Source organism: Dipodomys spectabilis, unplaced genomic scaffold (assembly GCF_019054845.1).
Source record: "Dipodomys spectabilis isolate Male_0828 unplaced genomic scaffold, ASM1905484v1 ptg000173l, whole genome shotgun sequence".
NCBI classification, from domain to species: Eukaryota; Metazoa; Chordata; class Mammalia; order Rodentia; family Heteromyidae; genus Dipodomys; species Dipodomys spectabilis.
Genome location: NW_024870850.1, coordinates 9,060,671 through 9,132,759, shown reverse-complemented (window position 1 = coordinate 9,132,759; position 72,089 = coordinate 9,060,671). Strand labels below are relative to the sequence as shown.

At 40.1% G+C, this 72,089-nt stretch overlaps 1 protein-coding gene across 1 annotated transcript; it reads right to left on the bottom strand.

Annotated features, from left to right (window-relative positions):
- Positions 1–29,059: 29,059 nt before the first annotated feature.
- On the bottom strand, positions 29,060–42,800 carry LOC122119614 (vomeronasal type-2 receptor 116-like). The gene is made up of 7 exons (XM_042693623.1): positions 42,690–42,800; positions 42,387–42,553; positions 36,825–37,113; positions 35,678–36,448; positions 33,245–33,472; positions 32,127–32,250; positions 29,060–29,979 (listed from the first exon to the last, which is right to left on the bottom strand). Exons 1-7 carry the CDS (start codon positions 42,798–42,800, stop codon positions 29,060–29,062), a joined length of 2,610 nt encoding a protein of 869 aa, XP_042549557.1.
- Between the last annotated feature and the right edge of the window lie 29,289 nt (positions 42,801–72,089).

Here is a 72,089-nt window from a genome sequence, read left to right as displayed (position 1 = left end):
GGATCAGAGCCTGGGCTCATTCTTTGCTCTCTTATAAACTCTCCTTTGATCTCTTCCAACAAAGATAATGTGGATGCCCACCCAATGTGGGGATTTTTTCATTTGAGGCCATTCAGTATGTGAGGCTCATAATACCACCTCTTTTCACCACTTCTTCAACCTATTGAGGACAGGTTCAAGGTGGACTTAGCTTTACATCTGCCCTCCCCTCCCATACTCACCTGTGGAAGTTTGTAGAGGTCCAGAAGTGTCAAGATTGGGCAGATGTGCTTGATTTTCCTGTGAGTACTGCTAAATCTTTGCTGTCTCTCCTGCAGGTGCAATTAGGGGTGTTTTGATTTTTCCCAGACAGCGAGGTCAATGGATTCTCTAACACATCAGTTTCTACATAATGTGAATTATAGGTCTCAAACCCTGGGGTCATGTTGGGTAGCAGATGGGGATTGTATTGATTTCCTCAACTGCGAGAGTCAGGGACAGAACTCATTGGCATTTCCTTAGTTGAACCTGCACAGAGATTCAGGTATGTAAACATGTATTACAAAGGATTAAGTTGAAATCTCAATACTTTGTTGAATTGAATGGTTTTCTGTACACACAGTAATATGTTTGGAGCCTGTCTTCAAAGAGGATGGAATTAGAATTTGGATCGTTAGGAAGATAATGAAAATTGGGAGAGTTCCTGAACCAGGATTTGATCAATGAACACTGGATTGCTATTCTGAGATAGAGAGGGAATGAGCTGACTTTTCCTCTCTGTCATTTGTGGATACATAAGAAGCACTAATATCTGGGCCATAGAGCTTGTCTAGTTCCCTCACCAAGTCATTGAGTACCTTGAAGTAGGTCTGTGTATGAAATATATGAAGATTAGGTATCTGAAGTAAATGAAGAAATGTTTGAGATCCTAGCTTGCAAAAACAGCAATTAGAGCCGGGTGTCAGTGGCTCATGCCTTTAATTCTAAGTACTCAGGAGACTGCGATCTAAGGATCACAGTTCAAAGTCAGTTGGAGCAGAAAAGCCCAAGAGACTCTAATCTCCAATAAACCACTAGAGAACCGGATGTGGTGCTGTGGGTAAAGTGGTAAAGTGCTTGCCTTGAGCTGAAGAGCACAGGGACAGTGCCCAGGACCAGAGTTTAAGCCCCACTACCGACAATAATAATAATAATAATGATAATGATAATGATAATAATAATAATATCATCATAATCATCATTATCGCCATTACCGGTAAGGACATTATCTGAGGAAAAAGACAATCTCTTGGAACAAAAAGTCTGTCCTGGCTTGGAGGGATCCTGGGGATGAGTGATCATCCCGATGCCAGTGGAAACTGCATTCATAAGAGGGATGGTGTCAGATCCTAAAGGGAGTCACTTTGTGCTTGTCCTTGCAAAACTAAGCACAGGTGGGAGGTCAAAAGAAAATAGTTGAAAAGTATGTCTATTTGATGCCCATATCTGCTTTCCTTCTAACTGGGCAGGAATTTATATGTATTACCTATTATTTTTATGTAAGGTAAGATTTTGTTTTTAAGGCTGTGGTTGTGAAATTGGGGATAGCTTAAAATTATCCAAAGGGCAGCCTTTACTCTCTGCTCAAGGCTATGATTGGAAGTAAATTTTTGATATGGAAGCAGATACATATACTCAGCCGGTCTGATAAAGAGGGTAAGGCTGGAGTGTTAGTTAATCAAAAGCCTCTTCTCACAAGCCCAAAATAGGACATCTGGCCATTTGGCTCTAATAGAGTTCACACAGATGTAAAGCAGTATTCATATACATTCTAAATATTCTTTCTTGGTATTGTAAAACCCCAATTAATCATGGATCTAAGATCTTGTCCCCATTCAAAGATATCTGGGAAGCTTCACAGAAAGCTGATATGCAGTGTAATGGTCACCACAGTTCAGGATCTCCAGTCAACCAGGGAAATGCTTTTGCACACCAGAGTGCTAAGCAGGCTGTAGTGATCTGCTGTAGGAAAATGGCTTGACTACCAGCACAACTATGCTTATAGAAGCATTATTCACCACAGCTAAGATATGGAACCTATCCAGATGCCCCTCAGTAGATTAATGGATCAAGAAAATGTGACACACACACACACACACACACACACACACACACACACACACACACACACACACACACATTGGTATTTTATGCCTCCATCAGGAAGAATGACACTGCCCAATTTTCTAGAAAATGGAAAGACTTGGAAAAAATCAGATTAAGTAAAGTATGCCACACCCAAAGGAATGTAGGTCCCATGGTTTCCCTTAATTGTAATTCTGGTATATGTCTAGGCTAATCTTATCAGATGATCTGAAAAGCTCACAAGTTATGTACATATGACCATATAAAATGATGCTCAGCAAAATGAACCCCAAGGTACAGACACATGAGGTTTTCCTTTGTTGTTGTTTTTAATGTACTATGTGATTTTCTGTTTCTTATATATGTTCTTTCTCCTATGGTATATCCCTGTTGTCACTGTATTTGATTTAAGTACCTTGAATCATGTATATACATTTATCAAATTTGGGGAGGGGAAATGGGAATAAGAAAATTCTGAAGGAAAGACACGGGATGACCCATTGCAACAATAATATTCACAAGACGCTATGTTGGAAATGCACTTTATGTATTTGGGGGAGAGAGGAGTGAGGGAGGTGGGAGAAGGAAGGGATGGTAGGAGAAAAACAAAGGAGGGGTAATAATGTTGGACTAGAAATGTACTCATTACCTTACTGATGTCACTGTAAGCCCTCTGTACAGCATCTTTACAATAAAATAAATAGTTTTAAGAAGAACCCCCACCCAAAAATGGCTTGGATCCCTTCTATGCTCAAATTTCTTCAGATCAACTTTTACCTAAATGGAAGTGACCCTGTTCAGTTCTTCTCAGTATTCCCACATCTGTAAAATTGTCTGTTGTTACCTCTTGGATACACATTTCTAGAATAAAAATTTTATATCTTTATCCCCAATCTCAGGTTTCAGATTCATGTAGACACGAGGTCTCACAGGACTTCTCTACCTGTAAGCCTCTAAAAGGCTTGAGATTCCTCTTCAAGATTAATAAAAGGAGAGTTAACCACATTGCCTGAATGGTGTGATCAAGTTTCCAATTTTAAATTTCTGTTGACTCAATTATAAGTAGCATTCTTTAGTCTCAGAACAATTGTTAAAGCTCCTTCATTATGCTTAGGATGTATAAGAAGTCACCTTTTCTAATGACTATTTCCTGGGCTGAATTGGAAAGTAACCCATTTTGACAGTGGGCCCAATTTTATACAAGGGAGGTTATTTGTGACTAACTTCCACTCTTGGGCAATTGAGCTCAAAGACTTCTCTCTTCTGGAAATAGCACTCTCATACTTATAGTCAATGGGATGGGAAAAACTCTCCTGCAGAACAGGAAGACTTTAGCTATCATTCCTGCAGCCCAAGGAGGAACCTGCAGAACTGTAAAGGTTAAATGCTGTGTGTATATTCCACACAACTCAAATATCTCCCCAGACCCTCTGGTTCTACGCATTCAAATTGATACTAAGTCTGACTCTGCTCTTAGTTTTAACAAATGCCTTGCTTAATGGTTCTCTGGAATGACTTGTGGGGAAATTTGTTATTTATATTTATGGCATTAATAGGTGAGGGTGTATTGATCTACTGCACCTTATATAGCTTCTGAGGATTATTATGCTTCAGAATTTCTTGTTTGACTTCCTTTCCAGTTTTTGGTTAAGAATGCTCCTAATGTTGTCCCCAACTGACAATTCAACAACAGAACTTCCCATGTCGCCCATTGATAAGATAGGACAAGACTTGAACTGTCAATGTCCCTGCTCAGCCTAATGCAGTGACAGAAACAGGTTTTCACCAATCAATGTCCTTTAATATTAAGGGACCAAAGTCATTTGAGGGGAGTAAGGCAGGATAACCTCGGAAAACTGTGGCAGGGTAAATAATTGACAGTAATTAAAAAAGCTAGTAGCTAATACAGAAGATTTTTACCCATCTACATCTTTTATGATTCAGGGAACAAAGTCATTTCAGGGGAAAATGCAAGGTAATCCAGGGAAAATGAGGCATGGCAAATGGTTACCAGACATGACCAAAAAACCCTCATGCTTAAAGGTAATCCATCCACTTCCCTTAATATTAAGGTAAGAAAGTCATTTTAGGGGAAAATGAGGCAGGAGAAATTGAGGAAACATACAGGCTGGGAAGGGATGTGAAGGGTAAACAAAGGAAGAGGCTGCAATGCTTGATAAGAAATGTACGCATTATCCTGCCCATGTAATTGTAACCCCTCTGTACAGTATGTTCACAAAAATAAAATTAAAAAAAAGAAATACAGAAGCACTATCTTTGCTTCAAAGAGAGACATCAGGGTGCATTCCTTCCTGTGAGGTGCATATCTTACCCCAAGAATTAATATTTGTCTGGCAGGAAATATATCTTCCTGAGAAAATGCTCCCCCAAAACTTAAGCAACATGACTCATTTCTTTCTTTTTTTCATTTTAATGGTTTCCTTTCTTTTTCTTTTCTTTCTTTTTGGTGAAAATATCATACAGAAGGGCTGCAATTACATAGGTAAGATAATGACTCCATTTTTTATCAAGAATTGTAGCCTCCTCCTTTGCTTCCCCTACCCATCCCTTCCCTTGTCCCACTTCCATTCGTCCCCACCCCTCAATTGGCAAAGTTGCAAAGTTCGTTTTTCTTTTTCTTTTCTTTTTTTATTGTGAAAATAATGTATGGAGGGTTTACAATCACCTGGGCAAGATAATGAGTACATTTCTTTTCAAGCATTGTAGCCTCCTACTTCGTTTCCCCTCCCCATCCCTTGCCATCTTTCCCAGGTCCCCAACCCAACCCTCCTCCCTCCCCATTAAAGTTGTAAAGTTCCTTTTTGACATAGCAACATGTGCATCTCATTGTTGCAATGGCTCCACCTGTATCCCTGTTTAAATGATTTGTTTTTTCCCTTACTCTCCACAAATTATACCAACATCAAATACAGTAAAAGCAGGGGTTATACCGTGGGGGAAGGACATACAAAGCAATGAAGAAATAATCTTATAAATATGTAAGAAACAATTGCATGAAAGCAAAAATATTTGAATACTTATCTTTGGGTTCATTTCACCTAACTTAAAGTTATCTGCCCTTTTTGCTTGTCTCAGACATTTACTAGTTATTGCACATAATGGAAAACATGGGACCTATGTTTCTTTGGGCCTGGCTTACTTCAATTAATATAATTTTTTCCACGTCTTTCTATTTCCTAACAAATGGGGCAATGTTATTCTTTCTGATTGAGGCATAGAATTCCATTGTGTATATATACCACATTTTCTTGATCCATTCATCAACTGAGGGGCATGTGGGTTGGTTCCATGTCTTTGCTATGGTAAATAATGCTGCCTTAAACATAGTTGTACTGTTAACTTTAATATGGTATTGTTTGTGATCATTTGGGTAAATGCCCACAAGTGGGATTGCTGGGTCGTAGGGGAGCTTTATGTGGAGTCTTCTGATGAACCTCCATACTACTTTCCAAAGTTGTTGAACAAGATTACACTCCCACCAACAATGCAGTAAGGTTCCCTTCTGTCCACATACCCTCCAGCATCTGTTGTTATTAGAGTTCTTGATTGTAGCCATTCTAACTGGGGTGAGGTGGTATCTCAATGTTGTTTTGATTTGCATTTCTTTTATGGCTCGGGAGGTTGAGCATTTCTTCATGTGTCTATTGGCCATACTTCTTTCCTCTTCAGAGAAGTTTCTCTTTAAGTCTTTAGCCCACTTATTTATTGGGCAGTTGTTTCTTTGAGGATTTGTTGTTGGGGGATTTAATTTTTTTATTTCCAGGTATACTTTAGATATGAGACCTTTGTCCGTTGTGTGGCTAGTGAAGATCCTCTCCCAATCAGTGGGCTTTCTATTGATTTTGGTAGTTTTGCCATCCTTTGCCATGCAGAAGCTCTGCAATTTCATGCAATCCCATTTGTCCAACCTTTCTCTGATTTGTTGTGTTTCCGGGTCTCTATTCAGAAAATTTTGGCCTGAGCCAAGGAGACCGAGGGTTTCTCCTATTCCATCCTGTAATATTTTCAGAGTGTCTGCTTTGACTCCAAGGTTTTTGATCCATTTGGAGTTGATTCTGGTGCAGGGTGACATATAAGGATTTACCTTTGGGTTTCTACGAGCAGTTTACCAATTTTGCCATCACCATTTACTGAAGAGGCTGTCTTTCTTCCCTTCTATTTTTTTAGCTCTCTTATTGAAGATTAGATTGCTATATGTCTGTAGTTTCATTTCTGGGTTTTCAATTGTATTCCATTGGTCCTGAAGTCTGTTGTTGTGAACGTTCCAAGCTGTTTTGATTACTATGGCTTTGTAGTAGAGTTTGAAATTTTGTATTGACATTCCCCCAGCACAATTCTTTCTGTTAAGGATCATTTTTGCTATTTGGGGTCTTTCATTGTTCCATATGAATGTTTGGATTGCCTCTTCTATCTCTTTGAAGAATGAGATTGGAATATTTATAGGTATCACATTGAATTTGTAGATAGCTTTGGGAAGTATTGACATTTTCTCTTTTTTTGGGGGGGAGGGTCCGGTTTGTGGCCTGAATTCTGGGCCTGGGCGCTGTCCCTCAGCTCTTCAGCTCAAGGCTAGCGCTCTACCGCTTGAGCCACAGCGCCACTTCCGACTTTTTTCTTCTTTTCTTATGTGTTGCTGAGGAATCGATCCCAGGGCCTCATGCATGCAAGGCAAGCGCTCTACCACTGAGCCACCTTCCCAGCCCCAGTATTGCCATTTTCAGATGTTGATCCTTCCAATCCAGGAACCCGGGAGGTGTTTCCACATTCTAAGTTCTGTTTTGATTTCCTTTTTCAGATTTTTAAAGTTTTCATCATAGAGATCCTTCACTTCTTTGGTGAATTCCTAGTTATTTTATTTTTTGTGGGTCTATTACAAATGGAGTTGCTTTCCTGATTTCAGCCATGCTTTTCTGATTGTTGGCATACAGAAAAGCCATTGATTTTTGAGGGTTAATTATATACCCTTCTACTTTGCCAAATGTTTTAAGTCAGCTCAAGTAAATTGGGATTGGAGTCGTTAGATTCTTTTTTTTTATTGTGAAAATACTGTAAAGATGGGCAAGATAATTAGTACATTTCTTATCAAGCATTGTAGCCTCCTCCTTTGTTTCCCCTTCCTATCCTTTCCCCTTTCCTCCTCCCCCCCTCTACCAAATCTCTCTCCCCCCCCTCCTTGGGATTCTTTAAATAGAAGATAATTTCATCTCCAAAGAGGGAGAGTTTTACTTCATCTTTCCCTATTTGGATCCCTTGTATGTTTGCATCTTGTCTGATTGCTGTAGCTAGGCATTCTAATATTCAATTGAAGAGCAGTGGAGAGTGGACATCTTTGTCTCATTCCTGAATTAAGAAAAATGGATTTAGTTTTTCACCATTAATTATAATGCTGGATGTTGGTTTGTCATATATAGCCTTTATTGTAATGAGGAATGTTCCCTGGATTCCTAGATTTTCCAGAGCCTTCATCATATATGGGTGTTGGATCTTGTCAAATGCTTTTTCTGCATCTATTGAGATAACCATGTGGATCTTATCCTTGCTCTTGTTGAGATTCCCAATGCTCTTCCTCTATTTTTTTCCCTACAGTATAGAATTTCCTGTTTTTCTTGTGTGTGTGTGTGTGTGTGTGTGTGTGTGTGTGTGTGTGTTAGAGGTGTTTCTGGGGGTTGAACTGTGGGCTGGGGGTCTGTCCCTGAATTTTTCTGCTCAATAACTTCTAACACTTGAACCACAGCTCTACTTTCTTTCCTGTGTATTCTGATTCTTCACATTCATGGGGACAAATGTGTTGGTGCAGCTGGAAAAAGGTGGCTCACACCTGTAATCCTAGCTACTCAGGAGGCTGAGATCTGAGGCTTGCAGTTCAAAGCCAGCCAGGGAAGGAAAGTTTGTGAGACTTTTATCTCCAATAAATCACTAGAAAACCACATTTGGCTCTGAGGTTCAAGCGTTAGAGCCCTCACCTTGAGCTGAAGAGCACAGGGACTGTGCCAAAGCCCAGAGTTTAAAACATACAACCTATTCCTCCCACCCAACCAAAAAACTGTTGGTGCTTCTAATCTGCCATCTTCTCCTGACTCCTCCTTTAAAAGACAATATGTTGAGGATTCAGAGGAAGATGTCAGCAGGGAAGCTAGAGGCTAAACAAGCTCTCACATAGAAAACAGTTTTAGTGTTCCAGTGAACAGTCCTTGGCTAGAGAATCACACCAAGTATGCCATTACAGTACAGAGAGTTTGGCCAGAGTGGCAAAATCCAGGCCAGGAGACATATCTGAGCACTTGCTTGTATCTGTGGCTGCGGCTACAGCGGTGGCGGTGGTGGCAGTGGCAGTAGCTAACATACCAACAGAGAGATTTGGGGACAAAGGCTCCAGATGAGGTGCGTGAGCAGATTCTACTCAACATCAGTAAGAAGTGACAAGGAACAGATATCTTCATCCTGCAGATCACAGACCAGAGACCGCCCAGGAACCAAGGCTCTGGCTTGAGTAGAACCCTGACATCCTCACTCCTCAGAGAACAGAAGAGGGAAGGCCACCCCTCCCCCACCACCAGAGATCTCCATATTTGATACTGACAAAGGCCTTGCTGAGTAGCTAGCTTCAACACAGGCCTTGGAAGGAAACAATGGGAGCCATTAGCAGGTCCCAGGACACTGACTTGACCTGCTAGACTCAGCTCCACCGAAGAGAAAGTCATGCTGCCCAAGCAGAGTCAGCTCTGTCCCCAGAAGAGTGACTTTCTTCACTGGTAAACAGAGCCAGAGGCTGTCCCTCCCTACAGCAGCTTAGACAAACAATTGAAACTCAGTAAACATAAACCCTGAGAATGGCTCCAGGCTGGGCTCTGTGAGTGTCTCAGGAGCTAGCCCTTCAGGGAAAAGCAACTGTTTGCTGAAAGGCCTCAATCCTACCCAGAACCTAGCCTCATCACAGCATCTCCAAACTAGAGGAAACAGCCAGCTCCCTCTTTTGTGATACTCAAAGTAGATCTCCTTCCCTCTGAACTAGCCTGGGAGGATGATCACAAAATCTTGGATAAAGCAGAGTATTTTTCTGCCTGCTCAAACAAACTGACTTATGAAACCGATCAAGCCACAGGAAAACAAAACACCACAAGCAGACCACAGATTCTACTAAGAGACTGGTTATGGACACATGTAAGATACAGAATCTTCCAATTCCTCCCCGCCCCATCCCCCAAAATCAAAGAACTCTTTTTTCTACCTATTTTTTTAATTTTTATTTTTATAATGTTTTCTATTAATCGTTTTTTCTCATAATTTTTATTTTAGGTGTGTGTGTGTGTGTGTGTGTGTGTGTGTGTGTGTGTGTGTGTGTGTGTGTGTGTGCTTTCTTAAAATCTCCTTTAACCTTTTGGTCTTTTTAAAAATTCTTTTTATTTTTTTAACTCTCTTTCTTTCTTTTTTTCTGTGACTTAATTGCTGTTCTGCTCACCCCAACTATTTACCTGTCATCAGTTATTAGACCTTGTTGCTCATTGTGTACATACTTAATCCAGGAATTTATCACTCATTTCACAACTCTTAGGCTTAACTCCTTTAACAGCTGTATTATCTCTTTAACCCCTATAATTTTCAAGTAAGCAATTTTAAGAATTTTATTTTTTAGTTTTTCATGTTTCCTTTCTATCCCTCCCTTCCTTTTATCCTATCCTTTTCTTCTCAAATATCATTTCTTTAAACTTAAATAATTTTAAGGGTTTCAATTTTTAAATTTAAATTTTTGTGTTTCCAGTTTTTCTTTTTTTTAATCTTTCTCCTATGATCTGTCCAATCCATTTCCCTCTCTGAGATTAGGATTTGGTTAAATTCATTCTCCTTTTACCTCTCCACATCCCTCTAATCCTATTTTTCCTCATATTTCTTCCTAAATCTAATAAATTTCTGCCAAATCCTTCGGTGCTGTTCTTAGCCCATTTACCCATAGTTATTTGATGTTGAACAGATTGTATCTGTTGAACTAGATTGTATCTGCAGCTTTTTGACTGTGCAACTACAGTACTCTGGTTGATGCTTGCCTTAAAATAGTGTTCTAGCACAAAATTGCAGTTAGTTTCAAACCAAATAGGCAGAACAAGCCAGAGAAACATAAGAAGAATGGCAAGTCTGGGTATCTCAGCTCCCACTCATGATAATGAGGTGACAGAACATTTAATAAATAATCCAGAAAGGATTTTCCAAAAAGCTCTACAAACACTACTAGTAAACATGGTGAATGAAAAGATTGAAAACCTGCAAAGGACTCAGTGTGTGAGCATGATAAGGAACAAGAGGAGGCAAACCAAAGATTAACAGGAATCTCGTGAGCATGAGGAAGCTACTCAAAGATTAGTACAGGAACTGCGTTAGCAGGTTGAGAACAGTCAAACAGAAATACAGGAATTGCCTGAGCTGGCTGAGAACTGTCAAAGAGAAAGACAGGAATTGCCTGAGTAGGCTGAGAACAGTCAAAGAGAAACACAGGAATTGTGTGAGCAAGCTGAGAACAGTCAGACAATTACAGGAATTGTATGAACATGAGGAAGCTATTCAAAGAGTAATACAGAAAGATCTTCACTAGCCATACAATGGACAAGGGTCTCATACCTAAAATATACCTGAACTTAAAACATTAAATCCCCCAACAACAAATCCTCAAAGAAACAACGGCCCAATAAATAAGTGGGCAAGAGTCTTACAGAGAAACTTCTAGGAAGAGGAAAGAAGGATGGCTAATAGACACATGAAGAAATACTCAACCTCCCTAGCCAGAAAATGCAAATCAAAACAACATTAAGTTTCCACCTCACCCCAGTTAGAATGGCTATAATCAAGAATTCTAATAACAACAAATCTTGGAGGGGATGTGGACAGAAGGGGACCCTACTGCATTATTGGTGGGAGTGTAAACTTGTTTAACCACCTTGGAAAGTAGTATGGAGGTTCCTCAAAAGACTCCACATAGAGCTTCCCTATGACGCAGCGATCCCACTTTTGGGTATTTGCCCCCTGAAAGACCACAAAGAAGACCATACTAAAGCTACTAGCACAACAATATTTATTGCAGCATTATTTACCATAGCCAAGGTATAGATCCAACCCAGATGCCCCTCAGTACATGAATGTTTCAAGAAAATGTAATATATATATGTATAAAATAATATATATAATATATATTATATGTATATCATAATTCATATTATATAAAATATATAATATAAATATTTTTATATATCATATAAAATATATAATATATATAACATATTATATAATACATATTATATAATATATAATTATAAAATATATAATATTATATATAATATATGTTATATATAATGTATATAATATGCATATTATATATTATATATAATATTATAAATATATATTACATTTTCTTGATCCAGTCATGTACTGAGGTTATATTATGTATATTATATATATTACATATTGTATAATATAATATATATTATACAATATGTAATGTATATTATATATATTATTATAATATATATTACATTTTCTTGATCCATTCATGTATATATTCATGTGTATATATATATGTATATATACATATATATATATATATATATATATATATATATACACACACACAAATGGAATTCTATGCCTCCATTAGAACGAATGGCATTGTCCTGTTTGTTAGGAAATGGAAAGACTTGGAAAAAATTATATTAATTGAAGTAAGGCAGGCCCAAAGAAACATAGGTCCCATGGTTTCCCTTATTTGCAATAACAAGTATATGTCTGAGACAAGCAGAAAAGGTCAGAGAAGTTGATGTTAGGTGAAATGAACCCAATCCTCTGCTCCCCCAAATCCCCTTCTAGAAGTAAATCCTCTTAGTTTGGGACATTTCAAGAACCTCTTCCCCATTTCCTCCCACAATGACCAAGTTCTTATTTCCCTTAAAGCTTTTCACATCCCTTTTTTTAACCCCAAATGAGTATCTCCTCTTTCCTGCTACCTGCTGAGGAAGCTATTCAAAGAGTAATACAGAAAGATCTTCACTAGCCATACAATGGACAAGGGTCTTTGATTTGCATTCTTTGATTTGATTTGCATTCTCCAATATGACAGTATTAAGCCCATTATCCTTCAGCTTCTCTCTGCCTCTCTCCTAATTCCCATTCACTCTCCCACAAACCCCGATTTTAGGAATAAATAAAACCCTAATGGCTCCTACTGCTTGCTTCAGGAACCTCAAAAATTAATCATAGTTATCTCATCTGTTCTCATTTATCCAACCCTTGTGTCCCACATGTTCAACTCCCCAATCTTTTTAGTTTTTGATTTAAACGACACCTTCTTTATTATCCCATTACCTACTACCTCAAGGCCTATCTTTGCCTTCACCTAGGAAAGATCCAGATACTCTCCAGGCTCAGCAAATAACCCAGACAGTATGCCTCAAGGATTTAGAGACTGCCGACATTATTTTGACCAAATCCTAAAACAGGACTTGACCACTCACAACCTGTCCCCTAGTTTTCTTCCTCAATGTGACCTCCTTCTCTTCAGCCTTTCAGCTGAGCCAAATATCAAACCACCTGATCAGTAGTTGTTAAAAGGGTCTGTATCCTCAGAATCCTCCCCCAAGTGTACCATTTTTAGTTAATTATTTGTATGTTTATAGTTTAGACTTAAATTCCGGAAACTAGCAAAATCTGCCACACTATTACATATATATCACGTATTATTTATATTAAATATGCAAAGATACAAAATCTCTACTTCAATTTAATCATTCTTCAGTTTGTTCTCATTTCATTCTCCCCTCCAGCATTACAGTGTTAAATCAGTCTTTCTAAAGCATTGCTTTGATTTTTGTTATCATCTGATTTTAAAAAGGTAACGATTTTCTACCACCTGAACTTTTCTTTCTTCAGATCTACAGCTTTTCTTCCAGCTTTTTCCTTGCTGTCATTTGAAAGTGTCTTCTCCAATATGACAGTATTAAGAGGTGAGGCCTTTCCAATTTGATTAGGAAATGGAGGGACAAAGTGAACAAATGCAGCAGTTGTGGCAAAGGAACTATATAACTTGTGTGTGGGAAAAGAGGGAGAAACTGGGAAAGACAAGGAAAGAGGTGACATTGTCCAAAAAGAAATGTATATTTTACCTGACTTATGTAACTGTAACCCCCCGTATATCCCTTTAATAATAACCATAGAACCTCCTCAATTACCACCTGTCTCTGTCCAACTAAAAGCATCTGACACTTCTTGGCCTTCTTTAACTTCTTTCACCTCTGGATTCCCATTTTTTCCCTTATAAACTTTCCCTTGCACTCTGTCACCAAATGGGCCTTTTTCATTCAGCATGATTGCCAGTAGTGTTTGAGAACTATCCCCTAGGTTTTTCATTGACTGCTCTGTTGCCAATTCCAAGTGGGATAGAACAAGCCATAGAACCACAACATAAATGGCAAGTGAAGGAGCCTCAAGTCCAAATAAGCAGGCAACAGAGTCTGATTTCTTCAAGGAGCCTTCTGAATGGTTGAATTGTTCCTTCTCTTGTACTTTTTAAAGAACATGGGCAGATATTGAGTCTGAGCATGATCTAATGTATTTTTCCCCTCTTTTGGGATCCTTTTCTTTTTGCTATCTATTAATATTGAGGATCCTTAGAGACAGGTGACAAGGCTCAACTCAGACCATCATGCACTCTGTACCTTCAACTTCTCATGAGGAATAATGACCAATAATCAAACTATTTCTCCAGTGGTTCATCTTAAGTCACATGGATGCCCTGGCCCTTTTTGCCAGAAAAAAGTACTCATAGAGATTCCCATGGGAAACTGGTGCTGCTTAATACCCTGATCTAAAATTCTGGAGGGGAGAGAGAGAGATGCAGAGAGAGGGGGGGGTTACAGAGGAAGAGAGGAAGAGAGAGGTACAGAGGGGGAGAGGGAGAGATATTTCCTAGGAAAATACACTCAGTAATATTGAAGAACAGCAAATATTTGAACAGAAATACACAACTAGCTCAGAAAATATACTCAAGTAACGGTAATCAAAGCATGGAAACTTTCACCAAAATGAATGTTCATATATCAGTGAACTGAGCAATATAATGATATTCAAGCAGTGTTATAGCCTGCGTATAGGGAAAGTAAGAATCACAGTAGATTTGTAATCAAAAGGATGATTGATAGCATAAAAGGCAGATTACATTGGAGGAAGCAAAGGATATCCAGGAGGAAATAAAAATTTACACAGTCTAGTTGGAATCTTGCTCTAACTCTAACATAACCTGCAAAATGAACGAATTAAAATGGTTTTTGCCTGCCCAAATTGTGTAGATTTGTCTCAGAACCTCTAAGCATCAAAGACAAAATTTATGTTCATCTTAATATTTATTTCTTTCAGTTGGTCTCTCCCTAAACCTGTGCAGTGAATTTCTCTCAGGTCTTGTCAAGAGGATGTAACACTTGGGGGCAAACATGCAGCTCAGGAGGCCTCCACTGGGGGCCAAGATGAAGACCTCCACGGCCACCATGACCTTCCCCTTGGTGCTGTGGTAGACAGGCAGGAAGGTGAGCCACACACTGCAGAACATCAGCATGCTGAAGGTCAGGAACTTGGCCTCATTGAAGGTGTCAGGCAGGTTCCTGACCAGAAAAGCCACAGTGAAGCTGACCAGGGCCAGGGCACCCAGGTATCCCAGGACACAGTAGAAGGCAGTGAGGGAACCCTTGTTGCACAGGATGATGACATGGCCATATTCAGAGTGTGCATCTGTGTCAATTTAGGGAGGAGAGATTCCCAGCCAGAGACCACAGAGAGTCACCTGGATGAGGGTGCAGATGGGAATGATGAGGTTAGGAGCCCCGGACACCAGGCACGGTCTCACGCTTCTCCCTGGAGCAGTAAGTGTGAAGGCCAGAACCACAGTGATGGTCTTGGCCAGGACTGTGGAGACAGCCACGGTGAAGACCAATGCGAATGTGGTGTGCTGGAGGATGTAGGTGGCTGTGTTGGGACGGTCAAGGAAGAGCAAGGAGCAGAGGAAGCAGAAGGTGAGGGAGATGAGCAGTATGTAGCTGAGGGCCGGGTTATTGGCCTTGACAATAGGGGTGTCTTGGTGCTTGATAAACACCTCTAGAACAGCAGCTGTTAGTGCAGAGCAGCAGAGAGCCATGCAGACAAGAGCCATGCCCAAGGGTTCTTCATAAGCAAGGAAGATCTCAGTTTTCATCAGGCAGTGGTTTCTCTGGGTGTTGGCAAACTGATGATCTGCACACCTGACACACTGCTCCATGTCTGGTGAGGAGTGAGAATCACTATTAGCCTGGGTTCCATATTTCTCTTTCCTCACATCCTCCTCTACTCAAACTACTAAATTTCCCTGATTCACCAGTTGACCTGTATTGCTCTCAATATCAACTAGTATAACTCTCCGTATCAAAATACATTCACGTGAATTCTCTTTCTTTCACACATTTCTTCTTCTTTCCTTCTTACCTTTCTCTTTTTTCTGTTTATTTCCCTTCCTTCCTTCCTTCCTTCCTTCCTTCTTTCCTTCCTTCCTTCCTTCCTTCCCTCCCTCCATCCCTCCCTCACATCTTTGCCCCTCTCTCTTTCTTTCTTTCTTTCTCTCTCTCTCTATTTCTTTCCTTCTTTCTTTTCTGTCTTTCTTTCTTTCTTTCTTTCTTTCTTTCTTTCTTTCTTTCTTTCTTTCTTTCTTTCTTTCTTTCTTTCTTTCTTTCTTTCTTTCTTTCTTTCTTTCTTTCTTTCTTTCTTCCTTTCTTCCTTTCTCTATTTCTCTTTCTCTCTTTCTTCCTGTCTATCTTTCTTTCTTCCTCCCTACCTTCCTTCCTTCCTTCCTTCCTTCCTTTTTCTCTTTCTTTCTTTCTTTCTTTCTTTCTTTCTTTCTTTCTTTCTTTCTTTCTTTCTTTCTTTCTTTCTTTCTTTCTTTCTTTCTTTCTTTCTTTCTTTCTTTCTTTCTTTCTTTCTTTCTTTCTTTCCTGTCTGTCTGTCTGTTTGTCTTTCATCCAGTACTTGAACTCTGCCACTAGGAATGTTTCCAGAGTATTCATTCTCAAAACTACCACTTTACCACTTGAGTCACAGCTCGCATTCCAGCTCTTTTGGTACTTAATTGTGGAAAAGATTTTTACTGAGTTTCCTGCCCATCATTGCATCATTGCATCCTCAAATCTCAATTGCCTGAGTCGCTTGGATTAAAGGTTTAATGTATAATTACCTAGCCATCCTGCTACATTCTTGACTGGTCATACCACCCTGGCTCTCTCCTACTCATTCAAGAAATGATGGAAAAATATAAAATCAGCCCAAGCACTTCAATTTAAAAAGAAGGTTTAATCCAAAACTCAACCTACTACTTAACCCCAAACACAAACTTCTTGAGCATTTGATCAATACAATACTCAATAAGAAATGTACTCACTTCCTCACCTATGTAAATGTAACCCCTCTGTACAAGACTTTAACAATAAAAATGTATTAAAAAAAAACAATGGTCCTCCACTGATATGAGATGATCTCAGAAAGATCAGCTTGAGGAGAGAGAAGAGACACGAAATGGAGATAGTGAACTACTTCTGAATCAATGATATTTGAGTAATTGCTAGTCAACCTAATGGCAGTGTCAGATATGGAGTGATCATAGCAAAAGACCCCCAAAACACCCAAAGCCTCTTGTATTACTAGGTATGCTATATAGAAAATAACATTTAATTAGGAAAGAGTGGCAATGAGCATTCACAAATGAAATTCTGTGTTACATCCACAATTCCATTTAGATTTGCACGTCATTTCAAACATCAACAACTAATCCTTGATATTTTCTTTTTATATACATTCTTTTAATACAAAAACATGTGACTGAGGAGAGGGGAACAGGGTATTGTAATGGAGGGGCAGTGGGTTGTTTCTTCTAAGGAGAAGTATGGTTAACGGTAGTCATAGAACTTTGGGTGAAGGTGCATGTGTGTTCCTGCTCTTTTACTGTATATCACTGCACTAGTTTGGATGGACTGAAGGTTAAGAAGGAGAGATGGGGAATTTCTCTAAAAGTCATAGACTCACCTGTCGCATTAGAAATCTCATTCTTGGGCAAAGAATGCAGTCAAAGCAATAGGTAGCATTTCCCTCCAGAGAGGCCTTCCTGAATCCAGGACCATAGCTCTCAGTGCAGACAGACTGAGGAGTCTGGGAACATTCAGATGAAGGGTAGTGACTATTCATCCTTTTACCTGACATCCCAGGCACTCCAGTACTTTAGGGGAAAAGATAATCAAAACACAAAATCTTTAAATACATATAACCAATGAATTGATTGAGCCTTCTTACAGTTTCATGTAACATGACCTGAAGAATATATGGAGAATCGACATCCAGCCCCTCATGCTATCAGGAAGTCATGGAGCCTTGAAGGGTGGATGTTAATTCTAGGAAATTAGGAAATGGGAGTTAACCCTGCATCCTGTTCTTGTATTCAGGTGATGATGTGTTTTTTCTCATGAGAAGAAAATCACTCAGGGAAACTTCAAATCCACACTCTAAAGCATGGCTAAGTGCTTTGAAGGTGCTGCTGTACCCAGGGTTATTCACATCTCTCTTTCTTGACTTCCCAGCTGCCAGGAGGTGGGGAAACTTCACTGGCAGATGCTCCTTTCATTACAACCTGTCTCAACACAGATCCAAAAGCAACAATCTACCCAAGCATGGTCTGAAATCTCCAGGCAGAAGCAAAGCAAGCCCTTCTGCCTTCTCATTTGATTCCCTCAGGTATTTGGTCACAGTGTTGGGAAGATGATTCACAGGTGGCATTTAGCTTTTATGATATTCAATATGCAAACACAGAACAACGGATTGATAATGAAATGTTGGCCCATTCCCTCCATGAATCTGTTAGTATGAAATTTCCAGAAACAGGAAGTGGTGAAATGTACACGACTGAACCATAGTTTTATTGAACAAGCTTTAAAAAAGGGTAAAGCTTACTGCTTATTTATACATAGATCATGACATTATGTTTAGAAACAACCAACTCTGAGGGAGATATAAGGATGTGGTGACACTGTCTAAAAACATTGTGATTGTAACATGACTTAGGAAATTGTAAGCTCTTTCTACAACTACTTCCTAATAACAATCCTTTTTTTTTAAAAGGAGAGAGTAAAAAAAGTAGAAATGACCCACCGTGGTAATTCCTACTGGCCACTCTATCAGATTTTCAAACAAAATCAGTTGTTGCCCTTGTGGCCTAGATGGAGAAAACTCACCAACTTTCACCCTTTGTCCCAGACCTTCTGGAAAATTCCAAAAGCTCTTTAATGTCATACTCTGCCTCCAATTTCCTTTCCTCATTCAAAACCACTTGGTCTCCAACAGGATTGGTAAATTGGATCTTCTTCAAAAAGGGATGCAGCTAAAAGGGACACATTATAGTATGGTGAAGTGCTTTCCAGTGTTATCACAGAACCTCAGAACAATGGATTACTCTTCATTCCCATCCCCTGATTCACACCCACCACAGGAATTCAACCAACTGTATCAAATGCAGGCTGACAGCAGACTAAAGTGTTACCAAGTTCTAAAACCTGGGTATCCAGGATGGGATGCAGAAACTCAATTTCAAGAGAATGCAACTCTAGCCACATCCAACAAAATAATGAATTATCATATGACAGACCTCAACGACTCTCTAAATTGCATTCCAATCACTTATTTATGATTGTGATCAGAGAGTCAGTCTGAAATAAGGTGAATAATAAGCTAAGTAGAATAGTAAAATATTTATGACAACTATGTAAGACTACCTTAAGCAAGACTTAGTTCATTGTGGTGTGTGTGTGTGTGTGTGTGTGTGTGTGTGTGTGTGTGTGTGTGTGTGTGTGTGTGTGTGTGTGTCTATCCTGTGACTCAAACTCAGGGCTTAGGCATTCAAATTGAGGTGGTTTTATTTTCTTCTCAATGTTTGTATTCTATCCATTGAGCCACAGCTCCACTTCTGGCTTTTTGATAGTTAACTGTAGTCAGGAGTGAGTCACAGGTGTGAGCCACTTGTGTCCAGACAATATTAGTTTTTCAAGAATTAGTCACCTTGATCTGTTATTTTAAAAAGTTACAAGGACAATTTGGATATATTGAAATGGGGACGGCTTTTTCCACAAATATTGAGGATGTGGACAGAAGACATAGCACTTCCTTGTCATGGATGCAGCATTCTCCAAGAACATTGTCTTCACAACTCTACATTCACTCATGTAGAACATGACAGGCCCAATGTTTCTTGTATTTTCCAAAATGGAGCCAGATGACCTAGTTCCATCTGCTATGAAAGCTTCTAAAGAAAGTCTATATGCCTAGAGGAGGTCACACAAAAGGAAAGCCATTACCTGTGAAGAAAGAAATGCCCTTGGTTGACCATTGTGCACTGGTGGCTCTTCCATGTGATGAAGAAACATCTGGTGGAGGGCATGGGCCACAGCATACACAGCATTATAGATGTTGTAACTCTCTTCTGACATGATCATGTCAAAAATGTGCCTCAGGAACCAATGGAGTGTGGCATTGTATGAACAGTGCCCCAAGTCTCTGCAGTCAGACTTAATCAGTAGGCTATAAACAGACTGAATCCATGACCTAGGAAGGGAATTATTTCCTAAGTTATTTGACAAGGTATCTGTCAGAATAAAATTGGTGAACAGAGAAGTGTTTCTAAGATGATGAAAGAAGGTGAGAGATGCATGGAAGGAGTGGATCAGAAAATATCTTTTTCCATTGTGTATGTATACCACAGTTTCTTGATCCATTCATCTACTGAGGGGCATCTGGGTTGGTTCCATATCTTAGCTATGGTAAATAATGCTGCAACAAGCATAGTTGTGTTGGTAGGTTTAGTATGGTCTTGTTTGGGATCACTTGGGTAAATGATCAAAAGTGGGATTGCTGAGTCATAGAGGAGCTCTATATGGAGTCTTATGAGGAAACTCCATACTACTTTCCAAAGTGGTTGAAGAAGTTTACACTCCCACCAACAATGCAGTAAACTGCCCTTCTGTCCACATCCCCTCCAGCATCTGTTGTTATTAGAGTTCTTGATTATAGCCATTCTAACTGGGGTGAGATGGTATCTCAATGTTGTTTTGATTTGCATTTCTTTATGACTAGGGAGGTGGAGCAAGTCTTCATGTGTCTATTGGCCATCCTTCTTTCCTCTTCAGAGAAGTTTCTCTTTAAGTTCTTAGCCCACTTATTTATTGGGCAGTTGTTTCTTTGAGGATTGGTTGTTGGGGGATTTAGTTTTTTGAGTTCCAGGTATATTTTAGATATGAGACCCTTGCCCGTTGTGTGGCTATTGAAGATCTTCTCCCAATCCTTTGGCTTTCTATTGATTTTCTAGCTATGTCCTTTGCCATGCAGAAGCTCTGCAATTTCATGCAATCCCATTTGTCCAAGCTTTCTTTGATTTGTTGTGTTTCTGGGTCTCTATTAAGAAAAATTTGGCCTGTGCCAAGGAGACCTAAGGTTTCTCCTATTCCATCCTGTAATGTTTTCAGAATGTCTGCTTTGACTCTGAGGTCTTTGATCCATTTGGAGTTGATTCTGGTGCAGGGTGGTATATGAGGATCTAGCTTTAGTTTTCTACAAGTAGTTAACCAATTTTGCCAGCACCATTTACTGAAGAGGCTGTCTTTCTTCCCTTCTGTTTTTAGCTCCCTTATTGAAGATTAGATGGCTATGTGTCTGTAGGTTCATGTCTCGGTTTTCGATTCTATTCCATTGGTCCGGAGGTCTGTTCTTGTGCCAGTACCAAGTTGTTTTGATATTATTACTTTGCAGTAGAGTTTGAAATTTGTTATTGATATTCCTCCAGCACTGTTCTTTCTCTTGAGAATCGTTTTTGCTATTTGAGGTCTTTTGTTGTTCCATATGAATGTTTGGATTGCCTCTTCTATTTCCTTGAAGAATGAGGTTGGAATATTGATAGGTATCGCATTGAATTTGTAAATAGCCTTAGGAAGTATTGCCATTTCCCTATCTTGATCCATCCAATCCAAGAGCATGTGAGGTTTTTCCACTTTCTAAGTTCTGTTTTGATTTCCTTTTTCAGGTTTTTCAAATTTTTCATCATAAAGGTCCATCACTTCTTTGCTTAAGTTAATTCCTAGGTATTTTATTTTTTGTGTGGCTATTTAACTAATGGAGTTGCTTTCCTGATTTCAGCTATGCTTTTCTCATTATTCGAATCAAAGAAGCCATTGCTTTTTTGAGGGCTAATTTTATACCCTTCTACTTTGCCAAAGGTTTGAATCAACTTGAGTAATTTCGGAGTGGAGTCTGGGGGTTCTTTAAATACAAAATCATGTCATCTGCAAAGAGGGAGAGTTTTACTTCATCTTTCCCTGTTTGGATTTCTTTTACGTTTGCATCTTGTCTTATTGCTGTAGCTAGGGATTCTAACACTAAATTGAAGAGAAGTGGAGAGAGTAGACATCCTTATCTCATTCCTGAGCTAAGAGGAAATGGCTTTAGTTTTCCACCATTAAGTATAATGCTGGCTGTAGGTTTGTCATATACAAACTTTATTGTATTGTGGAGGACTGTTCCCAGGATTCCTAATTTTTCCAGAATCTTCATCATAAAAGGTGTTGGATCTTCTCAAATGCCTTTTCTGCACCTATTGAGATAATCATGTGGTTCTTATCCTTGCTCTTGTTGATGTGATGAATTATATTAACCAGCTTTGTATCCCTGAATGAATCCTGTTTGATCATGGTGTATGATTTTTTGGATGAATTGTTCAAGGAGATTGAGATGTCTTATTAAATGGTCGGTTTATGATCTCTCCAATTTGTTGATATAGGAACTCAGAGCTATAAACTTGCTTCTGAGTACTGCCTTTGTTGTGTCCCAGTGGAGCTGGTAATTTGTGTATTCATTTTGTTGTATATCATGAATATATTAATTTCCTCTCTAATCACTTCCATGACCCACTCGTGATTCAATGGTGTGTTGTTCAGCTTCCATGTGTTACAGGACTTTCTTTAGTGGCTTTTGCTGTTGAGTTCTTATTTTATTCCCTTGTGGTCTGAGAGAATGCAAGGTATAACTTCAATGTTTCTGAATTTGGACAAGTTTGCTTTGTGACGTAAAATGGGGTCTATTTTGGAAAATGTTCTGTGTGCTGCTGAGAAAAATTTGTATTCTGATGCTGCTGGGTGAAATATTCGGTAGATGTCTGTTAAATCAAGTTGATCTATGCAGTTGTTTAGATAAGCGGTTTCTCTGTTGAGTGTTTGCAGAATTGATCTTTCTAGTGGGGATAGTGGTATGTTAAAATCCCCAACAATTAATTTTTTGGATCTATGTGACATTTGAGGGAAAGTAGTAGTTTCTTGGATAAATTTGGGTGCTCTCTGTAGTTTGGTGAATAGATATTTAGAATTGTAATATCCTCCTGAAGGACAGATCCCTTTATCTTTATCTCTTTTCACTAATTTTAATTTGAAGTCTGTTTTATCTGATATTAGGATTGCAACTCCTGCCTGTTTATGGGGGCCATTTGCTTGGTAGATTTTGTTCCAGCCTTTCACCTTTAAAATGTGTCTGTTTTATGGACAAGGTTTGACTCCTGAAGGCAGCAGATAGAAGGATCTTGCTTTTTAATCCAGCTAGACAGTCTATGTCGCTTAATTGGAGAGTTAAGTCCGTTAATGTTGAAGGACAGAACTGAGAGGTGTTTGGGAGTTCCTGCCATGTTATCCATCTTCTTAGGTGCTGCGGCAACTGGGTTCTCCCTACGGCAACTGGGTTCTTCCTATGGTTCTTGGATTCTCCATTTGGGTGCAGTTTCTTAGTCTTTATTGTGGTCTTGTTGGTTTTTAAGTATCTTTTGTAGAGCTGGTTTGGTGGAGATATATTGTTTCAGATTTTCTTTGCTATGGAAGGTTTTTATTTGATCTTTGGTTATGAAGGAGAGTTTAGCTGGGTACAGTATTCTTGCTTGATAGTTGTCTGTCTTTAAGGAGTGGTATAGGACATTCTAGGCTCTTCTTGCTTTAATTATCTCTGGTGAGAAATCAGAGGTAATTCTAATCGTTTTCCCTTTATATGTGATTGATCTTTTCTCCTTGACTGCTTTAAGGACCTTTTCCTTGTTTCTCAATTGATCCTGTGCAGATTATAATGTGACAGTGGGATGTCCTGTTCTGGTGTGGTCTATTTGGGGTTCTAAAAGCTTCTTGTATCTGAATAAGCCTATCTTTTTGCATGTATGGGAAATTTTATACTAGGATCCTGTTTACCAGATTTCCTAGTCTAGGTGCCTCTTGGTGCTCCTCTACATCCATTATGCTTAGATTAGGCCTTCTGATGGTGTCTTCCAAATGTTGAATAGGTCTGTCATATTTCTTGGATTTGTCTTGGATAGGTGTATGTTCTTTCTTTATAATATGTAGGCTGTCTTCAATCCCCAAGATTCAATCTTCTGCATGGTCTTACCAACTGTCAAAGCTTCCTACTTTGTTTTTTATTTCTTTTCCTTGTCATTGATTGGCTTTGATGGCTTCAAATTCTTAGTTGGAGCTTTGTTTTAGATCTTGTATGAACTTCTTTACTTCCTTAATTTGGTGTTCAGTGTTTATTCTCAAATCACTTCGTTGAATGGTTATGCTTTCCTTGGACTCCCATTCCTTCTGCTGAGCTCTATTCAGCATTCCCTTTGTAGTCTCCCTGACTTCTTTCAGCTGTCTGTTTATGGATTCCATGAATGTCTCTAGTGATCTTTGTCTATTCTCATCCCACTCTTGCAATTCCTGAATTACTCTTTGATTAGCTTCTTCACTTTCACCCAATTCCTGTAGTTTTCTTTGACTGTTCTCAGCCTGCTCAAACAATTCCTTTATTTCTCTTTGAGTGTTCTCAACCTTCTCATGCAATTCCTGTATTAATCTTTGAGTAGCTTCTTCACACTCATCAGATTTTTCTATTGATCTTTGGTTTGCCTCCTCTGGCTCCCTATCATGCTCATATTGAGTCCTTCGCAGGTTTTCAATCTTTTCATTCATCATGTTACCAGTAGTGTTTGTAGAGCTTTTTGGGAACTCTCCTCTGGATTATTCATTATCTGTTCTGTCACCTGATTATCATGAGTGGGATTTGAGATACCCAGACTTGCCATTTTTCTTGTGTTTGTATGGCTTGTTCTGCCCATTTGGTATGAAAGTAACACCAGTTTTGTGCTAGAACACTATTTTAAGTCAAGCACCAACAAAGTCCTGTACTTGCATAGTCAAAAGGTTGCAGATACAATCTAGTTGAACATATACAATCTATTCATTTTCAAACAATTATGGATATATGAGCTAAAAACAGCAAAGAAGAATTTGGCTAACCAGAAATTATTAGCTTTAGGGAGGGATGTGGAGAGGTAAAGGGAGAGTGAAATTAACCAAGTCCTAATCTCAAAGAGGGAAATGGGTTGTACAGATTAATAGGAGAGAGAGAAAAAAAGGGAGACAAGAGAAACTGGAAAAACAAAAAAATCAATTGAAAAAGTGAAACAAAAATTATCTAAGTGAAATTGTGAGAAGAAAGGGATAGAATGAGAGGAGTGGAGTTACAGAAAGGAGACATGAAAAAGTAAACAATAAAAATTCTTACAAAATTATATAGGTTAAAAGAGATAATACTGCTATTAAAGAATTTCAGGCTAAGAAGTATTGAATTGAGTAATAAATTTCTGGATTAAATATGTACACAATGGGGGATATAGTCTAATAATCAATGATGGTATATACCTGAGGATGACCAGAACAGCAATTAAGTCACGCATAAAAGAAAGAAAAAAAAGAAAATATGAAGAAAAAAAGGACCAAAATGTCAAAAGTGATTAAAAAAAGCACACACAAACATATATACCTAAAATAAAAATTATAAGAGGAAAAAAGATATTAAAATATTGTTTATTTTTTAAAAATTAAAAATTTAAAAAAAGGTCCAAGAAAGAGTTCCTGAATTTTTTTTTTTGGGGGGGGGGAGGTAATTGGAAGGTCCTGCCCATCGTTTGGCGCCTCTAGGGGAAGATGGGGCTCAGGGTCCTGCTCTGGAAATGGAAGGATACTCCCAGCATGCCCTGGGGCATGGGGCAGTGAGCATCATAGGATGGAGACCTTGTCCTTGAGCCTGTGGGACTGCATGTGGTTCTGGAATACTGCAGGGCCTTGCCTGTGTCTGGGCGCAGATTCAGCAACAACAACACGGGGCAGATCCTGAGCAGCAAGCCCAAGGGGCACGGGCGGGATCCATAGTCTATTCCTGCTATTCTGCCCCCTCTCTGGGTTGAGGTGTCTCACCTGCCGCGCGTGGGCTTCTCTTTTCTTCTGCTCTCAGAGTTTGGGATGATTTTCATTTAATGATTGTGTGGCTTTAATATATTGACTATTCTGTCTGTCTGTCTGTCTGTCTATTTGTCTACACTCTTATTTTTTTCTCCGTGTTTCTGTTGAGCCTTTGCCATCATTGGCACTGCTCACTGTGGCATCCACAGACCCTCATGAGAAATGAAACCACTTGCCTTTTCTTTAAAGAATTTAAATACAGGCCGGACGCTGGTGGCTCACACCTGTAATCCTAGCTACTCAGGAGGCTGAGATCTCAGAATCGCGGTTCAAAGCCAGCCCGGGCAGGAGAGACCGTGAGGCTCCTATCTCCAATAAACCACCAGAAAGCCAGAAGTGGCGCTGTAGCTCAAGTGGTAGAGCACTTGCCTTGAGCTGAAGAGCTGAGGGACAGCGCTCAGGCCCAGAGTTCAAGCCCCACGACCGACAAAAAAAAAAAAAATTAACTACAGGATTGACATTTATTGGAGTTGGGTGGCAAAAGTAAAGGGAATTAAATAGGAATTTATGTTTTCAATATGAAAACGTTTGTGTGTGTGTGTGTGTGTGTGTGTGTGTGTGTGTGTGTGTGTGAGTGTGTGTGTATCAGCCCTGGAAGTCAGGGGCCCAAGGTCCCTCTCTTGGCTTTGTAATACACATGTGGCATTTTAGCGTTTGACAAATACCTCCTGTCCCATATTTTTACTTGTAAGGTAGAGATGAAGTCTCATAGACTTTTCTGTCCAGGCTAATTTTGAACTATAATCCTCAGATCCAAGCCTTCTAAGAGAGCCACTGGTGTCTGGCTGGCAAAAAATTAAGTGTCTAATATAGAAATTCAAAATGAATTTAATAATAGATTTCCACAAGAATGTGAAAATTTAATACACATTACAAAAGGTTTTAGTCCATATTTTAAGAGTAATACTTTTTCTTTATTGAGATTATGTAATTAGATAAATTTCACACTATTGTGGCATAATGATACTTAGCTAAAGTCACTAACACATTTAAATCTTCACAATGCATCTTGTCATGGTCTTGATCTTCAAAGCTTATGAACTCTACAGACTTTAACAAAAAAACTGTTTCCTCCAAATTGGGTGATATGTACATTTCTTTCCTTTTGCTCAGTATCAGCTGTTTCCTCTTTCTCTCTCATTCCCACCCTCGTACCATCACCATTGAGTTGCTTAGTTCACTTTCATCAATGATCAGTGCCACTGATGGGCCGTCTGCTGTATTTTTTTCACCCATTTTCCTCCACTTCTTTGCCCTCCTCCTGGCTTCCCTCAGATGTGCATGCCTATGCAGCATATATGGGGACAAGAACATACAGTGATTTAGAAGTTATATGAAAAGTAAGAAGAGGTCCTTTATTTCTTTGGTCTTGTTTACTTTGTCATATCTCAATGTAAAACAGGTTTATGACATGTAATTTAGTCCAATCAAATGGAGATTGAACATCCCTGGATCTTAAAAAAATAAGCAGAAAATGAAGCAATGGAAGAAAGGACACACTATCTTTTGCCAGCATAGCTAATGTAGCTATTCGTCTCTTTTCTCTTCTTCCATTTCTGTTTGGAAGTCCTTAGTCATTTGGTCCAATAAGATGCGCAAGTTGTGTAATTGTGAGCTCTAGAGATTGATTTTCCTAAGGTCAATGATGAGTCCATCCTTTCCCACCTTCACTTGAGCATCTCCTGGACAGCTGCGGTCCTCTGGAACAGAGGCTGGCACTAGCCCGCTCCTGGTCTGTGAGTCCTGATGATGGAAGCTGAGCTTTCTCTATGCACCAGACTTGAAGAGATCCTTGGTTCTTTACCCCTTGGTTGTGTCTAAAGACAGAAGCATCTCTACTCAGTAAGTAATGATGTGTTAGATACTTGAAGAGTCTTGGAAATACCACCTCTTAATCATAAATATCAACATAATGGTTTTGGGAAGTCAGATGGTAGGACAGTGCAGTAAAAATTATTTCACCACTTGTGTGAATGCTTCAGTTCCCTATGTTTTATACTTTCTTATAGTTATGTTTTGTTACCAGAATGGGTAACCAAAATTTTTTTCTTTCTACCTATACAGTACTAGCTCTGATCCTGTGAAGTTCTTCTCCAAATTACAATATCTGTATTATTCTGAACTCTTTCTGAGTACTGCAGAGGGACTATCACAATCCTATTGAAGGTCTGGACCTCAGTTATCAAATAGCATCAAGGACAAGGTGCTGGTGCCTCATGCCTGTGATCCTAGTTACTCAGGATGCTGAGATCAGAGGATTGCAGTTCAAAGCCATCCCAGGCAGGGAATTCCAAGAAACTCTTTTCTCCAATGGACCACTGAAAACCAGAAGTGGCAATCATTAAATGAGCACCTGTACAGTACAGTGAGCACTCTCTTCTTTGAGTCATTGTAAGTAGGATAATCTGTTTGGATTCCAGACATTTCTGTTTCTGTGCAGATGCTTTTCTGTTCTCCATCCATGGCCCAGCAGTATTACAGACAGCACTGTGTGTATCTCTGTCATTCATGTGTGGGTGATGTCACTCCAGTGAGCCACAGCTACAGCATTGAATGACATCAAGATCTCTGGACTCAGAGACATGTGCTTGTTTATCCATTGGACTCCTCCTGTCTGTACAATGTGGTGGTGGCCTGACAACATTCCTACTTCAAGCTCCTCAACACTTTGATTTCTTAGGGACTCTTCTGAATCATTCTTGTTACCATAGAATTGTAAAGATCATTGAGAGTTTTGAAGTCTGGGCTTATCTGATGTTTTTGTCCTCTCTTAGGGAACTTTTACTCTTCTTATAAATGATTCTATTTGTCCATCCATTAATATTGAGGATTCTTAGACTGGGATGACAAGGCTCTGCTCGGCCAATTGTGTACTCTGTATTTTTGGATTTCAATAAGAAATAATGACCAATAAGCAAACTATTGCTGCAGTTACTCATTTGGACAACTGTAGTTATTTTGGTGCACTCGCATTTCTTCCCTAAAAAATACATTCATAGATTCCTGTTGGAAACTGCAGCAGATTAAATCGTGCTCTAAAATTCTTAAAGAAAGAAAAGAAAGAATGAGAGATTTTCCAGTAAAATACACTCAGTAATGTAGCAAAATAGAAAATATGTGAACAGAAATATACAGCTAGGTCAGAGAATGGACTTGAGTTATCATAATGAAAGCATGGAAATGTTAAACAAGGTAACTTTCTATACCAGTAGCTTAGCAATATAATGATATTCAAGCAGTGATATAGGGTAGGTAGGAAGAATAATTGATATAGGAAAGAGAAAAGAATAAGCACAGTAGATAATGTACTCATTAGGAAGTATGATAGTATAAAGGACAGATTACACTGAAGGAATCATAAAATATCCAAGTTAGAATGCAAATTTAAGAGGTCTTGTTGGGAATGTGCTTATGTCTCTAACATAACCAGAGGAATGAATTAGAGTAACTTGTTTGTTCAAAGAAGTCCTCACATTAAACTAAGATGTGATACAGATTGCTGTCAGAGCCTCTCAACATTCTAGGCAAAATCTATGTTTATCTTAATGTTTGTTTCTTCCAGAACGTGATCTCTCACTGAACCTGGACAAAGAATTTCTCTCAGGTCTTATCAGGATGATGTAGCACTTGGGAGCAAAGATGCAGCCTAGGAGACCTGCACTGGAGGCCAAAATGGAGAACACCTCCACGGCTACCATGGCCTTCCCCTTGGTGCTGTGGTAGACAGGCAGGAAGGTGAGCCACACACTGCAGAACACCAGCATGCTGAAGGTCAGGAACTTGGCCTCATTGAAGGTGTCAGGCAGGTTTCTGGCCAGAAAAGCCACAGTGAAGCTGGCCAGGGCCAGAGAGCCAAGGTATCCCAGGACACAGTAGAAGGCAGTGAGAGAGCCCATGTTACATAGGATGATGATGTAGCCATGTTCAGATTGTGCATCTTTGTCCACAAAGGGAGGAGAGACTCGCAGCCAGAGGCCACAGAGGGTCACCTGGATGAGAGTGCAGATGGGGATGAGGAGGTTAGGAACCCAGAACAGCAGCCACTGCCTCGTGCTTCTCCCTGGAGCAGTAAGTGTGAAGGCCAGAACCACAGTGATGGTCTTGTCCAGGACCGTGGAGACAGCCACAGTGAAGACCACTGCAAATGTGGTGTGCTGTATGATGCAGGTGGCTGTGTGGGGACGGCCAAGGAAGAGCAAGGAGCAGAGGAAGCAGCAGATGAGGGAGACGAGCAGGATGTAGCTGAGGGCCCAGTTATTGGCCTTGACAATGGGGGTGTCTTGGTGGTTGATAAACACCCCAAGAACAGCAGCTGTGAGTGCAGAGCAGCAAAGAGCTGTGCAAGCCAGAGCCATACCCAAGGGGTCTTCATAAGCCAGGAAGCCCTCAGTTTTCATCAGGCAGTGATTTCTCTGCATGTTGGCAAACTGATGATCTGCACACCTGACACACTGTTCTATGTCTGGTGAGGTGTGAGAATCACTATTAGTTAGTGTTCAGTATTTGTCTTTCCTGTCAACCCCCTTCATTCAAGTAGCTATCTCATTTCCCCTGATTCACCAGTTGACCTGTATTAAGTTCAATACCAATAGAGTAACTCTATATCAAAATGCTTTCACATCAAATCTCTTTCACATTTCTTCTTCTTTCTCTACGCCCTTTCCGTTTCTATGTTTATCTTTTCTTTCTTTCTTTCTTTCTTTCCTTCCTTACTTCCTTCTTCCTTCCTTCCCTCCCTTCCTCTTCCCTCCCTTCCTGCTTCCCTCCCTCCTTCCTTCCTTCCTTCCTTCCTCCCTTCCTTCCTTCCTTCCCTCCCTCCCTCCCTCCCTCCTTCCTTCCTTCCTTCCTTCCTCCCTTCCTTCATTCCTTCCTTTCTTTCTTTCCTCTCTCCCTTCCTCCCTCCTTCCTTCTCTAGCTCCTTCCTTGCTTCCATCTGTCTGTCTTTCCTCCAGTGCTTGAACTCTGGCCATGGGACGTTTTCCAGAGTATTCATGCTCAAAACTACCACTCTAACACTTGAGCCACAGCTCTAATTAAGCTTTTTGGGTGCTTAATGGTGAGAAAGAATCTTACTGAGTTTCCTGTACATCATTACATCGAAGCTCCATCCTCAAATCTCAACTGCCTAAATCGCTTGGATTCTAGGTGTAGTATATGATTACCAGCATTATGTGCTGCATTCTTGACAGGTCATACCACTCTGGCTCTCTGCTACTCATTCAAGACATAATGGAGAATAGAGACTCAGCCCAACCACTTCACTTTGTACAAGAGGGTCTAATCCAAACCTCAAACTCCTCATTACAACAAACACAAACTTCTTGAGCATTTGATCTGTGTCAAGAACAGTGCTCCTCCACTGATACGATAAGGTCTGGGAAAGATCAGCTGGAGGAGGGAGAAGAGAAATGAAATGGAGATGATAAACTACTTCTGAATCTTTTATATTTGAAGAATTGCTAGTCAGCCTAGTGCCAGTGTCAGATGTGGAGTGATCATAACAAAGCCCCTTGTATTATTAGTGCATGCTAAATAGAAAATAAAATTTAATTAGAAATGAGCAGCAATAGGCACTCAGAAATGAAAGGCTATGTTAGGTCCACAATTCCATGATGATTTGCATATCATTTCAAAGATCAACAACTGGTCCTTGATATTTTCTTTTTTTTTCAATCTTTAGCTCTTATTTTCTTCATTTCTCCCTTGTTTATTAAATATATGTTTTATTGTTAAGATACTGTACAAAGTTGTTACAGTTACATGATTAAGGTAATGAGTATTTTCCTATCAAGCATTGTTCCCCATTTTTTTTTGTTTTTTATTGTAAAAATACTGTACAGAGTAGATACAGTTACACGAGTAAGTAAAGTGCACATTTCCCATCTAGGATTGTTTCCTCCTGCTTTGTTTTAGCCTAACCATCCCTTCCTTTTCCACATCCCCGAGTACTCCCCCAACAATGCCAAAGTTGTAAAGTCTTTTTCAATATAGTGTCTTGTATATTTCCTGGTTAAAATGGGGCAACCTGTATCCCTATTTAAGCAGTTTGGTCTTTCCTTGCTCTCCCCAAATTAGGAAAATGTATATACAAGGTGCAGGGCACCAGAATCCAATACATTGAAAACAGGGGTTATACCCTGGGGGTGGAACATACCCAAGAAACAAAAAAATCACATGGTCATTATAAATACATTAAAAAAGAAAGAAAAACCCATTTGTGCCCCTATCTTGGCGTTCATTTCGCTTAACATCAACCTATATGGTCATAGTACCTAGCTTTTGACCTTTTCTGCTTGTCAAACAGTAGGTATTACAAATAATGGAAACCATGGGTAAACATTTTCTTTAAATATAAAAAATGCGATTGAGGAGAGGGGAACATGGGTATTCTCAAGATGAAGTCTGTAATAGATTAGAAAATATAATCAGAGATGTAATGGAGGGGCAGTGAGTGTTTCTTCTAAAGAGAAGTATGGTTAACGTTGCCTTGGAACTCTGCATGAAGGTGAATGTGTGTTCTTGCCATGTTACTGTAGATCACTCCACTGGCTTGCATGGACTGAAGGGTAGGAAGGAGAGATGGGGAATTTCTCTAACTAACAGACTCACCTGTCACATTAGAAATCTCATTCTCTGGGCAAGGAGTGCAATCAAAGCAACAGGTAGCATTTCTCTCCAGAGAAGCCTTCCTGAATCCAGGACCACAGCTCTCACTGCACACAGAATGAGGAGTCTGAGAATATTCAGATGACAGTTAGTGACATTTTATCCATTCACCTGACATCTGAGACACTCCAGTGATTTAGGGGAAAGGATAATCAAAACACATAATCATTATATGCACACAGCAAATGAATTTACTGAACCTTCTTACAATTTCATCTGACATGAGCTGAAGAATATGTGGGGATTCAACACCCAACACTCATACTATCAGGAAATCATGGAGCCTTGAAGTGTTGGATGTTAAATCTAGGAAATTAGGAAATGGGAGTTAATCCTGCATCGTATTCTTGAATTCAGGTGATCTGTTTACACATGAATAAGAGCATGAGAAGAAAATCACTTAGGGAAACTTAAAACCCACACACTAAAGCATGGCTAATTGCTGTGGAGGTGCTGATGTACCCAGGGCCATTCATATCTCTCTTGGCTTCCTAGCTGTCAGGAAGTGGGTGAATTTTACTGGCAGATGCTCCTTTCATTACATCCTGTCTCACTAGACTAAGAAGCAACAATCTATCCAACCATGGTCTGAAATCTCCAGGCAGAAGCAAAGCAAGCCCTTCTGCCTTCTCATTTGATTCCCTCAGATATTTTGTCACAGTGCTGAAATGATGATTCACAGGTGTCATTTAATTTTATGATATTCACTATGCAAACATAGAACAACATATTGGTCATGATATGTTCCCCTGTTCCCTCCATGTATCTGCTAGTAAGAAACTTCCAGAAACACAAAGTTTTGAAATGTAAACTACTGAGCCATAGTTTCATTGAACTAACTTTAAAAAAGGATAAGCTTATTGCTCATTTATACATAGATCATGCCATTATGGTTAGAAACGACTGACCCTGGGGGAGAACTAAGGATGTGGTGACAATGCCTACAAGCATTGTGATCATAACCTGACTTAGGGAATTGTAAGGTCTTTCTACAACTACTTCTTAATAACGATACATTTTTTTTTTAAAAGGAGAGAGTAACAAAAGTAGAAATGACCCACCTTGGTAATTCCTATGGGCCACTCTATCAGATTTTCAAACAAAATCAGTTGTTGATTAGGTGGCCTAGATGGAGAAAACTTGCCAACTTTCACCTTTTTTCCCAGACCTTCTGGAAAATTCCAAAAGCTCTTAATGTCATACTCTGCCTCCAATTTCCTTTCCTCATTCAAAACCACTTGGTCTCCAACAGGATTGGTAAATTGGATCTTCTTCAAAAAGTGATGCAGCTAAAAGGGACACATTATAGTATGGTGAAGTGCTTCCCAGTGTTATCACAAAACCCCAGACAATGGATTACGCTTCATTCCCATCCACTGATTCACACACACTACAGGATTCCAACCAACTGTATCAAATGCAGGCCCACAGCAGACTAAAGTGTTACCAAGTTCTAAAACCTGAGTATCCAGGATGGGTTGCAGAAACTCAATTTCAAGGGAATGAAACTCTAGCCACATCCAACAAAATAATGAATTATCATATGATAGACCCCAACAGACTCTCTAAATTGCATTCCAATCACTTGTTTTGTGATTCTGATAGGAGAATCAGTCTGAAATATAGGTAAATAATAAACTAAGTAGAATCATAGAATATTTGTGACAACTATGAAAGATTACCTTAAGCAAGACCTTGTTCTCTGCGTGTGTGTGTGTGTGTGTGTGTGTGTGTGTGTGTGTGTGTGTGTGTATGTCTGCCCTGTGGTGTGTTCTCACAGTTTAGGCACTCAACTTGGTTTTTTTTTTTTTTGTTCTTTTCAAAGTAATTATTCTGTCCATTGAGCCACAGCTCCCCGTCTGGCTTCTTGGTGGTTAATTGTAGTCATGAGTGAGTCACAGGTGTGAGCCACTTGTGTCTAGGCAATATTAGGTTTTCAAGAACCAGTCACTCTTAGAGGAGATCTTCACTAGCCATACAATGAAAAAAGTTCTCATATCTAAAATATACTTGGAACTCAAAAATTAAATGCCCCAATAAGAAATTCTCAAAGAAACAACTGCCCAACGAATAAGTGGGCTAAAGCCTTAAAGAGAAACTTCTCTGAAGAGGAAAGAAGGATGGCCAATAGACACATGAAGAAATGCTCAACCTCCCTATCCCTAAAAGAAATGCAAATCAAAACAATATTGTGATATCACCTCACTCCAGTTAGAATGGCTAAAATCAAGAACTTTAATAACAACCGATGCTGGAGGGGATGTGGACAGAAGGGAACCTTACTGCATTGTTGGTGGGAGTGTAAACATGTTCAAACACTTTGGAAAGTAGTATGGATGTTCCTCAAAAGACTCCATGTAGAGCTCCCCTATTACCCAGCAATCCCAGTTTTGGGCAATAACCCAAATGTTTACAAACAGAACCACACTAAAGCTACTAGCATGACTATGCTTATTGCAGCATTATTTATTATAGGTAAGATGTGGAACCTACACATATGCCCATAGTAGATAAATGGATCAAGAAAAAGTGTTATATATACAAAATGGAACTCTATGCCTCCATCAGAAAGAATGACATTGCCCAATTTGTTAGGAAATGGAAAGGCTTGGAAAATTTTATATTAAGTAGAGTAAGCCAGACACAAAGAAAGATAGGTCCCATGGATTCCCTTATTTGCAATATCTATTATATGTCTGAGTTAAGCAGAAAAGTTCAGATAAGGTGATGTTAGGGAAATGAACCCTAAGATATGTATTCAAATGTTTTTTTTCTTTCATGTGATTGTTTCTAACACATTTATAAGTTTATTTCTTTGTTGCTTTGTATGTCCCTCCCCCACAGTATAACCCCTGTATTTGATGTCGGTATAATCTGTTGAGGGGAAGGGGAAAAAGAAATCGTTTAAATAGGGATACAGTTGAACCAATTGCAACAATGGGATGTAGAAGTCGTTATGTCAAAAACGAACTTCACAGCTTTGGTTCGGGGGTGTGGGGGAAGATTGGGTAGGGAGTGCGGGGGAGGGGAGGATTGGAAGGGATGGGAAGGGGAAACAAAGAAGGAGGCTACAATGCTTGGTAAGAAATGTACTCATTATATTGCCCATGTAATTGCAACCCCTCTGTACAGTATTTTCACAATAAAAAAACTAGTCACCCTTAATCTGTTATTTTAAAAAGGTACACGGAGAATTTGAATATATCCTATTGAAAAGGGGATGGTTTTCCCAAACATAGTGAGGATGGGGACAGAAGACACAACACTCCCTTGTCACGGATGCAGCGTTCTTCAAGAACATTGTCTTCACAGCTCTATCATCACTTCATGGAGAGCACAACAGACTCTCTTGTATTTGCCAAAATGGTGCCAGACAACCTAGTTGCATCTGCTATGAAAGCTTATATAGAAGTTCTGCATGCCTAGAGTAGGGCACCCAAAAGCAAAGCCATTACCTATGAAGAGAGAAATGTCCTGGGTTGCCCATTGTGCACTCTTGGCTCTCCCATGTAATGAAGAAACATCTGGTGGAGGGCATGGGCCACAGCATACACAGCATTGTAGATGTTGTAACTCTCATCTGACATGGTAATATCAAAAATGTGCTTCAGCAACCAATGCAGTGTGGCATTGTATGAACAGAGCCCTAAGTCTCTGCAGTCAGACTTAATCAGTAGGCTATAAACAGACTGAATCCATGACCTGGGAAGGGAGTTATTTGCTGAGTTCTTGGAGAAGGTCTCTGTCAGAATAAAATTGGTGAACCCAGCAGTGTTTCTATGATGGTGAGAGAAGATAAGAGGTGCATGGAAAGAGTCAATCAGAAAATGTCTTTTAGCAATAGTCACATCATCATAGGGTGAGTTCAGGACCCAGACTTTGCCTGTAATTAGAAAGTGCCTAAATTTAAGAATAAAGCTTAGTAGAAATTTACTGTCCCCATAAAGGATAATCACATTGGTTGATAAGTCCAGTAGCTGGAGCTGCATTGATAGATCATTTGAGTAATCTGAAAGGACACTGTAAGTGATCATGTTCTCAAAGGCAAAGCAGACTCTACTCTTGCCCATCTCTTCCCTCAATTCTGAGAGGAACCACATTCCATAGTTTTCTTCGGTGATGAATAGTCCCACCCAGTTCCAGCTGAAATGAAGCATCAAGGAGACCATGGCCAGGGCTAGACCTGAGTCCTTGGCAGCCATCTGATAGACAGTACCAAACTTTCCATGGTCACTCAGGAGAGGATCAAAAGCCCCAAAGGTGAACTACAGGGAACAAATGGAAACAACATCAGGAAGAGTATGGTCATAGGCAAATCTCAGTCCTGATGTGAACGACACAAGTGGTAGTACAGTGGTGGGAACAAAAGTTTGCTTATCCCATTTGCAAAGTCATCTCCCATGTTCTGAAGTCTTTGTAGACATGTACAGATAAGGCTCAGAGCTTTGGGTCATCCTTCCTCTCAACACCCCTCCTTTTATTTGAAGTAATGAAAATGTGTATGTCCCACCCACTTTTGGAGGCTTCTCCCTCTGTGATTATGCATTTGTAAGGGTTTGTGATACCACCTCCTCTTCAGACTGTTGAGGACAGAGTCACTGTGGATATGGCTTCACGTCTGCCCACCCCACCCAGCCTCACCTGTGGAAGTTTGTAGAGGTCCAGCAGTGTCCCTATTGGGACAAATGTGTTTGAGGTTCCTGTGAGTGCCGCTATAGCTTTACTGTCTCTTCCACAGGTGTAATTAGGGATGTTTTTATTCTTCCCAGACAGCCAGGTGAGTGGATCCTCTAACAGATCAGTACCTGAGTAATGTGCAGTATAGATCTCAAACCCCAGAGTCATGTTGGGTAGCAGATGGGGATTCTTGTTGATCTCCTCCACAGCCAGCACCAGGGTGAGAAGCAATTGGTATTTCTTTAAGTTGATCCTGCACAGAAATCACAAAATTTGGGTAGGTATACAAGTCTTACAAATGATTAACTGCAAATCTCATGACTTTGTTTAATCAAATGTTGATTTCTACACACAGTAATATGTGTAAATCCAAAGGGACGGCATTCTAATTTGGAGTCTAAGAAAACTTCTTAGAATTGGGAGAGTTCCTGAACAGGTCTTGATCAGCATACATGAGATGACTGTTCTTCTGAGATTGCAGAGAGAGAGAGAGAGAGAGAGAGAGAGAGAGAGAGAGAGAGAGAGAGAGAGAGAGAGAGAGAGAGAGAGAGGAGAGAGAGAGTGGGGAATGAGCAAGCTGGCTTTTCCTCTCTGCCCCATATGGATAAGTGAAAAACACTTCTGTCTGCTGTGACATAGGAGGAGGCTCAGCTAACATCCCAAATCATTTAGTCCCTTAAATTAGGTGTGCATATGGAAAAAATCTTAAGAAATACGATTCCAATTGGGAGCAGATGGTCTACCCGAGTTCAACCAGTATGAACAGAGAGGCAGGGCCTGCTGTGTTAGGAGTAAATAGGAAAGCAAGCTGTTTTGTGTCTGTGCTTGCTTGCCACACATTTGCCAATGGTCCATCCTTCCGCCAAGAAGTGAATCTTGCCTTGTGAGGAAAGTAAAGAAATCACAGAAGTACAAAATTCATTTGATGTGGTAGAGGCACACTAAGCTGACTCAGAGAATGTCATCATTCATGGGGATTCCCCAGAAGCAGAGCAAGATGGTAGCCCAGGAAGCTAGAACATGAAGATTGCCTCACCCAACAAAGAACAGATGAGAGTCAGGGAGTGTGGACTGGAGGATACTTCTCTAGTCAAGCAAACAACAGAAAAGGATGTGTGAGAAAAGGGGGAAGAAGCCATCTCCATGTTCCTCCCCATTACCAGCACTAGTAGCTCATTATGGACAGAAACCCTCTGACATTGCAGGGAGGAAGAGAATTAAAGTTAAATCTCAGCACCATCCCCATACACTGAGACCAGTGATGGGGATGTGCTTATAGTTTCTACTCTTGGGTCCAGACCTTTAGATTGTGCCTCTGGAACTGGTTAAGGACGGAGAAGGAACACACTGCCACAACCTCACTCCTCTAATCTTGTGAATGACAGGAGGTATGGGATACAACCTCCTAGTGAGCAGGGCAGAAGATTGGGTCAGAGTGTTTCTTAGAACCCTTTATCAGGCATGTCATGGTTGGACCAATAATCCAGAATAAACTAGAGGCACTGTTTGATGCTAGTACCACAGCTTCCATTAGAATATTTCAGGAGGTTTTGGAAGGTTGCTGAGGCAGAACCAAATGCCATTTCCATCACTTTCCACCATGGGTGGAGTAGGCTGACACCTGTATTCTTGCTTAGCCTAGTGAAGCCACTGTGGCTATGTGACTCTGTTATCATCTGGCTCAGTCCAGTCTCATTGCACAGTGAATAATTTCAGGGACCACTGCCCTAGAAGGACAGTGCTCAAGATGGCACCAGGCAGAAACTGAAGGCTCTCTAGGAATCCAGTGTGCATTAGTCTACATCAGCATAAGCTAGATTGTGGCTTAAGTGTATCCACATGACAGTTTGGGCTTTGGGGAGGCTAGATAGCCTGAGTAGATGGTGGTGTTCACCAAGACGGTCCTGTGGCTTGCTTTTTTTGTTGGTTTTGGGCTTTGAAATCTATGCCTGGGATCTGACCCTAAAATCTTCAGCTTAAGACTAGCTCTCTAGCACTTGAGGCACAGAGCCACTTCTGGCTTTCTTTTGTTTTACTAGAGATAAAAGTCTCACAGACTTTTCTGCCTGGGGTGGCATTGAACCCCGGTCCTCAGATCTCGCTTCCTAAGTAGCTAGAATTCTAGGCATCGGCCACCCATGCTGGCTTGTGGCTTCCTTTACAAAACTTACCATGCTGCTGTAGCATTGCATGGTTTTTCATCCCAATTATAATAGGTAAGACAGGGAAGTAAGATGGTGATATTGTCCCACAGCTTAGTGTGGGCTAGGTAATAGCACTAGAACTGTGCCATGACCATATAGACAGGACAGCCTCTGGCTGACTCTGTAATCACTTCAATATCTGAGAAAGTCATCTACCACCTGACAATCTGAATTCTATATCAGCTATAACTAATTGTGTATGGTTGTGGGCATCTTGGCTCATGAGCGCACCTCTACCACATTCAACCTGAGTCAATCTTAGTACTCACCCAGCACTTTATTGGTCTTGATCGCAGTGGACTGAGGATGCTGTACCCATGCAGGATAGACTAAGGAAAATGAGGGCTGGTTAATGCAAGCTCAAAGCTTGTCCATCTACTTCCCTTAATATTAAGGGAATGAAGTCATTTAGGGGAAATGGAGAAGAATAGGTTAGTAAAAAATGAGGTATGGGAAGCTCACAGCAAACAGAGAGCTATTCATCCATCTACATAACTTAATATTAAGGGACCAAAGACATTGAGCACAAAAAGAATGTGGATAAATTAAGGAAAAAAATGAGTCCTAGAGAAGGCAACTCAGAGACATGTGATTTAGAAACACAGGGCTACCATCTTTACTTCAAAGAGAGGCAACAGGTTGCATTGCCTCCTGAGAGATGCATTTCTCATCATATGAATTAGCAGTTGTCTTGTAGGGCAAATGCCTTCCCCCTAAAATGCTCCCCCAAAATTTAAGCAACCTCCTACCCCAAATACAGACAACAGCACACCTTCCTTCCCTCAAGGATAATCATCTGGAAAGAATGGTCAAAACATACAGAAACTCAGAAAGTTTAACACCAGGAGTGATTAGAGCAAAGATGACAGACCTATGTTTGTGTAACTTTTAAGTCAGACCTCCTGCCTTTACCATCTGAATACCCCTGGCAGCCCAAGAGCTGTGTGTCTCTCCTCAGTTAGAGTGTGTCTTTGCCTTTCTGTTTCCTTTTTGTCTACCTGTTTGTTTGTTTGCTTCCTTACTCAGCAAAGCTCTGCCACATTTTCTTACTGTTGTGACTTGTCTAGAATTTCTTCTTCTGCAATCAAAGTCCAGGATCCCAAGTCCCTACTATTAGAGGGAAACTACATTAACCTTCATCTGTTTTGGTGACCCTGCTGTTTGGTATTCCAGGTGTAATAGAGTTCGGGGGCCACAGCTGTGTCTAACGCCTGTTCCAGCACACAAATCTTGCTATTGCAAGGCAGAATCCATGCACAAGGCCATTCCCTGTGGATGAGGCATATGGTCCCCCTGTGCACCCAGGAGAAGGCATATTTGCCCCCATGACTCATTGGGGTTCTCATGAGGTTTTTAGAACCAGAGAGTATTTTGTCACCAAAATAGCCTTTGGTTTTCTCTGGTACTGAAGTGGTTTATCACCTCACAGCCGACTTCTCACAGTCCCTGGGCTCCCTCTAATGTTGACATTGTGGAAGTCACTTACAAACTCAGGAACACTGAAGCCTGCCTGGAATTTCTGGAAAGACAGGCACAAAGCCAGACCAGTCAGACTGGTATAATTTGGAGACATTTCAAAAGCCAGATGGTATCACATGCCAATATGAATCAAGAATGTTCCAGAATGATGAGTTCTCCTAGTATTCAATATAATCATTTTAGGGAAATTCTCATAGAGAGAATCTCTACTCTCATGGATGTTTGCTGATGTTATTTTGTGCAATGTAACTGAGGCTTGACATCTAGAATGTCAGTAATACTAAATATGAATTGGGAACTGTTGGCTCAGGCCTGCAATTATAACTACTAAGGAGACTGATATAGGAGAATCATGTTTTGTAGTCATTTTGTGCAGGAATGCCTGTGACACATTTTATGTGCAAGCAAATCTACGGAAACTGGTGCAGAGCTGTAGGTCAAGTGGTAGAGTGCCAGTCATGATAAAAAAAGCCATCGGACTTGGGATGATGCCTGAGTACCAGAGTCTATCTGAACATGCACACACACACACACACACACACACACACACACACACACACACACAGCTCAATTAGAGAATGGACAGAGAAGAGGATAGCTCTGACATCTCACCCTTCCCATGGGGTACGTTTCTATTGCTGGATTTACACATGAGCCCCATCTTTCTCACTCACTTCCTCACCACATTAATTTGGCTTCAATATCTCTCATAAATCTCTCATGGAATAAAGTATTCCTCTCCTGAACAAACCCCATACAGGGTGTTTCCACACAACTTGTCTGAGAAGGTTCATCCATGACTTCCCAAGTTTACAGAGAATTCTATAGATCTGAAAGTAGTGAGCTCACCTGGGACAAATGCATGAATGAAAGTGTGTATAAAATATATGAAAAAGCCAGGCACCTTTGATCATGCCTGTCATCCTATCTCACTCAGGAGAGTGAGATCTGAGGATCAGGGCTCAAAGCCAGCCAGGGCAGAAGAGTCCATGAGACTCTTGTCTCCAATAAACCATTAGAAAATTTGAAATTGCACTGTGGTGCCAGCAATCAAGCACTTGTCTTAAGGTGAATAGCAGAGGGACAGCATCCAAGCCCTGAGTTCAAGACCCATTACTGACAATATATATGAAAAAACTTTCAAATCTAGTTTAGGAAGTTATGAGCAGGGAAAAATAAAGAAGCCTGGAAACATGTTGGAGGACAAGGAATGGAAACAGAGTTTCTGGGAATAACATAGGAGAGAGGCCAAGACATGGATAGCAGGACAGAAGCTTACTTACATTAGTTAAGGGGAAAAAATCAAGTATGTCATGCATCTCTTATTACTGATCTGACCAGCAGCTCCCCATTCCCAGAACTTTGCTGACATGAAATAACCTCAGAAGTCGAAACTGCATGTCTATCCTAAGAAACATTGCCCTGAAGGCGGTCCAAACATTGGTCCTGTTTTGAAAAGTATAAAGAACAGAATGGATTGAAGATTCCCTATCCTTTGCCCTATGGATGGGGACATTGCACTTTAGTATCTTTGTATGGACTCTTGGTTACCCCAGTGACCCTGAGTAACAGTGATGAGTGATGAGTGGAGGAGTCACAGTGATGGTGGGGTGGTCGGCATATCTCTGGAAAGAGGAGTGGAGTGGAAGATAGACAGAAAACTCTGTACCCTTGGAAGAAAGAAAAATATTCATCGGAAACACCTGAAATGAAGTAGAGCTGTTGTAGTGAGCGCAGTGTAGAAGATGCAGATCACATCAGTGATTGTGTCCAAACTTCCCCCACATCTGACTGTAATACAAAGAAAAATTCAAAATTTAAGAAAATCCAAGAAATCACTTACTGAATGTTCTGTTGCTGCAGGGTAGGGTCATTCATGCCTTGAACGACCAATTCCCAAGAATAGAGGGGGTAAAACCCAGCAATGACCACATCTCCCCTGCTGCATGCCACAGATTTCTCTGTGCAAATGCGTCTGCCATCTTCAGAGAAAGTGATCAAGAGAGGATGCTGGAGGAGAAGCAGTGTCAGAGCCACAGGGAACATTGCTGCTGCTTTGACATGGAGCTGTGATTCTGGATGCAGACTGTGCCTGCAGCGTCAGGTGGGGCCAAAACGATCTTCAGTTTTTGTGGCTTCTTGTTACCTGGATAGCCTCCACTGTCCTAGAGGAATACAGAGCCCATTCTGCCCTGTGGCTCTGCATCTGGGGCCCAGCTTCTAGGTCAAAACAGAAGTTAGAAAACATGTGTACCATCTTCCTCTCCACACCCTCAGGACCATGATTTCATCCAAGACAGTAGATAATGAAACTCCAGGGATGGATTCCTCTCTTGTTGAGTTGTTCACAAACTTGTGTGAAAGCAAAAAGTTGAAAACGAAAAAAGCACAACCAATCAAGGGTCCCTAGGGATGATGGGAATGGATGACACCAGAGGATGCCATGTGAAGGTCAAATGATCACAGAGCGCCATGGCAAGCAAAGGCGCAGTCAGAGTTATTGGAGTACCACCAAAGATGAGGATGGGCAGGCTCACAACCTGGGGAAAAGGAAGACACAGAAGATATGTGAAATGACCCATTCAGGTTTTTATACCAACTGCACATGCACAAGAATCCAGAAGAGCTCAATGTATTTACTTACTGCTGCAGGTGTTACCAACAGTGTCCTGGAATTCTACCATTACAGATCAATACTTCAAGGTCAATGAACTTAACCAATTAGACATTTGCACTCTGAATCTTGAACTTCTTCAGTGCTTGCATGTTGTTGACCATCAGACTGCACCTATGAATATATTGGCAGTCCACTGTTAGACAGAGATATTCTATGATCTATGACTTTTTGGGAACATAGCAGGCCTGCACACTGAGGATCCTGGTAGCTGTGGGTGTATGGATGGGTCTTGCTCTGCTGTGTCCCCATCCTGTCCTGAGTGCTCCGGGAATTCTTGTTCCCACTTAGACAGCTACGTAGTGCCAGCTCTGTCCATGTCTCCCTACCTGTCTTCTCTATTAGTTCCTCATAATAGAAGTGAAACCAAGGTCACAGCATAGTGTCCTGCTTTGCACAGACTTCACCATGGTGGCTGGTTCTGTGAACTGGCTGCATATATTTATGAGGAAGGTCTTGGCAAATGTAAATTGAAAAGTAAGGATGCAAATGCTATTTGGTATTGGTAGTCAGCAAGAAATTGCAAGAGCATCAGTGCTGGGGCCTAGCCTGACTTGAGATTTTAGGTAGAAATCTTTGTTGCTTCTATACCCAGGATTATCGGTATGAGCCAGCTGTGGCTGGCTCAGAGGACAAACTTTTATCCCATTCTCCTCATCTATTACTCTAACTATTTCTGTTCAGTCTGCCCAAGAGAACAGGCCCTCCCCACTTTCTCTTCACTTGCCTGAAACCAGTAGTCACCTGTCAATCACCTGACTGGGAGTCAGCAAAGGACCCCACAATCTGAGGTCACGTCCTCATCCACGGAGGTCACTTCCTGGACCATCCTGGTCACACCTCTGTAGGACAGTGATAAGTTCCCCAGACTCTGTGGTCACTTCTATATCCACTGTTGTCCCCTTCTCTCTCTTTTTATTTTCTTCTTTTTCCTTTTCCTTTGTCTTCTCCATGGGTCTCCATCTCCTGATGGTGGCCACTTTGCCTTTTCTGCCTGAACCGTGTATCAGGTTTCCTTGCTGGAGAAGCTAACAATTTCTCCTTCATTATCATTGATATCTACTCTAGTACTCTATGCCTTCTTCTCCGTACATTTCAAAAATAAGAGAAAACTTGGGGATCTGTGTTGCCTCTATCTATCTGAGTGCTTTCTTTCTGTATGTCTATTTGTCTGTGTGTATTGTAAATGTGTTGTACAGAGGAGTTACCATTATGTAAGTCGGGTAATGAGTACATTTCTGTTTTTACAACGTTACCCAGTTTTTCCCTCCCTGACCCACCCACAGGTTGTATGCTTCATTTTTCACATGGTGTCCAGTATATACCACTGCTGCATTTCCCAGGGTGCTTAACTGAACACGATGTTCTTCACTTTCTCCCATATTCCTGACTCAAACATTTAATTGCATGCCCAAGACTCCTAGTGTCTGTGTGACTCAATTTACTTTTTCCCTTCATGTATTGATTGGAATGGAGCCTTGTTCTGCAACTCAGCTTCTAAGTAGTGTCATGATAAACACTCATCATATGTAAACATAGACATAACAAACACCAATATTTGTGTGTGTGTGTAATATGCATGTAATATTATATCTTTTGTCATATTATGTTACCAACAGTGTTATAATATTCCTTTTGGCCATATCCCCATTAGTGTCTGTTATTATTAATTTTCTTGATAATAATCAACTTAATGCCAATTATTTTTATAATAAGCTCTATTTTATGAAACTCAAGATGTACTCATCTGCTACTTACTTGAACATTTTGTGGGTATAAAAATTGAAGCTGGGAAGTGGTGCTGCGACTTAAGTGGTAGAGTGCTAGCCTTGAGCTGAAGAACTGAGGGACAGTGCCAAGGCCCAGAGTTCAAGCCCCACAACTCACCAAAAAAAAATTGAAGACTGAAATCATTTTTTATCCAAATGAAACCAATTTGTTTCATCAATTCCCTTTCTCAAGACTTTCATTTACTAACTTCCCTTGGTCATGGGACTTGAACTCTGGGTCTAGGTGCTTTCCCTCAGTTTTCAGCTCAAGGAGGATGCTCTACCTCTTGAGCCACAGCACCGCTTTTGGTTTTCTGGTGGTTAATTGGAGATAAGAGTCCTATGGAGTTTCCTGCCTGGGCTGGCTTTGAACTCTGATCCTCAGATCTCACCTCCTCAGTAGCTAGGATTACAGGTATGAATCACTGGCACCTGGATTCCTTACTGAGTTTTTAAAAATTACATGTTTAATTAACTCTTTGAAAACATTTGATCTCAAAATGACATTTTTAAAGATGTAAAGTAATAATCCTTAGACAAACTATTTGTAAATTGATATTTCCCATTTTTTTTAAAGCCGGGAGAACAGGAGAATCACATGTAGACTGACATTGCATGAAGAGTCCAAACTTAACAAACTTGAGGGATCTCAGACCATCTCTTGGTGTTTTCAAAATGCAGCTGATTGCATCACTTCACATATCACTCTTGTAACTTTCTTAAGGTAATATTTGAAGGAAAGCAACTTTTAGTTAAAAACACTCATATATTGGCCTTTTGGTGTGTAAAGAATTGAGCAATAATAATAATAATAATAACAATAAAAGAATTGAGCAATAGCTGGGGGCCGGTGGTTCAAACTCAAAATCCTAGCTACTCAGGAGGCTGAGATTTGAGGATCACGGTTCAAAGCCAGCCTGGGCATAAAACTTCATGAGACTCTTATCTGCAATAAACCACTCAGAAAACTAGGAGTGGTGCTGTGGCTCAAGTAGTAGATTGCTTGCCTTGAGCTGAAAACCTGAGGGACAGAGCCTAGGCTCAGAGTTCAAGCCCTATGACAGACAAAAAAAAAAAAAGAATCGAGTAACATAAATTAGGTTTTACATTGAAGTAAATATCTAACCAAAGCCAGGAAAATTTAAACATAATTTCTACTTTTTTTCTTTTTCCCTTAAAGGAAACCACAATGCGAAAAATATGTATGTAGAGCAAACTGCACGTTATCTATCTGATGCATATCTATAAGAAAGTAGAAAATCTGAACACACACTGCACGATTGTTTTACCAAAGGAATCCTGGGGGGATGGGGAAAGAATGCAAATATGAGTTTGGATGAGTTAATATTGGCAAGAAGAGGCAGAATAAGAGAAGTAAAATAAGAAAACCATAAAACTCAAGGCAATATTCTTAGCTTTGGATGGTCTCAAAGCCAGTTAGAAAATTTCTACCTTCTATCCCTTTGGCTGGTGGAAGCTACCAGTACATTGCCAGATCCTCCTGGGAGCATACGCAGAGACTTCCGGATCACAGTACCCAGTCTGGTTGGTCCATGAGCCGTTCACCACCTGTTAGTGCAAGAGTGTGGCTTCTGCCTCTGGGAGCTTCCAGATTCACCCCTACCAGGCCAACCAACCTAGGGTGCAGGCCTCACTGGGTGCATCAAGCGGTCCCCAGACATGACAAGCTGCATGTCTGAGCTGCTTAGCCCCTGTACATAGTTTGGCGCCTCTGGGGAAGATGGGGCTCAGGGTCCTGCTCTGGAAGGGGAAGGATACTCCCAGCATGCCCTGGGACGTGGGGCAGTGAGCATCATAGGAAGGAGACCTGGGCCTTGAGCATGAGGTGCTGCATGTGGCTAGGGCATTGCCCGTGTCTGAGGGTTTGTTCAGCAACACCAACTGGGGGCCAATCCTGAGCAGCAGGTCCAGGGAGCACGGGTGGGTTCTGAGGATTGTAGTTCAGTGCCAGCCAGGCAGGAAGGTCTCTGAAACTCTTATATCCAAATAATCACCAAAAAAACCAGAATTGGTGCTATGGCTTAAGTAGCAAAGCACTCTCCTTGAGCTGAAGAGCTCAGGGACAGCACCCAGGCCCAGAGTTCAAGTCCTGAGACTGACAACACAATAACAGCATCAATGATACTATTCAGAACTTCCTATTTTTGCCAAGCTATGATCTCTGTCTTCTGTGTTGTTCTTTTTATTTCATATACTTCATCTTTCTGTACTTCACAGTGAATTTCCATCTTGGCCACCTAAAGAAATGAAAATGAGCTGATGTTCTTATGGGTTTTTTTTTTTTTTTTTTTTTTGGTGCTGGTTCTGATAGTTGAAGCCAGGGTCTGGGTGTTGTTTCTGAGCATTGTTTTTGTGTAAAGTGAGTGCTCTGCCACTTCAACATTCTGACTTTTGTTGGTTTACTGGAGATAAAAGACTCATGATCTTTCCTTCCCAGGATGGCTTGGAACCATGATCCTCACATATCAGCTCTGGGAGGAGCCAAGTTTACAGGCCTAAGGCACTGGTACTCAGCTAAGTGTGATCAGTATTAATGTAACTTGTGACTATTTAAACACAAACTGTTACAACTGTGTTTGCATTGGGCTTACTGCTTATGGGGGAAAGACATGAGGTCAGAATCATTCTGGTATGTTGTCCTCTTCGACAAGGTAAACATTCATTTTATTTTGCTGAGAATCCAGGAACAGGTGCCTTATACCTTACACTCTTTCCTTAGAAATGACTTCATACTAACTTCCTTTACTATTGGAGTATGATGAATGTATAAGAGCAACTACCTATTAATTATTAGCCCCAAATTGTAAGTTTATACTCAATAAAGGGTAAAAAGTTATTGGATTTGAAGTTTCCTTTTCTCTAGTTGACAAGTGATCAGAGACTCCATAAAGTTTGATGTAGACATTTGATATGGCAGTTGAACACCCATTCACTTTATTTAGTTAGACTGTTTTGGTTCTCCTTGAAGCTTTATTGTAGTAAAATTCATCAACTCCCCTGTGTTGAATACATAGTTGTCCAACAATAGCAGCCATTACATAAGCACCTACAGAACAGTGAGTACTCTCTTCTTTGAGTCATTGTAAATGAAATAATCTATTGGGCTTCCAGACATTTCTATCTTTGTGCAGATACTTTTCTGTTTTCCAGCAATGGCCCAGCAGAATTAGAGACAACACTGTGTGTGTTTCTGTCATGCATGTGTGGGTGACTTCACTCCACTGAGCCACAGCTATAGCATTGAATGATGTCCAGATCTCTGCACTCAGAGATATGAGCTTGCTTGTCCTTTAGACTCCTGACTGTATAATGCAGTGATGGCCTGACAATATTCCCACTTCAAGCTCCTCAACACTTTTGATGTCTTAAGGGACTCTTCTGAATTATTCTTGTTCTCATAGATTTGTAAAGAACACTGAAAGGTATGGAGTCTGGCGTATCTAATGGTTTTGTCCTCTCTTTCCGGATCTTTTTCTCTTCTTATAAATGATTCCATTTCTCCATCCAGAACAATACATTAAAAAAAAGGAGAGAATGAAGATGTATAAATGACCCACCTTGGTAATTCTCATGGATCACTCTATCAGATTTTCAAACAAAATCAGTTCTTGGCCATGTGGCCTAGTTGGAGAAAACTAGTCAACTTTCACCCTTTGTCCCAGACCTTCTGGAAAATCCCAAAAGCTCATAATGTTCTCTGCCTAAAATTTCCTTTCTTCATTCAAAACCACTTCATCTCCAACAGGATTGGTAAACTGGATCTTCTTCAAAAAGGGATGCAGCTAAAAGGGACACATTACAGTATGGTGAAGTGCTTCCCAGAGTTATCACAGAATCCCAGAACAATGGATGCACACAGATTATCCTTCATTCCCATCACATGATTCACACACACCACAGGAATCCAATCAACTCTATCAAATGCAGGCCCACAGTGGACTAACTTGTTAAGAAGTTTCTAAATCCTGGTTATCCAAAATGGAATGGAGAAACTCAATTTCAAGGAAATGAAATTCCAGCCACATTCAACCAAATATCATTATTTGGTTAGAATTCATATTAGAATTCATTTCTATTATGACAGACTTCTATCACCTCTTTATAATGAATTCCTATCACTTATTTTATGATTGTGATCAGAGAGTCAGTCTGAAAAATAGATAAACAATAAACTAAGCAAAATTATAAAATATTTATGACAACTATGAAAGATTACTTTAAGCAAGACTCAGTTCATTGTGTGTGTGTGTATGTGTGTGTGTGTGTGTATGTGCCTACCTTGTACCTCAACCACAGGGCCAAGGCCCTCAACTTAAAGTGTTTTTTTTTTTCTTTCAAGATAAGCATTCCATCCATTGAGTCACAATTCCACCTCTATCTATTTGGTTTCTAATTGTAGTCAGGAGTAAACCACAGGTGTGAGCCACTTGTGTCCAGACAATCCTAGGTTTTCAAGAACTAGTCACCCTTGATCTGTTATTTTAAAAAGGTACAAGGAGAATTTGGATATATGCTACTGAAAGGGGATAGTTTTTCCCCGCAGACTGAGGATGGAGACAGAAGACACAGCACTTCTTGTCACAGATGCAGCGATCTTCAAGACATTGTCTTCATAGCTCTACAGTCATTTCATGGTCAGCACTATAGGCACAGTGTCTCTTATATTTTCCAAAATGGAGCCAGATGACCTAGTACTATCTACTATGAAACCTTCAATAGAAAGTCTACATGCCTAGAACAGATCACCTAAAACCAATGCCTTTACCTGTAAAGAGAAAAATGCCCTTGGTCGTGCATTGTCCACTCGTGGCTCTTCCATGTGATGAAAAAATATCTGATGGAGGGCGTGGGCCATGGCATACACAGCATTGTAGATGTTGTAACTCTCTTCTGACACGGTTATGTCAAAAATATGCCTCAGAAACCAATGCAATGTTGCATTGTTTGAACAGTGCCCCAAGTCTCTGCAATCAGACTTAATCAGTAGGCTATAACCAGACTGAATCTATGACGTGGGAAGGAACTATCTCCTGAGTTCTTGCACAAGGTCTTTGTCAGAATAAAATTGGTGAACCCAGAAGAGTTTCTATGATAGTGAGAGAAGATGAGAGGATCATGGAAAGAATTAGATTTGCATATGAAGAAACTCTCAAGAAATAAAATTCAGTTTGAGAGCAGATTGTCCACCTGAGTTCAACCACTATCAGCAGAGATGCAGGGCCTGCTGTGTTAGGAGTAAATAAGAAAGCAGGCTGCCTTGTGTCTGTGCTCACTTGCCACACTTTTGCCGATGAAGCACACTTCTGCAAAGAAGTAAATCTTCCCTTCTGAGGAAAGTAAAGAAAGCAAAGAAGAGCTGGGAAGGTGGCTCGCTGGTAGAGTGCTTGCCTTGTATGAGGTCCTGGGTTTGATTCTTCAGCACACATAAGCAGAAAAAGACGGAATTGGTGCTGTGGCTCAAGTGGTAGAGTGCTATCCTTGAGCTGAAGAGCTGAGGGATAGCTCCCAGGCCCAGAGTTCAGGCCCCACAACTGGCAAAAAAGAAAACAAAGAAATACAATTCATGTAATGTAGTAGAGGCACACTAAGCTGACTCAGAGAATGTCATCATTCAAGAGGATTCCCCAGAAGCAGAGCAAGATGGCAGCAAACAAAGAGAGAATATAAAGATTGCACCACCCAACAAAGAACATATGATAGTCCAGTGGTGTGGACCAGAGAGTACTTCTCCAGTAGAACAAAACAACAGAAAAGGATGTATGAGAAAACTTCTCCAGTAGAACAAAACAACAGAAAAGGATGTATGAGAAAAGGTGGAAGAAGCCATCTCCATGTTCCTCCCCATCAGCAGCATTAGTGGCTCATTATGGACAGAAACCCTCCAACATTGCAGGGAGGGAGAGAATTAAAGTTAAATCTCAGCACCATCCCCATATACTGAGACCAGTGCTGGGGAAGTGCTTATAGTCTCTACTCTTATGTCCAGACATTTAGATTGTGCCTCTGGAACTGGTTTAGGACAGAGAAGGAAGACAGTGCCACAACCTCCCTCCTCCAATCTTGTGAATGACAGCAGGTATGAGATACAACCTCCTAGTGAAGAGGGCATAAGAGTGAGTCAGGGTTTTTTTTTAGAACCCTTTGTCAGCATGTCATGGTTGGACCAATAATCCAGAATAAACTAGAGGCACTGTTTGGTTTTCGCACCCCAGCTTCCATTGGAATCTTTCAGGAGGTGTTGGAAGGTCCCTGAGGCAGAACCAAATGCCATTTGCATCAGTTTCCACCATGGGTGGAGTAGTCTTACACCTGTCTTCCTGCTTAGCCTTGTAAAACCACTATTTCTGTGTGACTCTGTTAACATCTGGCTCAGTCCCAGTCTTGTTGCTCAGTGAATCATCTCAGGGACCATTGCCCTAGAAGGACTGTACTCAAGATGGAATCAGGATGAAACTTAGGTTGTTCTAGGAATCCAGTGTGCATTGGTCTACAACAGCACAAGCTAGAGTGAGGCCTCAGTGTATCCACATGACTGTTTGGGCTTTCTGGATGGGATATTAAGCCTGATGCATGGCAGTGTTCACTAAAATGGCCCTGTGGCTTTTTTGTTGTTGTTGTGGGGCTTGAACTCTAGGCCTGGTATCTGAACCTGAATCCTTCAGGTCAAGGCTAACTCTTTAACACTTGAGCCACAGTTTCACCACCAGTTTTCTTGTTTTTATGGAGATAAAAGTCTCACAGACTTTTCTGCCTGGGCTGGCTTTCAACCCTAATCCTCTGATCTCAGCCTTCTAAGTAGCTAGGATTACAGGTGTCTGCCACCGGTGCAAAGATTGTGGCTTCCTTGACAAAACTTTCCAAGCTGCTATGACACATCCTTGTTCTCCATCCTGCTTGTCATGGGTAGGACAGGGAACAAGATGGTGATATTGTCCCACAGCTTAGTGTGGCCCAGGTGATAGCACCAGACCTGTGCCATGACCCCATAGCCAGGAGAGCCACTGGCAGAGCTCTGTACTCATCTCAGTACTTGGAAAATCATCTATCACCAGACAATCGGAGTTCTACTCTAGCTATCACTAATTGCATATGGTTGGGGCAATCTTGGACCAGGAGCCCACCTCTACCACATACAACCTGGGAGGATCTTAGTTATCACCTAGAGTGGTCTAGGCTTTTTTAAATTGTGAAAATACTGTACAAAGGGGTTACAGTTACATGGGCAAGAAAATGAGTACATTTCAAGCATTTTAGCCTCCTCTCTTGTTTTCCCTTCCCATCCCTTCCTATCTTCCCCATGCCACTCCAATCCTCCTCCCCCACCACAGTTGTAAAGTTCGTTTTCGACATAACGACTTGTACCTCTCATTGTTGCAATTGGTCCACCTGTATCCCTATTTAAACGATATGTTTTTCCCCCTTCCCCTCCACAAATTATGCGGACACCACATACAGTGAAAGCAGGGGTTATACCATGGGGGAGGGGCATACAAAGCAACAAAGAAATTATCTTATAAATGTGTTAGAAACAATGGCATGAAAGAAAAAAAAACATTTGAATACATATCTTAGGGTTCATTTCCCTGACATCAACTTATCTGATCTTTTCTGCTTGACTCAGACATATACTAATTATTGCAAACAAGGGAAACCATGGGACATATGTTTCTTTGGGCCTGGATTACTTCAATTAATATAATTTTTCCAAGTCTTTCCATTTCTTAACAAATGGGCAATGTCATTTTTCCTGGTGGATGCATAGAATTCCATTGAGTATATATACCACAATTTCTTGATCCATTCATCTACTGAGTGGCATCTGGGTTGGTTCCATATATTAGCTATGGTAAATAATGCTGCAATGAACATAGTTGTGCTGGTAGCTTTAGTGTGGTTTTGTCTGTGAACATTTGGGTAAATGCCCAAAAGTGGGATTGCTGGATCATCGAGGAGCTCTATGAGGAGTATTTTGAGGAACCTCCATACTAGTTTCTAAAGTTTTTGAGCAAGTTTACACTCCCACCAACAATTCAGTAAGGTTCTCTTCTTTCCACATCCCCTCCAGCATCTGTTGTTATTAGAGTTCTTAATTGTAGCCATTCTAACTGGGTGAGGTGGTATCTGAATGATGTTTTCATTTGCATAGGCTGTTTGGTCTTGTTTGCAATAGACTGAGGATGCCGTACTGAGGCATGATAGACTAGGGGGAAATGAGGCCTGGTTAATGCATGCCAGCAATCCAAAAACTCAAGCTTAAATCTTGATAATCTACTTCCCTCATAGAAAGGGAATGAAGTCATTTAGGGGAAAATGGAGTAGCATAGATTAGGAGAAAATGAGATATGGTAAGCTATAGTAAATAGAGAGTTGTTCATTAATCTACATCCCTTAAGATTATTATTGCTTTTTTATACAGAGATCATGTCATTACAGTCAGAAATAACCAACTTTGGGCGAGAAATAAGGATTCTGTGACATTGTCAACAATCATTGTACTCACAGTCTGATTTAGGGAATTGTAAGCTTTTTCTATACCTACTCAATAATAATAAAAACGTCAAAAGAAGACAGTGAAACAAATGGACATTCCCACTTTGGTAATACCTATGGGCCACTCTATCAGAATTTCAAACAAAATCAGTCACTGAATATGTGGCTTTGATGGAGAAAACTTGCCAACTTTCACCCTTTGTCCTAGACCTTCTGGAAAATTCCAAAACCTCAGAATATCACACTCTGCCCCTAATTTACTTTCCCCATTCAAAACCACTGGTTCTCTGACAGGATTGGTAAATTGGAAATGCTTCAAAAAGGATGCAGCTAAAAGACATACATTACCCTACGTTGAAGTGCTTTCCAGAGTGACCACAGTAATGCAATATCATGGACAGATTCTGATTAGCTTTCATTCCCACCACACAGTGCACACACAGCATAGGAATCTAATCAAGTGGAGCAGATGCAAGCCTGTAGAAGACTAAAGTGCTGGGGGCAGGGAAGGTGGCTCAGTGGTAGAGTGCTTGTCTTGCATTCATGAGGCCCTGGGTCGATTCCTCAGCACCACATAAACAGAAAAAGCCGCAAGTGGCACTGTGGTCCAAGTGGTAGAGTGCTAGTCTACAGCTGAAGAGCTGAAGAAGAGCACCCAGGCCCTGAGTTTAGGCCCCACGACCGACAAAAAAAAATTAAAACTCCAGCTACATCCGCCTAAATAATGAATTATGATAAGATAGACCTTAACTGCCTCTCTTCAATGAACCATACATAACCTTTTACTTTATGAATGTGATCAGAAATTCAGTCTGAAAATAGATAAACAATAAACTAAGTAGAATCAGAACATTTATGACACCTAGGAATGATTATCTCAAGCAAGGCTAAGTTTATTGTGTGTGCCTGTCATGGGGCTTGAACTGAGGGCCTGGGTACTTCCTTTAGTTTTATTCTTTCTCTAGGCTAGCACTTTTCCATAGGAGTCACAGCTCCACTTCTGGCTTTTTAGTGCTTAACTGGAGATAAGTGTCACATACATTTCCTTGTGTGGCTTGGCTTTGAACTGAAATCTTCAGATCCCAACCTCCTATGTACTTAGCCTGGAATGATCCACAGGTATGGGACAGTTGTGCTCAGATAATCTTAGGTTTTCAAGCAAGTAGTCCACCTTGACCTATTATTTTAATCAGTTACAAGGACATTTTGGATTTTTTAAAATATGTTTTTTTATTGTGAAAATATTGTTCAGAGGAGCTAAAGGCACATGAGCAAGGTAATGAACACATTTATTATCAAGTATTTTTGCCTCCTCCTTTGTTTTTCCCCTATCTTCCCTTCCCTCCCATCTCCACAACTATACCCCTCTACTCCCAACGCCCCTTAAATTGTAAAGTTTGTTTTTCACCATAGTGTTCTACATCTCATTGCTGCAAAGGGTCAACCTATATCCCTATTTAAACATTTTGTTTTTACCCTTCCACTCTGTGATTTATACCTAGGTCAAATAAAGTGAACATAGAGATTATAGTGTGGGAGAGGAACATAGAAAGCAACAAAAAAATCACATGATACCTTATAAATATGTTAGAAACAATAGCAAGAAAGAAAAAACCACTTTTGTCCCTATCTTGGAGTTCATTTTGCTTAACATCATCTTATCTGGTCATATGTACAAAGCTTTTGATCTTTTCTACTTCTCCCAGACCTATACTAGTTATTGCAAATAAGGGAAGCTATGGGACACTTTTTTTTGGGGGGGTCTGACTTACTTCAATTAATATAATTTTTTCCAAGTCTTTCCATTTCCTAACAAATGGGGCAATATCATTCTTTCTGATGGAGGCATCGAATTTTATTGTGTAAATATACCACATTTTCTTGTTCCATTCATCTACTGAGAGGCATGTGGGTTGGTTCCATGTCTTAGCTATGGTAAATAATGCTGCAATAAACATAGTTGTGCTGGTAGCTTTAGTATTGTCTTGTATGTGATCATTCAGGTAAATGCCAAAAAGTGTGATTGCTGGGTCATAGGGGAGCTCTATGTGGAGTCTTTTCTGGAACCTCCGTACTACTTTCCAAAGTGGTTGAACCAATTTACACTCCCACCAACAGTGTAGTAGGGTTCCTTTATATCCACCTCCCCTCCAGAATCTGTTGTTATTAGAGTTCTTGATTATAGCCATTCTAACTGTGGTGAGGTAGAATATAATGTTGTTTGGATTTGTATTTCTTTTATGGCTAGAGAGGTTGAGCATTTCTTCCTGTGTCTATTGGCATTCTTATTTCCTCTTCAGAAAAGTTTTTCTTTAAGTCTTTAGCCAACTTATTTATCAGGAAGTTGTTTCTTTGAGCATTTGTTGTGGGGAGATATAGATTTTGAGTTCTAAGTATATTTTGGATATGAGACTCTTGTCCATTGTATGGCTAGTGAAGATATTCTCCCAATCCCTGGGCTTTCTATTGACCTTGCTAGCTATGTCCTTTGCCATGCAGAAGCTCTGCAATTTCATGGGATTCCATTTGGCCAACCTTTCTTTGATTTGTTGTATTTCTGGGTCTCTATTATGAAAATGTCGGCCTCTGCCAAGGAGACCTAGGATTTCTCCTATTCCATCCTGTAATGTTTTCAGGGTGTCTGTTTGACCTGGAGGTCTTTGATCCATTTGTAGTTGATCCTGATGCAGGGTGATATATAAGAATATAGCTTTAGTTTTCTGTAGTTGATTAACCAATTTTGCCAGCACCATTTACTTAAGAGGGTGTCTTTCTTCCATTCTATATTTTTAGCAAACTTGTCGAAGTTTAGGTGGCTATAGGTTTGTGAGTTGACTTCTGATTTTTGAATTCGATTCCATTGTTCCTCAGGTCATTTCTTGTGCCAGTACCAAGCCGTTTTGATATTAATGCTTTGTAGTAGAGTTTGAAATTTGGTATTGATATTCCTCCAGCACTGTTCTTTCTGTTCAGGATCGTTTGTGCTATTCGGGGTCTTTTATTGTTCCATATGAATATTTGGATTTCTTCTTCTATTTCCTTGAAGAATGAGGTTGGAATATTGATAGGTATCACATTAAATTTGTAAATAGCCTTGGGAAGTATTGCCTTCTTCAAAATGGTGATCCTTCCAATATGGGAGAGTGGGAGGTTTATCCACTTTCTAAGTTCTGCTTTGAATCTTTTTTCAGGTTTTTAGTTTTCATCATAGAGGTCCTTCACTTCTTTAATTAATTCCTCCTCATTTTTTTGTTTGTTGCGATATTACCAAAGGAGTTGCTTTCCTGATTTCAGCCATACTCTTCTCATTGTTGGCATACAGAAAAGCCAGTGATTTTTGAGGGTTAATTATGTACCCTGCTAGTTTGTCAAAATTTCGAATCAGCTTGAGTAATTTGGGAGTGGAGTCCGTGGTATTCTTTAAATACAAGATCATGTCATGTGCAAAGAGGGAGAGTTTTACTTCTTCTTTCCTATTTGGATCCCTTTTATGATTGCATCTTGTCTCATTGCTGTAGCTAGGCATTCTAATACTAAATTGAAGAGAAGTGGAGAGAGTGGACATCTTTGTGTCCTTCCTAAGGTAAGAGAAAAAGGCTTTAGTTTTTCAGCATTAAGTATAATTCTGGCTGTAGATTTGTCATATACAGACTTTATTGTATTGAGGAATGTTCCCTGGATTCCTAGTCTTTCCAGAGCCTTCATCATAAAGGGGTGTTGGATCTTGTCAAATGCATCTAATGAAATACCCATGTGGATCTTATCCTTGCTGTTGTTGATGTGATGGATTAAATTAGTTGATTTGCATATATTGAACCATCATTGCATCCCTGAAATTGATCCTGTTTGATCTTGGTGTGTGATCTTATGGATGAATTGTTGAAGCTGATTGGCCAAGATTTTTTTTAATTTTTATTTTTTTATTGTGTAAATACTGTACAGAAGGGTTACAATTACATCGGCAAGATAATGAGTACGTTTCTTATCAAGCATTGTAGCCTCCTCCTTTGTTTCCCCTTCCCATCCCTTTCTATTCTTCCCCCTCCCCTCCAAATCGTCCTCCATCCCTCCCCCAACACCCCCTGCCACTGAAGTTGTACAGTTTGTTTTGGTCATAACGACTTGTACATCTCATTGTTGCAATGGGTCCATCTGTATTCTTATTTAAACGACATGTTTTTTCCTTCCTCAACACAAATTATAACGACATCAAATACAGTGAAAGCATGGGTGATAGTGTGTGGCGGGGGACATACAAAGGAACAAAGAAATAATCTTATAAATGCCTTAGAAACAATCATATGAAAGAAAAAAAAACATTTGAATACATATCATAGAGTTCATTTCCCTAACAACGCCTTATCTGACCTTTCCTGCTTGACTCAGACATATACTAGATATTGCAAATAAGGGAAACCATGGGACTTATGTTTCTTTGGGCTTGGCTTACTTCACTTAATATAATTTTTTCCAAGCCTTTCCATTTCCTAATAATTGGGCACTGTCATTCTTTCTGATAGAGACATAGAATTCCATTGTGTATATATACCACATTTTCTTGATCTATTCATTTACTGAGGGGCATCTAGGTTGGTTCCATATCTTAACTATAGTAAATAATGCTGCAATAAACATAGTTGTGCTGGTAGCTTTAGTTTGGTCTTGTTTGTAAACATTTGGGTTAATGCCCAACAGTGGGATTTCTGGGCCATAGGGGAGCTCTATGTGGAGTCTTTTGAGGAACCTCCATACTATTTTCCAAAGTGGTTGAACAAGTTGACACTCCCACCAACAATTCAGTAAGGTTCGCTTCTGTCCACATCCCCTCCAGCATCTGTTGTTATTAGAGTTCTTGATTTTTGCCATTCTAACTGGGGTGAGGTGCTATCTTAATGTTGTTTTGATTGGCATTTTTTTTATGGCTAGGGAGGTTGAGCATTTCTTCATGTGTCTATTGGCCATCCTTCTTTCCTCTTCAGAGAAGTTTCTCTTTAAGTCTTTAGCCCACTTATTTATTGGGCAGTTGTTTATTTGACGATTTGTTGTTGGGGGATTTAATTTTTTGAGTTCCAAGTATATTTTAGATTTGAGACCCTTGCCCGTTGTATGGCTAGTGAAGATCTCCCAATCCGTGGGCTTTCTGCTGATCTTGATAGCTATGTCGTTTGCCATGCCGAAGCTCTGCAACTTCATGCAATCCCATTTGTCCAACCTTTCTTTGATTTGTTGTGTTTCTGGGTCTCTATTAAGAATATTTTGTTTGGCCAAGATTTTGTGGAGAAGTTTTGCATCGATGTCCATCACAGAAATGCTTGTATAGTTCTCTTTTTTTGATGAGTCCCTGCCTGTTTTTGAGATGAGGGTTATGATGGCTTTATAGAATGAGTTCCGTAGTGAACTTTCTTTTTCAATTTCATAGAAGATTTGAAGGAGTATTGGTGTGAGTTCTGCTTTGAAAGCCTTGTATAATTCTGCTGTAAATTTTCAGGTCCTGGGTTTTTCTTTGATGGGAGGTCTCTTATTGCTCTTACTATTTCAAGGTTTGATTTGTGTCTTTTTAGTTGGTTTAACTTATGTTGGTGTGGTTTCGGGCATATCGGTTTTTGCTAGGAAATTGTCCATTTCTTTCAGGTTCTCAAACTTATTATCATAAAGGTTTGAGAAATATTCCCTTATAATGTTCTGAATCTTGGTCGTTTCTCTGGTGATGCTTCCATTCTCATCTATGAGTTTGTTTATTCGGGTGTGTTCTTTTTCTGATAAGATTTCTTAGGGTCTGTCAATTTTTTTTTTAACTTTTTCAAAGAACAAACTCATTGTTTTGTTGATTCTATGTTTTTTTTTGAATTCTAATTAGTTTAACTTGATTTAATTTTAATTATTTCTTCCTGTCTACTGGATTGAGGTTTATCTTGCTACTCTTTTTCAAAGAATTTCAGATGTTTTATTAAATTGTTGGTTTCAAATGTCTCCAATTTGTTGATGTAGGAAATCAGAGCTATAAACTTGCCTATGAGTACTGCTTTTTCTGTGTCCCAGAGGAGCTGTTAATTTATGTGTTCATTTTTGTTGAATATCATGAACATTTAAATTTCCTTTCTCATCTCTTCCATGATCCACTGATGATTCAACAGTGCGTTGTTCAGCCTCCATGTTTTACAGGACCTTCTTTGGTGGCTTTTGGTGTTGAGTTGTAATTTTATTCCCTTGTCTGAGAGCATGCGGGCCGTAACTACAATGTTTCTGAATTTGGACCAGTTTGCTTTGTGACCTAAAATGTGGTGTATTTTGCAAAATGTTCTGTGTGCTGCTGAGAAGAATGTATAATCTGATGCTGTAGGGTAAAATGAATATATATAGATATCTGTTAAATCTAGTTGATCTATGCAGCTGTTTAGATTGGTGGTTTCACTTTTGAGTTTTTGCTGAGTTGTTCTAACTAGTGAGGATAGTGGTGTTAGTTAAAGACCTCAACACTTAATGCTTTTGGATCTAGGTGAGATTTGAGGGAAAGTAGTGTTTCTTGATAAATTAGGGTGCTCTGTTGTTTGGTGAATAGATATTTAGAATTGTGATATCCTCCTGAAGGAGAGATCTCTAATTAGTATTTAGTGATCTACTTTTTCTCTCCTCACTTATTTTAATTTGAAGTCTATTTTATGTGATATTAGGATTGCAACTCCCACATGTTTATGGGGGCCTTTGCTTGGTAGATTTTATTCCAGCCTTTCACTTTCATAATATGTTTGCTTTAATCGGGAAGGTGTGACACCTGAGAGCAGTTTATAGAAGGATCTTGCTTTTTTTTTTATCTAAGTAGGCAGTCTATGTTGCTTAATTGTTGAGTTAAGTCCGTTAATGTTGAGAGTTAGGACTGAGAGGTGTTTGGTAGTTCTGTCATGTTATCCTCCTTCTTAGGTGCTGTGACAACTTGGTTCTTCACATGGTTCTTGGATTCTCAGTTTGGGTACAGTTTCTTGGCCTTTATTATGGTCTTGTTGGTTTTCTATGTGTAGGACATCTTTGGGTATCTTCTGTAGGGCTGGTTTGGTGGGGATCTATTGTTTGAGTTTTTCTTTGCTGTGGAAAGTTTTCATTTGACCTTCATTATGAAGGAGAGTTTAGCTGGGTACAATATTCTTGGTTGATAGTTGTTTGTCTCTAAGGTATGGTATACATCATTCTAGCCTCTTCATGCTTTAATTGTCTCTGCTGAGAAATCTGAGGTGCTTCTAATTGTTTTCCCTTTATATGTGATTGATCTTTTCATCTTGACAGCTTTAAGAATCCTTTCCTTGAGCTGATTTGATCCTGTACAGATTATAATGTGATGGTGGGATGTCCTGTTCGGGTCTGGTGTATTTGGGGTTCTAAAAACTTCTTGTATCTGAACAGGCCTATCTTTTTGCATGTTTGGGAAGTTCCCTTATGGGATCATGTTAAAAAAATTTCCTAGACCATTAACTTCTGTCTCTAGATGCTCTTCTACATCTATTATTCTCATACTTCTTATGGTGTCTACCACACATTTCTTTGATTTGTCTTGGATAAATGTATTCTCTCTATATATAATATATTGGCTGTCTCCAATCTCTGAGATTCCATCTTCTGCATGGTCTAACCTACTGTCAAGGCTTTCTACTTTGTTTTTTATTTCCTTTCCTTCTAATTGTTTGGCTTTGATGGCTTCAAATTCTTTGTTGGAGCTTTGTTTTAGATTGTATGAACTTCTTCACTTCTTTAATTTGGTGTTCAGTGTTTATTCTCAAATCACTTAGTTGATTGGTTATGGTTTTCTTGGACATCTGTTGGGCTCCATTTAGCATTCTCTTTGTGGTCTGTCTGGATTCCTTCAGCTGTCTGTTTATGGATTCCATGTATACCTCTATTGATCTTTGTCTATTCTCTTCCTGCTCACACAATTCCTGTCTTATTCTTTGATTAGCTTCCTCATGCTCATACAATTCGTGTATTTTTCTTTGACTGTTCTCAGCCCGCTCATGCAATTCCTGCCTTTCTCTTTGGTTGTTCTCAGCCTGCCATGCAATTCCTGTAGTAATCTTTGATTAGCTTCCTCATGCTCATGAGATTCCTGTATTAATTTTTGGTTAACCTGATCATGCTCGTGAAATTCCCATATTAATCTTTGGTTGCCCTCATCTTGCTTCCTATCATGGTCACACTGAATCCTCTACACATTTTCACACCTTTCATTCACCAAGTTTACCGGTAGTATTTGTAGAGCTTTTTGGGAATTCTCTTCTGGATTTTTCATTAAATGTTCTGTCACTTCATTATCATGAGTGGGAGTTGAGATACCCGGACTAGCCATTTTTCTTGTCTTTCTCTGGCTTGTTTTGTCCGTTTGGTAAGAAATTAACACCAATTTTGTGCTAGAACACTATTTTAAGGCAAGCATCAACCAGAGTCCTGTAGTTACACATTAAAATGGCTGCAGATACAATCTAGTTCAACAGGTACAATCTATTCATCATCAAACAACAATGGATTAATGGGCTAAGGATATCAAAGAAGGATTCAGAGGACCAGACCTTAATAGGTTTAGGGAGAATTGTGAGGAAAAATAGGATTAGAGGAATGTGGTAAGGTAAAAGGCAAGAGTGAATTTAACCAAATCCTAATCTCAGAGAGGGAATGGATAGGACTTAATGAAAGGAGAGAGGTAAAAAAAAAGAAATAAGAGAAACAAAAATTTAAATTTAAAAATGGAAATACTAAAATTATGGAAGAATAAAGAAATGATATTGTTGAAGAAAGGGATAGGAAGAGAGGAGGAGAGAGATAAGAAGGAAAAATGAAAAAATAAAAAATTTAAAAAATGGAATACTTAAAAATTATATAATTATAATGAAATAGTACTAGTATTAAAGAAGTTAAGCCTAAGAGGTTGTGAATTAAGTAATAAATTCCTGGATTAAATATGTACACAGTGAGGGATAAGGTCTTAGAATAGCTGACAGGTATATATTTCGGGATCAGCAGAATTGCAATTAATCACTCAAAAAAACAAAGAATAAAGGACTCAATGGTTACAAGAGATTTCACACACACACACACCTGAAATAAAAATTATGAAAGAAAAAAATAATAAAAAATAAACTTTTTCAAAAATTAAGTAGAAAAAAGAGTTCTTTGATTTTTTTGGTGGAGGGGGAGATCTTTTATTTCCCCTCTGTCTGTAACCAGTCTCTTCGTGGAGTCTCTGGTCTGCTTGTGGTGTTTGGTTTTCCTGTGGTTTGATTGGTTTCTTAAGTTTGTTAGAGCAAGCAGAAAGAAGGTATTCCTCCCCCAGGACTTTGTGATCCTCCTCCCAGTCTAGTTGAATGCGAGGGAGTACTGCTTTGAGTATCAGAAAAGCTGGAGATGTCTGTTTCCTCTAACTTGGAGTTGCTGTGCTGAGGCTAGGTTCTGGGTAGAGTTGAGGTCTGTCAGCAATCAGTAGCTTTTCCCTGAGGGGCTAGCTCCTAAGACACTCATAGAGCCCAGCCTGGAGCCATTCTCAAGGTTTATGTTTACTGAATTTCAATTCTTTGTGTTTTGCCCCTTCTGCTGTCTAGGCTGCAGTGGAGAGGGGCAGCCTCTACCTCTGTTTACCCAGTGAAGAAAGTCACTCCTCCCAAAGTTGAGCTTCCTCTCTCTGAGTGGAGCTGAACCTGGTAAGTCAGGTCAGGTTCCTGTGACCTGTTGAATGGCTCCTATGGTTTCCTTTCAAGGCCTGAGTTGGAGCTAGCTGCTCTTGCAGGGCATTTGTCAGTAACGAAGTTGGAGATATTCTCCAGTGTTTGGGGAGGGCCTAACTTCCCACTGCTGCTCCATGAGAAGGATTGAGGTTATCTTGTTTCTACTCATGCCAGACTCTGTTCCTGGGCTGTCCCTTGTCTGCGAATAGCAGGATGAACATTTCTGCTCCTTGTAAGTTCTTGCTGCTGGTGAATAGAATCTGCTCATACACCATGTCTGGCGCCTTTGTCCTGGATCGTCTCTGTTGATATGGTAGCAGTGGTAACTGCTGCTGCCATCGCCAGAACCACCCATGCTGTGCCTACTGGCAAGTGTTGAGATTTGTCTTCTTGACCAAGCTTCCTGGATTTTTCCTCTCTGACCAAACTCTCTGTAGTCTGATGGCACACTTGCTATGATTCTCCAGCCTAGGACTGTTCACTGGAACACTAAATCTGTTTTCTATGAAAGACCTTCTTTAGCCTCCAGTTTCTCCTCAGCCATCTTCCTCCAGAGTGATATTTTGGATTTATACTATTGAAAAGTTGAGATCTTATATCACACAAAGTGAGGATGAGGACAGGAGACATAGCACGTCCTTATCACAGATGTTGAGTTCTTCAAGTCACGTCATGGAGAGCATGACAGGGCAAGTGTATCTGGTATTTTCCCTAAAGGAGGCAGACTGTCTAATTCCATCTGCTATGAAAGATTCTAGAAAGTCACTATGCCTGGAACATATCACCTAACATAAAAGTCATTACTTGGGACAGAAATGTCCTTGGTTGCTCTTGGTGTGCTGGTGGCTCTTCCATGTGATGAAGAAGCACCTCGTGGAGGGCGTGGGCCACGGCATGCATGGTGGTGCAGATATCGTAACTTTCTTGTGACACAGCCATATCAATCAAGCCACAGTGGCATTGGATGAAGACTGCCCCAATTTTCTATAACCAGACTTAATCAGTATGCACTGAACAGCCCAAATCCATAACCTAGGAAGAGAAATATCTCCTGAGTCCTTGGAATAGTTATCTCTTGGGACAAAACTGGTGAACCCAGAAATGTCTGTATGGTGGTGAGAGAGGATTAGAGGTGCGTGGAAGGAATCTAGCAGGAAGTATCTTTTGCTAAGGGTCATGTCATCATAGGGTTGGTGAGTTCATGACCCAGACATTCTCTGTATTTAAAAAATCCCCAATTTACGAATAAAGCTTAGTAGCAATTTAATTTCTCTATAAATGATTATCACATTGGATGAGGATTCCATGATCTGGCAATATCTTGGTTGATCAGTTGATAAATCTGATGGCCTGTTTGTCAGGATCGTATTCTCAAAGGCAAGACAGACTCCATTCTTGTCCATCTCCTCTCTAAATTCTGAGAGGAACCACACATCATAGTTGTCTTTGGTTATGAGCAGTCCCACCCATGTCCAGCCAAATTGAAGCATCAAGGAGACTATGGCCAGGGCTAGAGCTGAGTCCTTGGCAGCTATCTGATTACAGCACCGAAGTGTCCATGGTCATTCAGGAGGGGATCAAAAGACCAATAGGTTAACTAAAGGGGGAAAAATAATCACAATAGCTGGAAGAGGATGGTCATTGTCAGGGTCACAGTCCTGATATTAAGTAAAGTATGCCAGACCCAAAAAATATAGGTCAAACGGTTTCCCTTAATTGTAATTTTGGTATATGTCTAGGCTAATCTTATCATATGATCTGAAAAACTAAAAAGTTATGTACATATGACCATATAAAATGATGCTCAGAAAATGAACCCCAAGGTACAGACACATGAGGTTTTTCTTTGTTGTTTTTAATGTACTATGTGATTTTTTTGTTTCTTATGTATGTTCTTTCTCCTACGGCATATCCCTTTTGTAACTGTATTTGATTTAGGTACCTTGAATCTTGTATATACGTTTATCTAATTTGGGGAGGGGAAGTGGGAATAACAAAATTCTGAAAGAAGGACACAGGATGACCCATTGCAACAATGATATTCATAAGACACTATGTTGGAAATGCTCTTTACATATTTGGGGGAGAGAGGAGTGAGGGAGGTGGGAGAGGGAAGGGATGGTAGGAGAAAAACAAAGGAGGGGTAACAATGTTGGACTAGAAATGTACTCATTACCTTACTGATGTCACTGTAACCCCTCTGTACAGCATCTTTACAATAAAATAAATATTTTTAAGAAGAATCCCCACCCAAAAATGGCTTGGATCCCTTCTATGCTCAAATTTCTTCAGATCAACTTTTACCTGAATGGAAGTGACCCTGTTCAGTTCTTCTCAGTATTCCCAGAGCTGTGAAATTGTCTGTTGTTACCTCTTGGATTCACATTTCTAGAATAAAAACTTTATATCTTTATCCCCAATCTCAGGTTTCAGATTCATGCAGACATGAGGTCTCACAGGACTTCTCTATCTGTAAACCTCTAAAAGACTTGAGATTCCTCTTCAAGATTAATAAAAGGAGAGTTAACCACATTGCCTGAATGTTGTGATCAAGTTTCCAATTTTAAATTTCTGTAAACTCAATTATAAATAGCATTCTTTAGTCTCAGAACAATTGTTAAAGCTCCTTCATTAAGCTTAGGATGTATAAGAAGTCACCTTTTCTAATTACTATTTCCTGGGCTGAATTGGAAAGTAACCCATTTTGACAGTGGGCCCAATTTTATACAAGGGAGGTTATTTCTGGCTAACTTCCACTCTTGGGCAATTGAGCTCAAAGACTTCTCTCTTCTGGAAATAGCACTCTCATACTTATAGTCAATGGGATGGAAAAACTCTCCCGCAGAGCAGGAAGGCTTTAGCTATCATTCCTGCAGCCCAAGGAGGAATCTGCAGAACTGTAAAGGTTAAATGCTGTGTGTATATTCCACACAACTCAAATATCTCCCCAACCCCTCTGGTTCTACACACTCAAATTGATACTAAGTCTGACTCTGCTCTTAGTTTTAACAAATGCCTTGCTTAATGGTTCTCTGGAACGACTTGTGGGGAAATTTGTTATTTATCTTTATGGCATTAATAGGTGGGGGTGTATTGATCTACTGCACCTTATATAGCTTCTGAGGGTTATTATGATTCAGAATTTCTTGTTTGACTTCCTTTCCAGTTTTTGGTTAAAGAATGCTCCTAATGTTGTCCCAAACTGACAATTCAACAACAGAACTTCCCATGTCACCCATTGATAAGATAGCACAAGACTTCAAATGTCAATGACCCTGCGCAGCCTAATGCAGTGACAGAAACAGATCTTCACCAATCAATGTCCTTTGAGATTAAGGGACCAAAGTCATTTGAGGGGAGTGAGGCAGGATAACCTCGGAAAACTGTGGCAGGGTAAATAATTCACAGTAATTAAAAAAGCTAGCAACTAATACAGAAGATTTTTACCCATCTACATCTTTTATGATTAAGGGAACAAAGTCATTTCAGGGGAAAATGAAAGATAATCCAGGGAGAATGAGGCATGGAAAATCGTTACCAGACATGATCAAAAAACCCTCAAGCTTAAAAGTAATCCATCCACTTCCCTTAATAATAAGTTAAGAAAGTTATTTTAGGGGAAAATGAAGCAGGAGAAATTGAGGAAACATGGTACATAGAAATACAGAAGCACTATCTTTGCTTCAAAGAGAGACAACAGGGTGCATTCTTTCCTGTGAGGTGCATATCTTACCCCAAGAATTAATATTTGTCTGGCAGGAAATATATCTTCCTGAGAAAATGCTCCCCCCAAACTTAAGCAACATGACTCCTTTCTTTCTTTCTTTTTTTCATTTTATTGGCTTCCTATCTTTTTCTTTTCTTTCTTTTTGGTGAAAATATCATACAGAGGACTTACAATTACATAGGTAAGATAATGAGTACATTTTGTATCAAGAATTGTAGCTTCCTGCTTTGCTTCCCTTACCCATACCTTCCCATGTCCCACCTCTCCCCAGTCCCCACCCCTACCCTGGCAAAGTTGTAAACTTCGTTTTTCTTTTTCTTTTTATTGTGAAATAATGTACAGAGGGTTTACAATTACCTGGGCAAGATAATGAGTACATTTCTTTTCAATCATTGTAGCCTCCTCCTCTGTTTCCCCTCCCCATCCCTTGCCATCTTCCCCGGTCCCCAACCCAACCCTCCTCCCTCGCCATTAAAGTTGTAAAGTTGGTTTTTGACATAGCGACATGTGCATCTCATTGTTGCAATGGGTCCACCTGTATCCCTATTTAAATGATTTGCTTTTTCCCTTCCCCTCCACAAATTATACCAACATGAATTACAGTGAAAGCAGGGGTTATACTGTGGGGGAGGAATATACAAAGCTACAAAGAAATAATCTTATAAATATGTAAGAAACAATTGCATGAAAGCAAAAACATTTGAATACTTATCTTGGGGTTCATTTCACCTAACATAAAGTTATCTGCCCTTTCTGCTTGTCTCAGACATATCCTAGTTATTGCACATAAGGAAAACCATGGGATGTATGTTTCTTTGGGCCTGGCTTACTTCACTTAATATAATTTTTAACAAGTCTTTCCATTTCCTAACAAATGGGGCAATATTATTCTTTCTGATGGAGGCATAGAATTCCATTGTGTATGTATACCACATTTTCTTGATCCATTCTTTAACTGAGGGGCATGTAGGTTGGTTCCATGTCTTTTCTATGGTAAATAACGCTGCATTAAACATTGTTGTACTGGTAACTTTAGTATGGTATTGTTTGTGGTCATTTGGGTAAATGCCCCAAAGTGTGATTGCTGGGTCATAAGGGAGCTCTATGTGGAATCTTTTGAGGAACCTCCATACTACTTTCCAAGGTGGTTGAATAAGATTACACTCCCACCAACAATGCAGTAAGGTTCCCTTCTGTTCACATCCCCTCCAGCATCTGTTGTTATTAGAGTTCTTGATTTTTGCCATTCTAACTTTGGTGAGGTTGTATCTCAATGTTGTTTTGTTTTGCATTTCTTTTATGGCTAGAGAGAGTGAGCATTTCTTCATGTGTCTATTGGCCATCCTTCTTTCCTCTGCAGAGAAGATTCTCTTTAAGTCTTTAGCCCACTTATTTATTGGGCAGTTGTTTCTTTGAGGATTTGTTGTTGGGGGATTTAATTTTTTGAGTTCCAGTTATACTTTTTATATGAGACCTCCGTCCGTTGTGTGGCTAGTGAAGATCCTCTCCCAATCTGTCGGCTTTCTATTGATCTTGGTAGCTTTGCCATCCTTTTCCATGCAGAAGCTCTACAATTTCATGCAATCCCATTTGTCCAACCTTTCTTTGATTTGTTGTGTTTCTGGGACTCTATTAAGAAAATTTTGGTCTGTGCCAAGAGACCTAGGGTTTCTCCCATTCCATCCTGTAATATTTTCAGAATGTCTGCTTTGACTCCGAGGTCTTTGATCCATTTGGAGTTGATTTTGGTGCAGTTTGACATAAGGCTTTACCTTTAGTTTTCTACTAGTAGTTTACCAATTTTGCTATGACCATTTACTGAAGAGGCTGTCTTTCTTCCCTTCTATTTTTTTTTTTAGCTCCCTTATTGAAGATTAGATCGCTATATGTCTATAGGTTCATTTCTTGGTTTTCAATTCTATTCCATTGGTCTTGAGGTCTGCACTTGTGAACATACCAAGGTGTTTTGATTACTATGGCTTTGTAGTAGAGTTTGAAATTTGGTATTAATATTCCTCCAGCACAGTTCTTTCTGTTAAGGATCGTGTTTGCTATTTGGGGTCTTTTATTGTTCCAAATGAATGTTTGGATTGCCTCTTCTATTTCCTTGAAGAATGAGGTTGGAATATTTATAGGTATCACATTGAATTTATAGATAGCCTTGGGAAGTATTGATATTTTCTCTTTTGGGGGGAGAAAGGTCCGGTTTTGGGAACCGGACTCTGGGCCTGGGCACTGTCCCTCAGCTCTTCAGCTCAAGGCTAGTGCTCTACTGCTTGAGCCACAGAGCCACTTCCGGCTTTTTTTTTTTTTTTTGCTTATGTGGTGCTGAGGAATCGAACCCAGGGACTCATGGATGCAAGGCAAGCGCTCTACGACTGAGGCACCTCCAGCCCCAGTACTGCCATTTTCAGATGTTGATCCTTCCAATCTTGGAACACGGGAGGTGTTTCTACTTTCTAAGTTCTGTTTTGATTTCCTTTTTCAGATTTTTAAAGTTTTCATCATAGAGATCCTTCACTTCTTTGGTGAATTCTTAGTTATTTTATTTTCTGTGGGGCTATTACAAATATGTTGCTTTCCTGATTTCAGCCATGCTTTTCTGACTGTTGGCATACAGAAAAACCATTGATTTTTGAGGGTTAATTTTATACCCTGCTACTATCCAATGCTTAAAGTCAGCTCAAATAAATTGGGATTGGAGTCATTAGATTCTTTTTTTTTTATTGTGAAAATACTGTACAGATGGGCAAGATAATTAGTACATTTCTTATCTAGCATTGTAGCCTCCTCTTTTGTTTCCCCTTCCCATCCCTTCACCTACCCCCTTGCCCCATCTAACAAATCTCTCCCCCCACCTCGTGGTATTCTTTAAATAGAAGATAATTTCATCTCCAAAGAGGGAGAGTTTTACTTCATCTTTCCCTATTTGGATCCCTTGTATGTTTGCATCTTGTCTGATTGCTGTAGCTAGGCATTCTAATATTCAATTGAAGAGTAGTGGAGAGTGGACATCTTTGTCTCATTCCTGAATTAAGAGAAAATGGCTTTAGTTTTTCACCATTAATTATAATGCTGGCTGTAGGTTTGTCATATATAGCCTTTATTGTAATGTGGAATGTTCCCTGAATTCCTAGATTTTCCAGAGCTTTCATCATAAATGGGTGTTGGATCTTATCAAATGCTTTTTCTGCATCTATTGAGATAACCATGTGGATCTTATCCTTGCTCTTGTTGAGATTCCCAATGCTCTTCCTCTGTTTTTTCCCTACAGTATAGACTTTCCTGTTTTCTTGTGTTTTTTATTTTATTTTTGAGGTGTTTCTGGGGGTTGAACTGTGGGCTTGGGGTCTGTCCCTGAATTTTTCTGCTCAATAACTTCTAACACTTGAACCACAGCTCTACTTTCTTTCCTGTGTATACTGATTCTTCACATTCATGGGGACAAAAGTGTTGGTGCAGTTGGGCACCGTTGCTCACACCTGTAATCCTAGCTACTCAGGAGGCTGAGCTCTGAGACTTGCAGTTCAAAGCCAGCCAGGAAAGGAAAGTTTGTGAGACTTTTATCTCCAATAAACCACTAGAAAACCACATTTGGCTATGTGGTTCAAGTGGTAGAGCCCTCGCCTTGAGCTGAAGAGCACAGGGACTGCGCCAAAGCCCAGAGTTTGAAACCCACGACCGATTTCCCCCACCCCCCAAAAAAGTGTTGGTGCTTCTAATCTGCCATGTTTTCCTGACTCCTCCTTTAAAAGACAATATGCTGAGGATTCAGAGCAAGATGGCAGAGGGGAAGCTAGAGGCTAAACAAGCTCTCACATAGAAAGCAGTTTTAGTGTTCCAGTGACAGTCCTTGGCTAGAGAATCACACCAAGTGTGCCATTACACTACAGAGTTTGGCCAGAGTGGGAAAATCCAGGCCAGGAGACATATCTGCGCACTTGCTTGTATCTGTGGCTGCGGCTGCAGCGTTGGCAGCGGTGGCAGCGGCAGTAGCTAACATACCAACAGAGAGATTTTGGGACAAAGGCTCCAGATGTGGTGGGTGAGCAGATTCTATTCACCACCAGTAAGAAGTGACAAGGAACAGATATCTTCATCCTGCAGATCACAGACCAGAGACCGCCCAGGAACCAAGGCTCTGGCTTGAGTAGAACCCTGACATCCTCACTCCTCAGAGAACAGAGGAGGGAATGCCACCCCTCCCCCACCACCGGAGATCTCCATCTTTGATACTGGCAAAGGCCTGGCTGAGAATCTAGCTTCAACACAGGCCTTAGAAGGAAACAATTGGAGCCATTAGCATGTCCCAGGACACTGACCTGACCTGCCAGACTCAGCTCCACCTAAGGGAAAGTCATGCTGCCCAAGCAGAGGCAGCTCTGCCCCCAGAAGAGTGACTTTCTTCACTGGGTAAGCAGAGCCAAAGGCTGTCCCTCCCAACAGCAGCCTAGACAAACAATTGAAACTCAGTAAACATAAACCCTGAGAATGGCTCCAGGCTGCGCTCTGTGAGTGTCTCACGAGCTAGCCCCTCAGGGAAAAGCAACTGTTTGCTGAAAGGCCTCAACCCTACCCAGAACCTAGCCTCATCACAGCATCTCCAAACTAGAGGAAACAGCCATCTCCCTCTTTTGTGATACTCAAAGTAGATCTCCTTCCCTCTGAACTAGCCTGGGAAGAGGATCACAAAATCCTGGGTAAAGCAGAGCATTTTTATGCCTGCTCAAACAAACTGACTTATGAAACCAATCAAGCCACAGGAAAATCGAACACCACAAGCAGACCAGAAACTCCACCAAGGACTGGTTATGAACACAGTGGAGATGCAGGATCTTCCCATTTCACCCTCTCCCCCCCCCAAAAAAAAATAAAAGAATTCTTTTTTCTACCTATTTTTTAATTTTAATTTTTATAATTTTTTCTATTAATTTTTTTTCTCATAATTTTTATTTTGGGTGTGTGTTTGTTCTTTCTTAATATCTCTTTTAACCTTTTGGTCCTTTTTATGATTCTTTTCATTTTTTTAACTCTCTTTCTTTATTTTTTCTGTGACTTAATTGCTTTTCGGCTCACCCCCAGATATTTACCTGTCATCAATTATTAGACCTTATTCCACATTGTATACATACTTAATCCAGGAATTTATTGCTCATTTTACAAC

Coding starts and splice junctions, on each gene's coding strand:
- LOC122119614 (XM_042693623.1), bottom strand. CDS start 42,800: ATGGTACACATGTTTTCTAACTTCTGTTTTGACCTAGAAGCTGGGCCC. Junction 37,114..42,386: donor CTGCAGCAACAGAACATTCA/GTAAGTGATTTC, acceptor ATTTCTGTGCAG/GATCAACTTAAAGAAATACC. Junction 29,980..32,126: donor TGAGATTTCTAATGTGACAG/GTGAGTCTGTTA, acceptor ACACCTCACCAG/ACATAGAACAGTGTGTCAGG.